The sequence below is a fragment of the Malania oleifera genome, chromosome 6, assembly GCF_029873635.1.
Source record: "Malania oleifera isolate guangnan ecotype guangnan chromosome 6, ASM2987363v1, whole genome shotgun sequence".
In the NCBI taxonomy this organism is placed as follows: domain Eukaryota; kingdom Viridiplantae; phylum Streptophyta; class Magnoliopsida; order Santalales; family Ximeniaceae; genus Malania; species Malania oleifera.
The window spans coordinates 5,606,705-5,678,793 of record NC_080422.1 but is presented as its reverse complement, the minus strand read 5'-3'; the positions used below and the strand labels follow the sequence as shown (position 1 = coordinate 5,678,793).

General features: G+C 37.2%; 2 protein-coding genes across 4 annotated transcripts; one reads left to right on the top strand and one right to left on the bottom strand.

Annotated features, from left to right (window-relative positions):
* Window positions 1–25,319: 25,319 nt before the first annotated feature.
* Window positions 25,320–67,714, bottom strand: LOC131156989 (protein phosphatase 2C 51-like). Of its 3 annotated transcripts, none has more exons than XM_058110788.1 (3): window positions 66,519–67,714; window positions 49,076–49,181; window positions 25,320–25,449 (listed from the first exon to the last, which is right to left on the bottom strand). In XM_058110788.1, the coding sequence occupies exons 1-3, from the start codon at window positions 67,320–67,322 to the stop codon at window positions 25,433–25,435; spliced, it is 927 nt and encodes a 308-aa protein (XP_057966771.1). In that variant the 5' UTR covers window positions 67,323–67,714; the 3' UTR covers window positions 25,320–25,432. The 3 variants fall into 3 exon arrangements, with proteins under 3 accessions (XP_057966771.1, XP_057966772.1, XP_057966770.1); XM_058110789.1 differs by lacking the exon at window positions 25,320–25,449 and adding an exon at window positions 31,657–31,687; XM_058110787.1 differs by lacking the exon at window positions 25,320–25,449 and adding an exon at window positions 31,912–32,493.
* Window positions 25,381–31,443, top strand: LOC131156987 (endoglucanase 6). The gene is made up of 9 exons (XM_058110786.1): window positions 25,381–26,070; window positions 26,609–26,821; window positions 27,742–27,942; window positions 28,880–28,969; window positions 29,146–29,310; window positions 29,422–29,709; window positions 29,962–30,310; window positions 30,497–30,541; window positions 30,673–31,443. Exons 1-9 carry the CDS (start codon window positions 25,867–25,869, stop codon window positions 30,972–30,974), a joined length of 1,857 nt encoding a protein of 618 aa, XP_057966769.1. The 5' UTR covers window positions 25,381–25,866; the 3' UTR covers window positions 30,975–31,443.
* Window positions 67,715–72,089: the final 4,375 nt, after the last annotated feature.

The following is a 72,089-nucleotide window of genomic DNA, read 5'->3' as shown; positions in this document are numbered from 1 at the left end:
TACTCCTTTTAGAAGATTGCTACAGCTGAAAATCCCGCAGATATGTTGACCAAGATTGTGACAACCAAGTTTAAACATTATTTGGACTTGATCAATATCTTACAAGTCTGAATATTTTTGGAAGGCAACAATAATGTGGAACTCTAAAGAATGTTGGTGAATGAAAAATTTGTTGAATTTATTATCAAGGTGGAGATTTGTTGGTTTTCGTTTATCCCATATTGGTGTGAAAGTTGTTTTGAAATTTTTTGTTTGTCCCACATTTGTGGGAAATATTTTTTAGACTTGAGGTTGAAGTAATATGAAGTGCTCACCTCTCCATTTATAGATCACACCTCAAAGTTGTACTTTATTTGGAAGTAGTGGATTGATCGTCGGCGCCGTACGACATAAGTAATTATGTACCGAACCTCGATAAATTCTTGTGTTATTCTTCATTACCGTATTTTATTATTAGTTTCTACATTACTTTAGTTTTTATATATTCAATAGCATTAGTTGTAATATTGATGTTTGTCATAAGTGGGGTGTCGGGCACAACATTATAAATGTATGCACATGCATATGCAGAGAGCATTACACGTCAGTTTATTTTGAGAAAATTAAGTTCAAAAATTGTTCTATCGAGTTATGAAGTATGTAGTATTAATGCATTAATGTTTGTTATATCAGGTAGTGCTTAAGAGTATGAATTTCAAATCTTAAATTTAAATTTGTGTTGATATGGATAAAATTGAATATAAATTTATACTATATTTTTATCTCAATCCAATATAAAAACTTAATTTTAAAGTAGCTTTTAGGAATTTAATCAATTAAATGGCCATTCCTCTTGGCCCCCATGTGCAGAGCAGCGGAAGTGCATATATGCAAGCTAGCAGGGGATGGATGGGATAGAGTACCTGCAGAGCAAGCAGCAGTCACAACCAAAGCAGAGTACTATTTTTGAAAAGCAACCAAAGCAGAATACTGATTTTTAAAAGCAGAGTACCCCTGAGCTAGAAGATTTGATGCCCCATGGGTGATCCCCAGCCTCTCAATTCTCAACCACCATGCCCACCTCTCTTTCAACCCTTCCATTTAACTTTCAAAACATGGCCAACAAACTTGGCTGGTAGTGGATTAACTTGGGTAGTGGATTGAATTTTACATAAACTGAGTAATTGAATCAATTGATGAATTTAGTGTACAAGTCGCCCGACTCGGGAAAATATGTTTTTAAAGGCAACCGAGCTCAAATTCTCGACAAAGAATGGTTTCGAATGGCAAGTGTTTAAGTTGGGTAGTGGATTGAAATTTTATATGAGCTGAATACGCGGGTCAATTGATGAATTTTGTGTACGAATTGGTCAAAAAATATTTTCGAAGGCCACAAAAATGAAAGGGAGAAAGCTAAAGTTTGCATTTTTGCTCTGTATGTCCGGAGAGTAAGTCAATATTTAGATACATCTCTACCCTGAATTGTCAATTTTTCGTAAAACTTGCAATAGAGATTGTACAATGGTTGTAGACACAAGTGTCTCTTAACAATTCTAATGTTACATTTGGTTCACAAAATAAGTATTCTTATAGATATAGTCAAAAGTTCAAAAGATTACGGAAGGAGATGTGTTGCCTCTAATGCAGAATTAACACATAATAGATATTCCATGAACACATTTTTTTCAGAGTTCAAGACCTCATCTCCTAGTGAGGTATGATAGAATCTGCTTTGGAGATCTTTCCAAGCTACGCAATGTCAATGTTGCTGGGTACTCTGAAAAACAAAAGAAAAAGACTGTACATCCCCAAGTCTTTTTCATTGTATTCAATATTGCTATGCTCTTAACCATTCAAGTATGTTCATTTCACATAAAAGTGTTCATTTTTGCTATACATGGAGTCTGATTTTTAATATATTTAATATTATATGAATGGTATTTTGAGTTCGATATTTGTTTGCAGTTTTGCATTAGGGAATTAAAGGGGAGTGCACCTCCCCAGTACGGTCGTGCCAAATATTTTCTATTGAGAATGATACTTATATAATTTTGTGTTTTATGAAGATTGTCCTAAATCCTTATATAAATTGTATTATTTTTTATACGATCAAAATTAGTACGTCCATATTTACAAGTATGCCCATGGAGGCAGGAAGCCGTAAGGTCAGCTTTGGGTAATGTTGGGTGTCTCGCGTGACTCCCACTAAATTATTAATATTGCCCAGCGCAATTTCATAAACAGCAATTGATGGCTTACATAACCACCCAAAAGTTACTTGCATGAGTTACTTGGAACCCATAAGTTGCTCGTAACCTCCTATATATAATGATACCTCATGAATATCAAACTGGGGAAAGGTCTACCCATTTTTTTTTTTTTTTTTTATTACATAGGAACTCCCGCCACCAACAAGTCATTCGGACCCCCTGGTGCGGCACCAAATCTACGGATCAACGTTCTCCCCCTAAGTCTTACTGATCAAGTAAAGTCCGGAATGCGGACACGACTTCCGTGCATCAGTTAGACGTTCGGCCAACCCGACCCCCGAAACTCATCTTCATTACCATCCACGGTCCCCACTGGCTCACAAAGAACTCTCACCATCAACGGTCCCCACTGGCTCACAGAGCGAACTCTCGCCATCCACGGTCTCCGCTGGCTCACAGAATAAATTCTCACCATCCCATGTACCTTTGGCTCCGTGAGTGTATATACCTAAAATTGAACCCCCGATACTCCTTTTTATGTGTTGATGCCTTTCCACCTCGCTATGCCCGTGGGGGCAGGAAAAGTCTACCCTTGTTGCTATAAAAAGGGGATCTAGAGGGGAAGTAAGCATCTCATATCCACTTCTTTTTACTATTGTAATTCAGAGCCTCTCATTAGTCCCTTGGGTATCAGAGTGATCTCCCAGAGTACTTCTCGGGTTCTCCAAGTCATTCTTATTTGATCATTTTCAAGTAGTCGTGATCGGGAAACAATTTACGAAGATCGTTCGATTTTCAAGCAGCAATAATTTTTTATTAGAATGTAAATTGTTGAATACGAGTAGGGTGAGAGAAAAGGAGTAGGATATTTTATTTGCAATTATTGTTGAATAATGGAATCAGTGACCTAATCTAACTCCGAGAATATAGACAAACTATTGAATCTCGTAAACATGTGTATTCTATCCATTGATTGTTTTTTATTTCTTGTTTTTCTCTCTTTCTTTTGCTGGTTTTGTTATGGATTTTTGTAACAATTTAAAATATAAGCTAGCAAACATACTGTTCGTGTCAATGTAACGAACTGCATGGTCATGTTGGTTAGAGTTCACAAAAAATTTGTAAAAATTCACATATAATTTTTTAGAACTATGGGCTAAACTAGCCAATTAAATTTCAATAAATTAACTTGTTGAAATCAAGATGCTTGATTGCACTCTAGTTGAGGGGATGAGGATTGATTTGTGGAAATTAAGATGTTCAGACTATCATAGTTCGATCTTATTATTATTATTATTATTGATTTTTTAGTTATCATTATTACATATTTTCCTTCCTCATTAAGACTCCATACATTAAATTTTGTTTTCTATCTTTCTACTGTAATGTAATAAATAATATATTTAATGGACCAGCGTGAGATAGTCCAATCCCCATTGAACAATTCTCCTACTTTTTACCCCTTTCCAAAATAATAGTCACACGTCCAAACAATGCTAGTCATATTTCAGGTTAGGGGTGGCAAAACAGGTTAACGGACCAAGTTCTATCGAGTCATAAACAGATCAGGGTTGAACGGATTTGCGTTCAGATTGACCTATTTATTAATGAATGACTACTATGTAAATTCAAATCCGCCCGTTTAATAAACGAGTTAGCTTGTATTAAATACAAACTTAATTTAACAAGCGTGTCACGGATCATCCGTCGGGTTTCAACCCATTTTGTCACCCCTATTTTAGTTCGTGTTCTGAGGTGACACAAACAAGCACAAGACTGCCAACTGAGTTAACTAACCGTATCACAATAATGTAACTTCTTTTGCAAATAAGAATTTAATTGATTTCAAAGAAAGAAATCTAATTTTTCAATTATAAAAAAGAAAAATGATGGGTTACTTTCATTTTATTTTTTTGGTGGGGGTGAGAGGACAGAGATGATCAGCTACTAGCTAAAATGATGACCCAATTTGAAGACCAGGAAGTCATTTCTTCCAGCTCAAACTCCATGTTTTACAGCATATGCACCCAATTCAGCATCACCCCATTTGAGTTCAGAAGTCAATTAAGCACCAAAAACCCTAAACTCCTCAAGTCAATTGAGCCTACCAAATCAACCAAGTAAGGTAGGCAATTTCCTCTTTAAGCAGACTTAATTACTTAATTTAATAAGAATTAATTAATGGGGCTGAGTTTGAAATTGGATGGTCTGAGTGTGAATGCTCTGTTTTTCAAAAGAGAGCCTAACCCTTCCAAAAGAAAAAGTAAAAGAGAAAAGAGACAAAAAGGCCTTATCATAGGGTACTCTGTTTTGGTCTCAACCAGCAAAACTTCCACTGGCAAAGCAAGTTTGCGAATGAGAAGGAAGGCTTTTGCCTTTCCTATTCTCACTTGGGTTTGCAATATGATTTATTTATTTATATGTAGGGATACATTTTTTTTGGAATACGTTCCGGGTATCCACGCGTCTGTTTTACGGTTCACGTGACTAATCCTGCGCTCCTTAAAGTTGACCCCACAACTCCAAAGGGAGGGTAAATTTAGGAGTCCAAAGGCGGAAACGAGTCCGGGACGGTTTGAACACCTGACCTCGTGAAAGGCACTCTCACAGCCCACACTACCACCTGAACCACACCCTGGGGGTAGGGGTACATTTATTATTAGGTTTCGGGGTTTTGTGATACCCAGTGTATGACTTTAAAAATACTAGAAAAGAGGAAAAAATTGAAGAAACTTAGAACCCGCTTAGCCATGGAAAATATTTTTTATTTTTTATTTTTAGCTTTTTAAAAAATTATAATAAATTTATCTTTTTAAAAAAAAAATTCTCAAATTTTGTATTGAAAAGGAAGAAAATGAAGAGTTTGCAAAAAAATAAAAATAAAAATATTTTTTTCATTTTTTATTTTTAAAATTTAAAATTATTACCAAATGGACAACTTGTTTTTTAATTTTTCAAATTTTATATAAGGTAATGTTTGAATTACGAATTTTTTGGTTTGAATTTATATTTATGTCGATTTAAAAGAAATACTATGCATAATTCACATAAATTAACAAGAAAAAGACAGTGTATTTCCCTGATATTTAATAAGAAAGATAAAGATCTTCCCTAAAGTTTCAAAAATCCTATAGACCTTTCTTGACATTTAATTTTTGAGACAGTTATACATCTCAAAAAAAAAAATCTTTTTGCTAAATATAATGGGGGGTTTATGTTTTTTTACCAAATCTTATGAAAGGTTAGTGTCTTTTTGTCATAAATTAAATCTAATATTCAAATTCTATTGTTTATTGTTGTTCATTTATTTCATAAAACTGTTGTAAAATGAAAATTTGGCTATCTTTTCTGTAATTTTAGTAAAGACTAAAATGAAAATAAAAATTATTTTTCACAATTAAATGACTCTTATTTTTTTCATGCATATTTGACTATTAGAGAAAGTGAGAAAGAAAATAAATTGCATAGTAAATCAATTAATAAATTTTTTATTTTGCATTTGATTTTTCTTAATTTTTAATTATATTATTAAAAAAAAAAAACTTTGATTTTTGCAGTATTTGACACGAAGAGAAAAATTGCAATAGAAAATTGAATTTTTTATTTTAATTTTCAAAAATAAAATTATAGAGCTAAACTAAACTTTAGTTTAATAGTTGATTTTCAGTGATAAAATGATAATAATAATTGATGCAAGCAGAAAATGACATTAATGGTGATGACATACTCTTCATAAGAAATCCAACTGATAGGTTTGCATGATAAATGAGAAAGTAAATGCATTGCATTTATATATGTAGATTTTAGGTGAAGAAAACTTTGTTGGGCTATTCTCCGATAAGGACATGCAATACAAACAACGAGGATGGCAAACGGGCTAATGGGTTGGGTTCAGACGGGTCATAAATGAATAAGAGTTAAACAGATTTAGGTTTGAGGTGACCCATTTATTAACTGACGACTATTATGTAAACTCAAACCTGTTCATTTAATAAACGGGTCATCCGTTTTAAATATATAAGTTATTTATTTTAAAAAATTTTAAACATTTTATATAAAATAAAAAAATTAAAAAAACACTATTTTATTTTTAAATCGGGTGAACCGACCTGAACCCGCCTAACACATTTAATAAACGGGTCAGGTCCAGGTTGACTCTTTTATAAACGAGTTAGTTTGTATTAAATTCAAATTCAATTTAAATGAGCGAGTCACGGGTCACCTATCGGGTTTCAACCAGTTTTATCACCCCTAACAAACAAAGAAAATGCTCTAAACAATTCCAAGCGATATATATGTTGTTATAAATAAAATTATTAGTGACGGAGAAAGACCGTCACTACAAATATTAATAGTGACCCACGTAAATTCGTCACGAAACATTAATAGTGACTAATTGATTTTGTCATTATTCTCTAAAAAAGCATTATTAATATATTAACGTCATGCTTAACTCGGAAAAAAAGTTGTTTTAGTAACAAGCTTAGTAGTGAGGAACACTAATTCGTCATTACTGTGTGTTCATTAGTGACGAAATGTTACTTCGCCACCAATAGTTTAATACTCAAACTATTAGTGTCGAATATTTTTTTTATTACTATAAATTCAGTATTAGTGGCGATTTTTAATTGGTCACTAATATTTTCATCACTAAAAAAAATATTTTTTATAGTATATTATAATTTTAGAGAAAACTAGAGAAGGAAATGGAGTGTAAAGTGACTATGTTAGTTGTAACGACCCGAATTTAGAATGGTATTTAAATAATAAAGAGAGGGAAATAGAGACCAGAAACAGAAGGAGGCCGTCAACGACATTGAACTTTGGGAGGAAAAACGGAAAAAAAGGATCAGCAGAACTTCGTCGACGAACACAGGGGGCTCGTCGACAAGAAAATACCGAAAGGGGTCTTTGAGCCAATTGAATTTCGTCGACGAGGAGTGGATTTCATCGACGAGGAGTGAATTTCGTTGACGAAATTTGTGAAGGACTCGTCGACAAAGGACGAGCTCATCGACGAAATTTCCTGTTCTATATATATAAAAATTCGATTTTTAACTTATTAAAGAAGCTTTCTCTCCTCTCTCTCTCTCTCTCTCCCCTTCGGTCCTCTCCCTTTCTTTCGTCGATTTCGGGCCAGATTTTCGCCGGATTGACAATCCGAAGTCACCACGACGCTCCTGGGGAAGTTCTCTCCAAATCTGCTGGAGCGGATCGTTGGTGAAAGCAAGTTGGAAACCATCCCAAATCCAAGGTAAGACTTTTTACTCATTATTTGGACTTTTGACAGTTGAGAAAAGTGTTATACACGTAGAAATATCGAAGTTTAATATTGGAAATTTTCATTTTCAGGGGTGTTGAATTGGAACGTTGGGAATCATCCTTAAGTTGAGGTAAGGCTTTTAAGCCGAATTTGACTTAACGGTAGTTATAAGAAATGTTATGCATGTAAAAATATTAAACTTTAATACTGAGAGTTTTCGTTTCCAGGGTTGTTGAGTTGGGAACCCTGCAGGTGCAGGGAAGATTTTCTTAGGGGCTTTGCAGGAATCAGGTAAGGGGATAAACTAAACTAGTTTGTTTTGAGAAAATGTATGTATATATATTTAGCATCTGATTTTCGGAAAATGTATACATATTTATATATATGTTTTATATTTGCAAAATACTGTGAAAATGATTATATGATTGAATATGTGAAAATCCGCTTGTGTGGCATGAGTATAAAATGTTGTGAAATACTGTTTTCTGGGAATGTGGATGATATGGATTTTTATGATGGGAAAACCGGCATACGGGCCGAGATTTTTATGATATGGTTTACCAGCATACGAGCCGAGCTATGTGTGTGATTGTCAACGTATGGGTTGTGCTATGGTTTGCCGGCGTACGAGCCGAGCTATGTGTGTGATTGCCAGCGTACGGGCTGTGCTATGGTTTGCCGACGTACGGGCCAAGCTATGTGTGTGATTTGCCAGCGTACGGACTGTGCTATGATTTGTCGGCGTACGGGCCGAGCTATGATAAAATGTGTAATACCGGCGTACAGGCCGATGATTTTCATGATATACGTGTATGTGCAAATTGATATGATTGGTTTGGTAATTAAGGATATGAGATATTTATGTATCACGATTTTAATATATGTATATGATATCAGAACCTGGTTGGCTTGATTTAGGCTAGCACTTGCATGGTACCGTTGCTATGTGTCCATGGTTTTCGTGATCATGTTATCTGTGTTAACGCCACTGTACGGAGTGGTGTGAGATTGGATGGTCAATGTGGTTTATAAGAAGTGTGCTGATCGCCCCTAGTGTACGGACCAAGTCTGGCAGACCCATCAGACCTACAGACTACTGTTTGACTTGGCAGTGGTCGGCCAACCATTGTCAGGTCCCGCCTTCGAGCCACACAACGCAGTCATGTGGGGGTAATACATGACAACAACCAACTAACCTACCAGGATTGTTTTTATGTTATTATTATTATTATATAAGATGAAATATGATTATGAAAATGCAGTATGTTCTGCCATGTTTTGATGATATATGTATGTTTTTCCAGATTTGATAAACAGTTACTGAGTATGTTATGTATGATATATGTAGAATACAGAATACTCATATTGTCACACACTGGTATTAATTTATTTTCCTTACTGAGAGGTGTCTCACCCCTAAATCTTATAAACTTTTCAGGAGCCCTAGATAGGAGAGCAGGAAAAGTTCCGCTAAGCTAGTGTTGTGTATCTGCCCTTTTTGAAGGGTAAGTTTTGTAGGGACAGTTTGATTTTTGAGGAAATGTCCCCAAGTCTTATATTTGAAATGTATATATGGAAGTACGGTGAATGTAGTGGCTCTGGTATATGTGGTAAAATGATAGATGTTTTGTATTTACAATTTTGTGAATATATATATTTCCTACTGCTTAGGCTTCCGATTGTGTTTTGATGTGTCCCTGGTACCCACGGGTCTAGGTGGATGGTGACCTGCCGAACTGGAATGTATGACGTTGATATTATTATTAAAAAAAAAAGTAAAAAATGAGCAAGTGGTGACATTAGTTATGGGAGAATAGCCTTTTTTTCATAGATGAAGCATCTTTCTCTGACCATTTTATTTTTCATTTTCTTCTTATACAAAGGAATTATTCGCTGCGTCACTTTTGTAAACGAATATGGACAAATTAACATTACGATTTTCACTTATCTTTAAAAATTGAGATAAGTATTGCTATTATTTAAAAAAAAAAAATTGAAAACAAATATATATTTCCCTTTTATTGGTAGTTAATTTCTATATACTAATATGCATGGACATGACCTTTACTGGGCGTTTAGTTCGTAGAATCACGTCTTGAAAGTTTTATGCTCGGGAATATGAATTGTTCTTTAGAAAAAATATAATAATAATAATAATAATAATAATAATAATAATAATAATAATAATAAAAATCTTATAAATTTTAATAGCTCGTTTGGAAGTTGTGAACGTAATGAAAATGAAAAAGTAAAGAAATTTACCTTTTTTATGTTTAATTACCGAGGAAAAAATATATCGCACATCAATAAACAAAATAATAATAATAATAATTTATGCATTTTTAGTATTTAATTTGTCTTAATTTTTAATCATAGGTGGGCAAAAGGTTTGAAAGTTGATGGTTTTAAAATTTTTATATAACCATTCAAAAATTTAAAAAATAGATAATAATTTTATAATTATTTAAAAATCTAGAAAAAAGATAAAAACTATTTTTCATGTTTGGAAAACTATTTTTCATAACCAAACATGTTATAGTATAAAGTGTAATTAATGACATTAATGAGATTTAAACTTTTAAATTCAAAAAATAAAGAGTGAAATTACAAGTTCATCCCTATACGATTAAATAAAATCTATTTTAATCTCCATACTTTTAATTAGTGCAATTAAGGACTTGTACTTACTAATTTCATACAATTTTTTTTGTCATCTTAATTAAATCTAAAATTATTAGTAAATTAAATAAAATTGTTTACGTATATAAATTGTAGAATTGAGATATTACACATTACATAACTATTATTCTACAACAACAACAACAACATAACCGACCCCACTTAGACCAAACCTTAAGTCCCACTAAGTGGGGTTAGTTATATGAATCTTTTTCCGCCAATTTATGCGATCATAAACTATTTGTTTTAACAAATTTAAGGATATTAAATCTTTACTTACTATCTCCTCTAAAGTTATTTTAGGTCTATTTATACCCCTTCTACCGTCTTCTACAGTAACTAAGTCACTTTTTCTCACTAGTGCACTATGCAGCCTACGTTGAAAGTGTTTATACCATCTGAGTTGTCCCTCCCGTATCTTATCTTTTATAAAAGTTACACCTAACTTACGGCGAATATGTTCATTTCTTAATTTATCTTTTAATATTATATCACTCATCCATCTAGGCTTTTTCATTTCAACAACTTTTACATATGGATATTATGTTTCTTTGTCGCCTAATATTTCGATCCATATAGCATAGCTGATTTTATAACTGTCATATAAAACTTCCTTTTTAATTTTAAGGGGTGTAACAACTGAACCGACACACTTGGATTCAATAGTAGCCTAGCAGATGAAGTACGACCTTCTTCTTTTCTTTTTTTTTATTACATAAGAACTCTAACGACTAACGAGCCCTTCAAATTCTCTGGTACGACACCAAACCTACGGATCAACGTCTTTCGCCCCCAGGTCTCACTGATCAGGGTAAAGTCCGAATACGGAAACGGCTTCCGTGCATCAGTTGGACGTTCGGCCAACCTGACCCCCGAGACACATTTCTATTACCATTTACGGTCTCCGCTAGCTCACAAAGCAAACTCTCACCATCCACAGTTTTCGCTGGCTCACAGAGTAAATTCTCAACATCCACAAGTACCGCTTGCTCCGTGAGTATCTATCTGAAATTGAACTCTCGATACTCCTTCTTACATGCTGATATCTTTTCGTTGCACCATACCCGTGGGGGCTGAAGTACGACCTTTTTTTTTTTTTTTTTTTTAGATTACGCACCGAATTTTCACGTGTTCATTTTACGATCCACGTGACTAATCTCGCGCCCCTTGAAGCTGACCCAATAACTCCAAAGGGAAGTAAATTTTAGGAATTCAGGGGCAAAAACGAACCTAGAAGGGTTTGAACACCTGACCTTGTAAGAGACACTCCTACAATTCGCACTATCACCTGAACCACACCCTAGGGGCTAAAGTACGACCTTCTTCCTGTAACATCTCATGGTCATATACCAGCAGAAAAATAAATAAATTCAAATTTTGGCCACGCTATTAAACGCAAAAATCACGTCGTTATGATGGAAGTTTGGAACCAGCTACCTCCTACTTCAAAATGTAGCGGGGGGAACATCGTGCGCCAATAGCGCCACCCAAAGCCGCTGTCTGCGGCGGTGAGAAACGACGCCGATACCGTGACAGAACCGTCGTCCGCCGGCTATTGCGGAGCCTTGCGTCTTTGACTTCTCCACGTGTCCAGACCTCCATTTTCCCCTTCTTTTTATTAAAAATAAAAAAATTCAAATTTCTCGGGTTTTTAAAAAAATTAAAAAGTGAAATTATCTCTTTTTCGGCGGTGGCCGTTGATTGCGGTTGGGAATAAAGAGCGCTCTGACATGGGCCCCACTTTTTGACCACGTCTCTCTTTCTCTCGTTTTACTTTTTTTATTAAATTATGTGAATTTACTAAAGTAGGAAGCCTCCAGAAAGAATATTACGAGAATACCACAGTATTTACCGCCGGATATATATTAAACCGATCGTTGTCGGTGCGCGGTCCGTATTTTAATTAATAATTAAATAAACGAAATGGGGCGTGGGTGTTGTGTTGTTTGTCGGGTTTCGGGGGGTCCGAATCTTGTTTGGTACAGGTCAGTCCAACCCACATCCCAGGTGTCACCCCCACCACCCCGTACCCACGCTCACTGGCTGGCTCCGACACTGTGGCTCTTGTGAATTGACACTCTTGCCCTTCCTTCCGCATCCTTCATTTCCATTTTTAAACAAAAAGTTTCAAAAATTAATTCAAATTTTATCTAAAATCACAAAAAAATTTAATTTAAAATTCGAATTTTATGCTGTTAAAAATAAATTTATATTCAAAGCTTAAAATCTATAGTTCAAATGGAAGGATAAAAAAATGCAAAAAATATTAAATATATAATTTAATTTTTACATACAAATTTGAAAAAAAAAAAAAGATAAGATAATATTTTAATAATTATTTAAAAAAATTTAAAATTATTTTTTACGACTGAACATAATCTTACTAAATTTCATTCTTTCAATTTATTAACAATTTTTATTTAAACAATAGGTAAATTTAAAAAGCTTAAGTAGTTTAATTTAATTTTTTAATTTTTAATAATAATTAAATTTTAAAAGTCGATAACTTTTGCCAACGACTCTTAAAAAAATAAAGTACCATCTCGAATCTTATTTCGTACAAAGATCCACATATTTCGTATTAACATTTCCCGTCACATCTTCCATGGAATCCAAAGAGAATAACATTTCGTAATATGCTTAATCCCCTTACGAATTTATTCTTTTTGATACTTTTTATCATCTTAGTCTTACTTTTTCTTTTCATTCAACTTTAAAGTCTATCATGAAAAATATAAAATTAATAAAATATGAAGAAAAATAAAAATGGTGAAATTTTGTCGGACATCTCCCACCTCTTGCTATTTAGTTCTCAAGTTTCTTTTATTTAAAGATTGTTTTTTTCTAGAAAAATCAAATACAAGTCTGGTGCTCGACTAGATTTATATTAGAGAAATATACCCTTTCCGTATAGAAAAATATATAGTTTCCATTTTTCAATTATCTCATGTATATATATACACCCTTATATCCTTGTAATATGAAATAATCATATAGAGAAAATTATTTTTCTCCAAATTTTTAACATGGTATCTGAGCATAGTTCAAAACCTAATTTTCTTCCTTTTTCCTAACCTTCCTTGCCGCCGCCGCCGCCCACTCGTTCTGAACGCACGCAATAGTTTGGCGCTTGATTTTTCTCCGACAGCTCTCCGTCCGGTGCTCATCATTCCCAATCGTCTGGTGCCCTCTTTGTCTCCGACATGTTATCGTCGCAACTCTCAATTGTTCAACATTTTTGGAGGGTTACCTCTGATTCGCGACGCCAAAGACGCACAAACTGGTGGTCGTCGTCGCCCTCACTCACGAGTTTGCCGCTGCACTCTCTGTAACATCGGCACCTTCCATTCTCTATACTCATGAGTTCACTGTTGCACTCATCTTCTCCTTTGTCACGCCGCTGCACTCTCTGTACTCATGAGTTCGCTGCTGCATCTCTATTTTCCAGCGTCTCTCTCAACTCTCCGATTTCTCATCTCCGGCGCTCACTGTTCTTCCTTGCCATGCCACCCCCACTGTTTTTTTTTTTTTATCAGTAAAGTAAATGTATTGATCAAAATTAAATATGTACAAGTACACTGGACATACCCAGGATATATCAGAGATACATTTCAGGTCAATAAGAGTTAAGATCCTCAAATCTATCAATCAACATAACATGTAATCACAAAATTTCAGAACAACTGAAAATATTCAAGAGTCAATAAATACATTGATTTATCAAAAAATTCACAAAAAGTGTACCTTGTGTGTCCCCTTAGGTCGCCTCATTATTGCTGCTATTCCCCTGCACTGCGACTCTGCGAGTTGCCGATGCCAGTCACGCCACCCTATGTCTTTGCCTCTTGTTCCTCTCCCTAATCTCAAACTCTTAGATCCTTTGCCGCCGCCATCGTCTGCTTAAGAACTTCAACTGCAGCAATACCCTCGTCAATTTTCTAGCCATCTCTTGGGTCTCTCGTCCTCTCCGACGTCGTCCCTGTTATCTCCATCTTTTCTGGTGAGAGCAACAATGGCAGTCCTCTTGGGATTCTTTTTTAATTTTAGTAGAAGCAGCAGTCTTTCATCTCTTCCTTGCAAGAACCTCCTCATCCAAGGCTATCTCCCTAAGCTTGTCACCAGTGGCCAAACACTGCCGCATTCCTCCTTGCTCACCGTCATCTCCGGCGGCCTTCCAGCGGAGCTCCGGTGAATTTTCAGCATCTCTGGTGTTCATTGGTTCATCATCTCTCAATCTTTCGGCTGTTCTCAGTTCCTAGCATCGTCTTCATCCTCTGCAACCAGCTACTCCGGCCATCTTCTCTGACGATCCCATATTAGTTCAGTTCTCTGGCATTATCTCAGTCTAGTGAAGTCTCGTCTCTATCATTCCTCAGTTATCTAACAGTTATTTCCCATATCCGGCATCATCTCTCTTAGTTCTAGTTCGTCGTCTCGGCTGGTTTCTATTCGTAGCTTTCCGGCGATCCATCTCAGTCGTGTTTTCTTCTTCGGCGCCCATCTTCTTCGACAGTTTTTCGGTTGATCATCTCTAGTTTCGACTCGCCTTAGTGGTCTCAACACTTCGATGACACCTTCGACTTCTCTAATTAAACTCGAAGATTATCAAATCGAAGGTTTATATTTTTGGTCGTTGCAAAGATTAGATTTGACTCGATTCAGCAATTTGATTCATCTGAACTGATCTGATGTTATGGAAGCATATAGTTTTTGTAGAGACCCAAAAAATTATAGTAGTTAAATAGTAAAAGAAAAGAGAGAAATAGGAAAATTTAAAAGGGAACTTACAGGGTCTCATCGACGAACGTAGGGCGCTCATCGACGAGCATCCTTCTTGAGTTCGTCGATAGGGAAATTCATCTCGTCGACGAGAAATTACCGAGAGGGCTGTTTTCAAGACCTGAATCTCATCGACGAGGAGTAGGCGTTCATTGACGAGACTACTATTTGGACTCGTCGACAAGGTGATGTGGCTCGTCAATAAGGCCACGTGGACAACATTTTATATATAACCCTAAAATGGAGTTTTAACGAAAGAAAATCATTTTTACAGTTTCTCTCTTTCTCTCTACACGACTCCTCTAACTTCTCTCAAGAAATCCGACTCCGTCTCTCCCCGCTTTGACGATCAGAAGCAACCACAGTGATCTTAGGGAGATTCTCTACAACATAACCGGAGCGAAATGTTAGTTTGAGAAGTTTAGGAACCATCCCAAAACCAGGATGAGTGGATTATTTGAGTATTTTCAGTATTACTCAGTTCATTTGAGGTCAGATTCTGTATTATATGAGAATATACTAGGGTTTTGTGAAATAAATTAGGATATTATATTTTCAGGAATATGGTGTTTTTGAGACCCTACAGACACGGGTTGGGGACCCCAGTGAATATTTTCAGGAGCCCAAGTAAATTATAATTCAAAAAATTTATGAGTATATAGGTTCGAGGAAATATAGTTGATTTAATGGAAATATGCATATGTGTATTATTTCAGGATTTCAGGGATAGTACGCCGTAAGCGTGAGAATTAAGTTGGAGGCGAGCCTCCCAAACAGTTAGGTAAGGGAAATATGTTATGCTAGAAAATTCATAAGCATTATTAGTAAAATTATAGTATTTGTTTACTAAGGTACATGATATAAATTATACAGTTTTACAAAATTCAGAACATGAATTGTATTAATTGTGTGGCCTGAGTAGATATTTGCTTGATACAAAATTTATATAGTTTTTCAGAATATCATGATTTACAGTGTATATAGAAACAGATATATTTACAGATAAATATTTTACAGATATCATACAAACAAATATTTTACAGTAATTACAGAATGTCATGCTTTCCTAGGCCTGGCAAAACGGGTCATGACCCATCGGGTCACCCGGATCCGCCCGTTTAAAACGGGTTCGGATTTAAAGAAGTTAACCCGTTTAATATTTGGGCGGGTCACGGGTTAACCCGTTTATAAACGGGTTTCTCGGGTTTGGGCGGGTCACCCGGCGGGTGACCCGTTATTTTGGATCCTTATTCCTTAATGGCTTAAGCCTTACTGCATAATTCCAAATTTCCAAGCTTCCAGCCCCAGCCCCCAGGCGCCAGCTTCAGCCTTCAGTCACGACGTGACTCACACTCACTCACGCATGCGGCACGCAGCACAGCGCATAGTGCACATACATACCTTCACTCAATCACTCTTCAGGCTTCAGGCTTCACAGCCTTCACTCAATCACTCTCAAGTCTCAAGAGTCAAGAGTCAAGAGTCTCAATCAACAAAAAAAAACCCTAAGGGCTCTCTCTTAGACTCTTATTCTCTCTAACCTGCGCCGCGGCTCTCTAAGTCTCAGCCTCTCCCGAGTCTCCTCATCCCCAAACTATCCTCTCCTCTGGCTCTCCTCTGGTGCGCTGCTACTTGCTGCCGTCGGACCTGCCAGTAGCTCGAGTCATCGTCTCCAAGTCTCCTCCAGGCTCCATGGACCACAGCCGCTGTTAGTCATCCCCAACTCCACAGACGGACAGACCACCTGACTCCAGAGGTGAGTTGCAGAGGTGAGTTGAGATTTTTTTTATTTTTTAGGTTCTTTGTTACCGCCTTACTGAGTTGCTGCCTGCTGGGCCACTGGTTTGTTGGGTTTCAATGTTTCATGGATGATGCATGATGGATGTGTGTTTCAATAGTAGATAAATAAAATAATTTAAGAAAACAAGAAGGATCCCTACCATGTTCATAAGCTAAGTTGAATGAATAAAATGTAATATTTTTTTTTAAAAAAAAATATCATTTTATATGAAATTTTTTAAAATTTTAAAAAAAAAATTATATTTTCTTAAACGGATGACCCGTTACCCGCTCGTTTATTAAATGGGCGGGTTAGGGTTGGCATGTGTTTGATCCGTTTAACATTGACCCGTTTATGACCCGGCCCGTTAGTGACCCGCCCAAACCCAGCCCGCCCGCCCGTTTTGCCAGGCCTATGCTTTCCAAAACCATAACACTCAGATATTACATATTATTCAGTCAGATATTACAGCCAGATATCACAGTAATTTTAGTCAAATATTACAGTATTTTCATATCAGATATATAGTATTATGGTTATTTTGGAATCATGATGAAAACAGTAGGATATTTATAGAATAGTATATACAGTATCAGACCCTAATGAATCAAGTTATGTTCAGTTAGAAGAACACGGTACCATTGCTAGTATCATATCAGAGTGCAACCACATATCTCAGATAGTATGTGGATTCCATCAATCATGCCTATGGAGAGATTGCAGTCTCCCTAGTATTCTGGTTGAGGAGGTCGGTCTGACAAAGTAGTTACTAGTTCCGAGCTTAGGAGAGGTTGCAGTTTGGCCGAACTGAGGATTGGTAGAGTACAGTTGACTTACCTGGTAGGCTAACCAGGATTAAGTCCCACCTACGGGCCGTACAACCCTATTATGAGGGGTTAAATCATGACGTACATTTTTTCAGGGTAAAATCTCAGTTATGTATATGTATACAGATTTACAAAATATCAGCGGTATAGTATGATACTAGAAGTATAAAAAATAGAAAACTCGGATATTATAGTAATACTCTAAACTATGATAAATGTGAGTTATACCGTATATTGATTTACTAACTTATACAAATTCAGATATTGTCATTATAATATTTATGTAACTCAGTCGCTACACACTAGTAATAGCATATTTCCTCTTACTGAGCGTTGTCTCATCCCAGTGGTTTATCATTTTTCAGGTGATCTAACTAGGTGAGCAGATCAGGCTCACAAATAGAGAGATCTTTTATTTTGCCCTGTTTTTAGGGTAAGTGTATTCAGGGAAATATATTTTTGAGCAAGTGATACTGGGGCGATGTGTAAATATGTATTTATATATATGGTTTGGAAACACTGAATTCTGGTATTGTAAATATGGGTGTATAACTTTCTATTTTCCGCTACATAGGTGTGTCAATTTGTGTACAGGGATACCTCAGTGCCCATCTGGGGCCTGAGATGTTATAGCAAGTATTATAGGGGTATTAGAGTAATTTATATTTTATAAGGAAAAAAATGGTGTAGTTTTTGGGTCGTTGTAGTTTTTCAATAACTGTAAATATTGTCATAGGTTCTTCAACCTCTTCTGAGATTACTATCCCTCGTTTCACCAGCAAACAATGTCGTCAACTCTTGGATCTTTTATTTTTCTTGAACTCCAACTCTACCAATTTTGCTGGTAACCTTACCTCTTGTCATTCTGCTTCTCTTTCTAATACTGAATGGATTGTTGATTCAGGTGCCTCCGATCATATGACTTCCAAATTGTCTTCTCTTGATAATATTCAACTTTTTAATCCGCCATGCCCCATTAAGTTTCCAAATGGTGACATTTATCCTGTAACTCATACGTCACTATGCGGTTTTCTTCTAATTTCTCTCTTTCTAATGTTCTTTATGTGCCTTCATTTAAATTTAATTTATTTTCCATTAGTAAATTTACCAATAATCTCAATTGTGTTGCTATACTTTTTCTTACCTTTTGTGTCTTTCAGGACCTATCAATGAGGAGGCTGACTAGAACGTGTGAAGTACGGGATGGGCTTTACCACTATAAACCTCCCTCCGCCTCAGTTTTCCACTCTTAGCGTGTTTCTGACACTACTCTTTGGCATCGACGTCTTGGTCACCCTTCTATTTCATGTATTCCGAAAACCTTACATATTTCTTCTTCTCATTTGCCTTGTGATGTTTATGCTAGAATAAAGCACACTCGTTTACCTTTTTTCTTTGAACATAAATAAAAGCATATTTTATTTTAATCGGATTTATTGTGATATATGGGGTGGTTATTCTACAGCTTCACTTTCTGGTGCATATTATTTTTTAACAATCCTAGATGACTACTCACGTGCTACATGGGTCTATCTTATGCGCATGAAATCTGATACTTTCACTTGCCTTAAGAATTTTTGCGTCATGGTAAAAAATCAGTTCAATTGCACTGTTAAGCACATGCGCACTGATAATGGTCGAGAATTTCTATTCACTCCACTTCAAACCTTTTTCTATGATCAAGACATTTTTCATGAGCGCACATGTATGGATATACCTCAACAGAATGGTTTGCTGAGCGTAAACATCGCCACCTTCTTAATGTGGCTCGATGTTTACGTTTTTAAGCTAATCTTCCCATCTCTTTTTGGGGTGAATGCATTCTCATAGCCACTTATTTAATTAACCGCACTCTTTCACCCAGCTTCAATCATCAGTCCCCTTATGAACTTCTTTTTCAAAAACCACCGTTATATACACACTTGAACGTGTTTGGGTGCTTGTGCTATGCCCAAACTGCTCGTTAACACCGCGATAAATTCTCTCCTCGTGCTCTTCGATGTGTTTTATTAGGTTATCCTTCTCATCATAAGGCTTATCGTTTCTATGATCTTGAAAACAAAAAAATTTTCATCTCCTGTGATGTCACTTTTGAAGAAAATGTTTTTCCTTATCATCTCATATCTCCAACTCATACATCTTCTCCAGTCCTTCCTTTTCCTATTCCTAATATAAATCCTTCCTACACTTTACCTACTCCACCAACCATACTTAACCCTAGCCCCTCATCTCTCCTTCTTTCTCCTTTGGTCTCCTCCCTGACACCCCCACCCTCACCCCCTTCCCCACCACCCCCTCCACCCACCTCTTCACGGTCCAAACGAGTTGTCACACATCCCTCTTACTTGGCTAATTATATCTGCCCTACTTTACCATAGTCCTCCACGGCTTCAAAGGTTTCAAGATGTTCCTCAGGTACGGTTTATTGTCTCTCATTTTTTTTATCTTATCATCGTTTCTCTAATCAACATTTGACTTTTCTTTCTGTTATGTCCCAACATCCCGAACCCACCTCATATTATCAGGCTGTGCTACACCTACATTGGCGTGATGCCATGGCCTCTAAAATCCAAGCCTTAGAAACCAATAATACATAGGTTCTTCAACACCTTCCACCTGGAAAAAAAACCAATTGACTGTAAATGGGTATTCAAAACAAAACTTTAGGCCGATGGATCCATAGAGCGACACAAAACTCGCTTGGTGGCCAAGGGCTACACTTAGGTAGAAGGTTTGGATTATCATGACACTTTTGCTCCTATTGCTAAACTCGTTACTATTAAATGTGTTCTTGCAGTGACTGTAGCTTGGAATTGACATCTTATTCAATTGGACGTCAACAATGTTTTTCTCCATAATGACCTCGATGAGGAGGTTTATATGCTCCCTCCACCGGGTTATTGCAAACTGGGGGAGACTTGTGTTTTTCGTCTTCATAAATCACTTTATGGCCTTAAGCAAGCCTCTTGCAATTGGTTCTCTAAATTATATTTTATTTTACTTGCTAAGGGTTTCATCCAATCTCAGGCCGATCATTCTCTTTTCACCTGTTCTAGGGGTTAGTCTTTTACTCTCATACTTATTCATGTTGATGACATTCTCATGGTAGGTAAGGATCTCTTTGATATTAGCACCTTCAAAGTCATTCTTGCTCAGAAATTCAAACTAAAGGATCTTGGCAAATTGAAATATTTCGTTGACCTCGAAGTTGCTCGCTCTCCCACTAGCATATTTCTTAATCAATGAAAATATGCTCTTCACATCCTCACTGATAGCGGTCATCTTGGTGCTCGTCCTGCCCACTTTCCCATGGAACAAAATCTCAAGTTCAATAATACTGATGGTGATCTTCTCTCTGATCCAAGCTTGTTTGGGCGACTTATTGGACCTTTGGTATATCTCACCATCACTTGCCTCGACATTGTATTTCCAATCAACATTCTCAGTCAATTTATGTACCGGCCTAGACAACCACATTATGATGCTTGATGTACGTGTTCTTTAATACATTAAGACTTCTCAAGGACAGGGCTTATTTTTTCCTTCTGCCAACAATCTTCAAGTCTCGGCCTATTCTGATTCGAATTGGTCTAATTGTCCCCTCACTCGCTGCTCCACCACTGATTTTTTCATTTAGCTGGGTGCTAGTCCAATTTCCTGGCGCACTAAGAAACAAACTACAGTCTCTCGCTACTCCACCGAAGCTGAGTATCGAGCACTTGCTTCCACTACCTGTAAACTTACATGACTCAAAACTCTTTTAAATGATATTGGCGTACCGCATTCCCAACCTATGCTCTTATATTGTGACAACCAAGCGGCTCATCATATTGCCCAGAATCCTATTTTCCACGAATGTACCAAACAAATAGAAATCAATTGTCATATTGTTCGTGAAAAGTTACGGGCTGGTCTCTTCTTCACTAAACAGATTCCTACCCACAGTTAGTTTGCCGATATATTCACCAAAGCTTTGGGTCGTGACAATTTTCAAAACTTATTACGCAAGTTGGGTATTACGGATCTCCATGCTCTAAATTGAGGGGGAGTATTAAAGAAATGTACCCTTTCCGTATAGAAAAATATACAGTTTTCATTTTTCAATTATCTCATGTATATATATATCCTTGTAATATGAAATAATCATATAGAGAAAATTATTTTTCTTCAAATTTGTAACAATTTATGATACGATATTGTTTAGTCTACACTTTGTCACATTTATGAGCGTATGCAACACGATAAGTATGAACTACTTTTTTTGCTTTGTATCGAACAAAGTTCAATATTCAATGTCTTACTTTGAATAGTTAACATAATTTTGTTTAAGTACTATTAAGTGGTGTTTGGTAATATAAATTTTGTGTTTTACAATTTTTAAGAATTGTGATTAACTTCACAGTGTCAAAAAGGATATAAGAGGTTGTAATATAAAGGGTATTTTGGTAAATGCATGGATTTTAATTAAAAATACAGTGGTTCACATTTACCAAAAGTCAACACAGCTTCAAACTGACCAGTTTCGGACCAATTAGCTTTCTCCACGTGACAATATAAAGTATGTACCATGCCCACCACGCACCGCCGGTGAATTGTGAACTGTCATGATGCGAAATCCCTATACACAGGGATGGGGCGCTTCGTCTTTTCGAGCAATGACAGGGGTATTATGGACAATTGACTGTTCCCATGGAAACATCTCTGTCTTTTATGCATTCAATTTATTAATAATTTTATTTTTTTTATTTTATAGTAAAATGACAATTTTATTTTTTGGCTTTTTAACTTTTAAAATGAAAATTAAATTATTATTTAATATTTGAAATAATAAATGTGGAGCGTTGTTAAATTTTTCAAAGTGCCAATATTGTTTCTCACAAAATTAAACAAAATTAATAATGCATTTTTCTTAATTTTTATTTTTTGATTTAAATTAATCATATATTCAATAGATCAAATTTTATATTTCACATAGTTGGGAATTTTTTTAACAAAGTTTACTATTTTTATTCAAATTTATATAATTTCAAATTTAAGACTCTAAATTAATCTACAGACACAAATAAAATAAAAAAGAAAAAAAAACTCATGTATTTTTTATATGAATATTTTGAAAATAAAAAATATATACAATTATATTATTTTATGCTTATGTGCATAAGTAGGTGGCTCAACAATGTGCGAGCGACTTTTATCCTTCTGAGTTTGGTGCCGCATCATAGTCTCCAATGTGGCGCGATGGTGGATGGAGATCTCGGGTTATAAAAAAACAATGTGTTTTACTTCTAATTTCATATGAACACCTTGACTTCTAAGTATATATATATACAATCTTCTAATTTATAATTTCAATTTCACTCCTATTTAAACGTGGCATTAATGAGAAAATTATTTGGTACCTTGTATGAATTGAAATATGATCTTAAAAAGGTTTTATGTTGATGATTGTATTAATTACATTTAGGAGTATGAATTTTGGAATTTGGATTTGAATTTGTGTGAATTTGAAAAAAAAAAAATGTAACACAAAATTTTATTTTATTTTTAAACTTATACAAATTTAAATCTACTCTCTCAAATACTACCTAAATCAAAGTTGTCGCCTAACCTTTACATATTTTTCCATTTAGATTTTTATTTCATTTTTGCATGGTTATCCTCTTTGACCAAACATGAATAAGGTTTTGTTTGGAAGTATAAACTTCAATTCTTGATTTGAATTTGTATATGTTGGCATGAAACTTAATCTAATTTTATATTATATTTTATTCAAATTAAATATCCAAACTCCAAACTCCAAAAACTCCTAAATATTGAATAACACTATGTTTAGCATAGGTCTTGGATTTAGATTTGTGTTAGTTTGGACAAAATATAACATAAATATATTAATATATCAAAATTTACCCAATTTATATTTAAAATTTGAAATTCATGCTCTTAAATATTGTTAAAGGGTATGTGTTGACATTATATTTATTATTCAGTGCAACTAATATTATATATTAAACTTTATTTATTACATTGAAGTAAAGACGACGACAACAACAACAACACCAATAAAACCAAACCTTAAGTCTCATTAGATGGGATCGGGTATATGAATCTCTTTTCGTTAATTTATGCGATTATGGATCATGTTTTTGACAAATTCAGGATTATTAGATTCATACTCACTATCTCATTTCAAGTTATTTTAAGTTTACCCATACCCCTTCCACTATCTCTCGCAGTAACTAACTCATTTTTCCTCACTAGCTTAGTATGTGACCTACGTTGCAAGTGGTCAAACCATTTGAGTCATCCCCTCTCTTATCTTATATATTATAGGAGCTACACCCAACTTATCAAAAAATATATTTATTTTTTAATTTTATCTTTCAGTGTTATACCACTCATTTATTTAAACATTCTCATTCTGACAATTTTACTTTTTGGATATTCTGTTTTTTCATCGCCCAACTTTTTAATCCACATAACATAGCTAGTCTTATAATTGTCCTATAAAATTTCCCTTTTAAATTTAGGGGTATTTTACCATCACAAAACATACTTGAGATACTTTTTCATTTTATATAACCTGCTTTTACTCTATGCATTACATTAAAGTAAAGACGATATTTCAAAAAAGGTAATTTAACAACTGCCCTTCAAATATTTATTAAAATATATAAAAAATAAAATTTTTTTCTCACTTTAAACACTGTTCACACACAAAAGCATCAATGTGAACATCATATGGCAAGTCCATTCCACCATCTCATCAACCTTTAAAAGGTGCTAAATCTCATTCATCCATCTTCTTGTGTGTTTTGTTTCCATCCATGACCCCGGCCATAAAAGCATGGTTCAAAACAAAACCAAGTAAAGGACAAACCCAAATATTTATGAAAAAAAAAAACTTAAGTAATGGAAGACTCCTTGTTTGGTTGAGTGTTATGCAGCCATCCACCAAAGTTTTATGTAGGTAGAACCCTAGTATATAGTCTAGTAGGGTAATTTTAAAACTTCCAAACAATCTTTTTTTTTTTTTTCAAATAAAAAAAACATATAGTATTCCAAAGCATGAAATTCAAAGTTAATAATCATATTTATTAAAAATAAATAATCTTGTTGCTAGTCATGCAATTCAAACTCCAAATGTTTTTTTTTTTTTTTCAATTTTTTTGAGAATGTGAGCTAGAAACATCTAATGGTCATGTTTTGTTTATTGTGAAAACTGAAAACCTTGCGCCACTGACATTTGAGGATTCTCGAGAACTAATTATGCTTATAATAAAACATGTTCATCTTAGTTTTTTAGTAGTACTATGTGAAACATGCATAGATTAATTAAACTAAATGTCTATTTCTATATAACTATTAAGTTATATATTTTGTTTTTCTTAATTTTTAGGATAAAAGAAACTAATCTCTTAAGGTTTAGCAAAAAGACGCAGATTTTCTCCGAGATTTCAAAAGTTTAAAGAAAATTATTATTTTTTTAAAAAATAATTTTTTAAAATAAAATAAATCTCCCATGACACTTGATTTTTGGAACATTTAAATTCTTTCTCTGCATTTATTTTTTTAGTCAATATAAAGAAAATTAGGCGTTTTTTTTGTTTGTCAAAAATAGGGTTTAAATTTTCAAAAATTTCATGGTGGGGAGATGGCAACCGAGCTCATGGTTAAGGTCAAAATTAAATCATTGCATTAGATATAAATTATATAATTCAACAATATATTTTTGTGGGATATAAATATTTTAAAAATCATGCAATAAAAAATACAGATGGGGGTAGATGTGCCGCCTCGCTAGATGGGCTACCCTGCAGTAATTTCTGGCTACAAAAAACATTTAACTCCGCACCGACCCTTCCCACATGACTCTGCTCTGCTATGCTCTGTTCTGTTCTGTTCCCTGATTTCTTTCTCAACCGTTTTCAGCCCCTGAAAAGAGAAAAAAATGAACTCGCAATAAATAAAATCATTCAAATAAAAAGCCTACATTTATTAATTCTCGGCCTCTCTCTTTATTTTTATTTTTATTTTTATTTTTATTTTTATTTTCTGTGGCCGGGACCTCCTCGCCCTTCCTCCTCCCTCTATATAGAGCCTTTGGCTCTTCCCCATCTCTCACTCACTACGCTCTGTACTCCTCTGCGTCCCACAATCTCATGTGTCCCTGGTTTATCAGAAGTTTTTGCTGATAAATCATACCAACATTGCCATTTTCCTCCAAAAATTGTTCAGTTTTTTGCTAATGTGCTGAGCATTGAGTAGATCTCAGTGTTCCTGCATTTGGGTTCTTTTTATTTTCTGAACCCCTTTGTGTTTGAATTTCGTTTATTTTTTGTTTGCTTGGGTATGGAGAAGCTTGGGAGGCTTGTTACCATGATTCCTCTGTTTTTGCTTCTTTGTGTGCCTTTTGCTTTCGGCGGTCATGACTATGGCCAGGCTCTGAGCAAGAGCATTCTCTTTTTCGAGGCTCAGAGATCTGGGTACCTTCCCTCAAATCAGAGAGTCACATGGAGGAGCAATTCTGGTTTGAACGATGGGAAAGCCAGCGGGGTAAGTTCAATTCCCCTGTTTCTTAACGCACTTTAGTTTTTCTTGCAGAAGTCCAAAGTGGGTATGCCGGAAAACTGCTGTTTATGGATTTTACCACTAATGCTTTCGTTTTTCTTGCGAAATTTCCATGTGGGTAGGTGAGAAATCCACTGGGAATGGGTTTTCCCAGCGGAACCCACTAAACAATTTGAGCCCGCAAAATTTTCTTTCAAAATAATCCTAGTGGGTATGGCGAGAGAACCAACGTTCTATGAGTTTTCATAGAAATAACACCTACACGGATCACAGCATCCTACTTCAATTTTTCTAGATTAAAGTCCAAGTGGGTTTGTGAATAACCCATTTCATTGTTTTTTTTCCTTTTTTGCAAATAAAATTTTAAGGTATGGTCTAGTAATTAAAGGGTTTTACCCATTATTCTCGAACGGGTTGAATTTTGTTGGATTATTAGCATGATCTTCCGACTGCAATCCCAAGCTTTAACATTTAATGAGATTACAGTGTTGTGAAATTCTTTGAATTTGGGAATTGGGCTCAGGTGGATCTGGTGGGAGGATACTACGATGCCGGGGACAATGTGAAGTTCGGGCTCCCCATGGCCTTCACAGTCACCATGATGTCCTGGAGCATAGTGGAGTATGGAAGGCAAATGGCTTCCAGTGGAGAGCTTGGGCACGCCATGGATGCTGTCAAGTGGGGCACCGACTACCTCATCAAAGCCCATCCAGAGCCCTACGTCCTCTATGGAGAGGTAACCCCTTGCCCCCTTTCCCTTAAATTATTCTTTCCACTTTTTAAACATTACTTTTGTTATCTATCGCCTTTAATCTCTGTTTTTCTACTCAAGTTGTGAGCATTCATGTCAATTTTTTCCTCCATTGACCATATAATTTACTCAAGTGGACGTTCGGTGTTGCTTGCTAAAGATGGATACATGATTCTTCCTGCAGTCTCTTCTTTCTTTTTCTACATATTCTCTTTTACCAACCCTAGTCTGTTTATGCCCCCACCCCTTTTTTTGGATTTCTTTTAAAAAAAAAAAATTGAAGGAAATACACTGCCCTGTTTTCACATATAACCAACCATATAATAGATCCAACGTTTCACAAAAAATCCTTAATTTGATGTATTATTTTGCTATTAGGATGGATGATTGAATAAAATTTTCCTTAAGTCTTCTATTTTAAAAAATTTCCACCGATAACTGCTCTGTTCTCAGATAGAACTATAAACTAGATCCAACCCCTTGTTTGGTTTTGATAGGGATTGATACATGATTATATGATTCGTGGTGAATCATTTTTTCTTTATTAAATTTTAGAAAAAACTTTCAACAAATGCTACTCTCTTTTTACATAAAACCAGCAAACAGGTTCAACACATGGCAAAAAAAAATCAAAACTGCTGTATTTGCCGTTTGAGCTTCTACATCCGCTTCAGAAGATATTCAATGTTTTTTGTTCCTTTTGAGGGATTCCATGTTTAATTCTTCTTAGGGATTTTGTCATTTACGATGAAATATGTGTGGGGTGATTTTAACTTGAAAATGGGAAGCCATCATTACCCTGCTTTGAACAATATTCTATTAATTAGTTGGGTACTTTGTTGTTAACGGTGTTAAATTTTTTTTCAATGTGATCTTGATTTTGGGCTTTTTAAAATTTTGATCAGGTCGGAGATGGGAACACCGACCACTACTGCTGGCAGCGGCCGGAGGACATGACGACCAATCGAAAGGCTTACAAGATCGATCCGAGCAATCCCGGGTCGGACCTCGCCGGAGAAACCGCCGCTGCCATGGCCGCCGCCTCCATGGTCTTCCGCCACTCTAACCCTGCTTACGCCAACGAGCTTCTCGTCCACGCTCACCAGGTTTTGCTCTCTCCCTGTCTAATGAACAAGTTGCTTTTTTATGTTATGCCTGCAATCTTAAGGTCTGTTTGGAAGATGAGGTTCGAAAATAAGAATGAATTTTTAAAATATTTTTTATATAAAATATTATAATAAATAAAAATTTATTTTAATATTTATAAATTAAAAAATGAATTTTTCGTTCATAAATTTTTATATTTTTTATTTTCTCTATCACTTCTCTTAACCATAAAAAATTTCTTAACATTTTTTTTTTTGGTCTTTTCCATATATCTTCTTACTTCAAAGGGGCCTTTAGTAAAACTTTGTCTGGGCGCATGTTAGCATAATATACCATGTTAGCAAATCTGTGGCATTTAATAGACAGTTTGCGCAGATCCAGTTGCGTAGGTTAGCAGCGCATTTAATAATAACAGTGGCTTTAAGTGCAAGAGAAATTTATATTAATTTTAAAAAGTTTTTAAAAATTCGTATTATATTTTGCCCGAAGACTCAGCTTAGGGGGTGCGTGCTGATTCAATTCCGGGTTAGACCCCATTTGCATTGGGGCCTTACCCGACTGTTAAGAATACGGATCCTATTATACTATTATTTATCAATTAGACTAACCTCGTGACAAGCACGTGAACATAATTTGTGATTGAGTGCGCGGTAAAATTGTCGGCGCACATTATGGATCATTCGGGGGACGCTTTCCCGCTAATAGCGGACGGGTGTCTTTTGACCGTACATTTCTGTACCTTTTGAGATCTGCACCGTCAGTTCCCGGATCCGTAAAAGTGCGGTTCCTGTCGTCCGCCACGTGGAAAGGCTGTCGGTGTCGTCGCACGGCGGCACATGCTAGCATTTCCCACCCCTAGAAACTTCTCATTCCCAATATACCCTTGCTCTTTAGTCATATTTTCCATGCTGAGCTCTTTAATCTCTTTCGTGGCAGCTCTTCGAGTTCGCGGACAAATTCAGGGGCAAATACGACAGCAGCATTACGGTGGCGCAGAAGTACTATAAATCCGTCAGTGGATACGCCGTACGTGATCACAACTCTCCAGTAACTAACTGTCGACGGTGGGACAGTGCGCACCCGGCGCTCTTTAGTCGAGGATGCGCACCATTCACCCCCCGTTTAATTGCACAACTGTGTCCAAACACCAAACTGAAAAAATGATTTTTGTTTTTCTATTTTTTTTTGTTGCGCGCGTGTAGGACGAGTTGCTGTGGGCAGCTGCGTGGTTGTACCAAGCAACCAACGACGGGTACTACTTGAGTTACCTCGCAAACAACGCTGACTCACTGGGTGGAACCGGCTGGGACATGAACGAGTTCGGATGGGATGTCAAGTATGCTGGGGTTCAAGTTCTTGTGTCCAAGGTAAACCCTATTTTCCACATTTCTTCACTTGATTTAAAGGACTGTTTGGAATCATGAATGAAAATTGACAAACGTGACTTATGATTCCTTGAAATTGCTTTTGTTCTGCAGTTCCTAATGCAAGGGAAAGCAGGGCAGTATGCATCAGTTTTTGAGGAGTACCAATCCCAGGCAGAATCCTTCATGTGCTCGTGCCTTGGGAAGGGCACAAAGAATGTTAAGATGACTCCGGGAGGACTCATTTACCGGCAGTCGTGGAACAACCTGCAGTTTGTGACGAGCGCCTCTTTCCTCCTTGCAGTCTACTCCGATTATCTAACTTCTTCCAAGAAGATGCAAGCACGGTGTGCTGCTGGAACTGTCACAGCCCCCGAGCTTCTGTCCTTTGCAAAATCTCAGGTATCAGATCATTCGTCTGCATATTTCTTCCTGGAAACTAATGCTGCATCTTCCAAACATATGTAGCTTTAGGAACTGTACATTTGAAAGAAAGTACCCAGATGTGTAAAAGAATCTAAGATCATATATCTGAACTCCCCAGATGCGAAAATTGCAACATACTTATCTTCCTTCCAAGTACCTCGATGGAAAAGATGTCTCTAGTACAATTAAGTAATGCTCTATTCAACTAATAAATGTTAAAATCCTCAGGTGGACTACATTCTTGGGGACAACCCGCGAGGTACAAGTTACATGGTGGGGTATGGAAGTAACTACCCTCAACAGGTTCACCACCGGGCGAGCTCGATTGTCTCCATTAAGGTTGATTCATCATTTGTGACCTGCCGGGGAGGGTATGCCACTTGGTTTAGCAGGAAAGCTAGCGACCCGAATCTCCTCACTGGTGCCATTGTTGGTGGCCCTGATGGCTATGACAATTTTGCTGATCAAAGGGACAACTATGAGCAAACAGAGCCCGCTACCTACAACAATGCTCCTCTTCTAGGCATATTGGCAAGATTAAGCAGTGGTCGAGGAGGCTTCAATCAGGTCCTCCCAGGTGAATAAAGTTATTTCTCATTATCATTATTTGTAAGAATATTTATTTTTGTTTTGGTGGGGCTTGTAATACAATACGCAAATAAACAACTTTTCCTTGGTGCCATATATAGGAAAAATAATTTATTATTTAGGTTACCTCAATGGAAGCTTTTCTGCTTATAATGAACAATAATTTTGTTTGCAGTGGCTCCCCAGCAACCCAAGACTACTCCTCCTCCTACTACTCCAGGTATTCTTCATATTTTCAAATATCATTTCTCCTCTTTTTGGAATATTATCATAACATCATTGAATGTGGTACAAATTATCTGTCTCAATGTTATTTTGAGCCAAAGTAATTTTGGAGGGCTTGTTTTGCAGTTTCATCTTCTTCTCCAGTTGAGATTGAGCAGAAGGTCACAGCTTCATGGAATGCCAAGGGGAAAACCTACCACAGATACTCCACAATAGTGACCAACAAGTCCACACAGACTTTGAAGGATCTTAACTTATCAATTAACAAGCTTTGGGGTCCTTTGTGGGGTCTCAAAAAGTCTGGTGCCAATTCGTATGCTCTTCCCTCGTGGGTCAGTTCTCTACCTGCTGGCAAAAGCATCGAGTTCGTTTACATCCATTCTGCTTCTCCAGCAGATGTCTCGGTCTCGCACTACACTCTGGTCTGAGACAAGGAGAAACTTGGTTATACGAGGTGAAAGATCGATGTTTGCATCATTTTCTGGGGTTGTAATTTATGAATTGTGCAGCTTATACAAAGTGCAGTCCAGGAAGGTCTTTTTTATTTTTCCTGAAGTTTGTTCTTGTTAATTTGGCAGCTAAGTAGGGTTTTAGACAAAGGTAAATAAGAAAAGATTGAAGGTTGGAGGAAGAAAGGAGTGAAGGGACAATTAAAAAGGAAGTGCTCATCCTCTTTCTCCTCCATATTATTAGTTGCATAGAGAGATTGGAGAAGAGGGAGATAGTGAATGTGTTGAGAAGGAAAGCAGTTCTCAACACAATCCAACGAGTCTTTGTTTCTTTTTTCTGTATTCAATGTTAATTTCAAACCAACTTTGGAAGCTTCTTTTTGGTTGTGATGTTGTAAGCTTTGCAGCAGTTCTTGTTTCTCATATAATATATAGCTGGTTGAATTAAGTTTTGTTGCATTTTCCTTTCTCTGATTATATTATTAATAATTTTCTTTCTCTGATTATATTAGTACCATTATGCAAGCAAAAACAGGCAGTTTGTTTTTGGTTTGTTGAAAGTAGAAATCACGGAGCTCCTTTCAAAATTGAAGACTAGTTTTCCCCTTTTTCAATACCTCCTTTAATGACTTCCAGGAGTGATCTTAAAAATCAAGATCAGTAGTAATCCAAAGTTTAACAGCCATCAGTACCTGAGCCAAAAAAATAATAATAATAAAAAAAAAAAAGCCAAGGCTCTCTGGACGGTTATTTAATGAAATGATTTATTTAATGAAAATAGAAATCTCTATAAATATTCCCAATGCATTTGAATGTATCAAATTGCCAAGCAGGACACCTACACATCATCACCATTTCATTTGATGGCCCCGTACATGCATACGAGGCACAATGAAAGTCTCTCCTGTACAAGTTAAAAAGGAGAAAAACAGCAACTGTCCATTCATTCATCAAGGCTCATTACAAAGCTTAAAGCTGGAAGTGAAATAAAAAACCTGAAAACATAAAGAAAAGAAACCTGCTATTCTTCAGCCCAAAAAAAAAAAAACAAGCTTTTTCTTCACTAGTAATGAACATTGCTCATTTGACTCATTTATTAAACCTTTTCACACCCTATACATTTTATACATCACACCATGCCACATTGCTCGTGAAAAATCCTTCCCACTGGTTTTTCTAAAGAAAAATCATTAGACAATGTGGCTTGTTTTTTTCAGCTCAACTACTATGACACTGATGTTGTCTTTGCTTCCCCGAACCATGGCCAGCTCGGCCAGCACTGCTGCTGCATCTGCTGCACAACTTCCAGCTAAGCCCTCCAAGAACCTCCTCCTAATTTGACCGCAAAGACATCTCTTTGTGACCTCGCAAGCAACCTCGTTCGACACAACATCCCACAAACCATCACTGGCTATTACGAGGAACTCATCCAAATCTGTTCGCTTGCTCACAGTAACTTCCGGGATGGGGATCACATATGGCCTCAGATACTGATCTCCTGTGGCAGAGGAAGATTTCCAAGTAGACATACAGAAGGATGGAGTAGAAAGTTTGGAAAAAGAAAGAAATATGAGAAAGTAGCGAATCACTTGGCTCCACTGAGTTTAGGTTACACTTTGTTTAGGGAGTCAGCACCATTGAAGTTGATTCGTGGAAGGAAAATCATTTTATAGGAATATAACAGTTTTAAAAAAAGGTGAGGTTGTTTTGAGAAAAATGACCATGAGATAGTTGATGTTATTAAACATTAAATAGAAAATAAATGTCTGTCTCAGATCTCTGTATGTTATTTCATATTGGTTAAAATAAGCGCCAGATTTTGTATGGATATTCAACTTAGAATAGCATTGCTTTCTATCGTTTAGAAGCATGATTTTCAGACCTTAGATTTGGATTAAGATGGATTTGAACAAATTTTAATATAATTTTTTATTTACATCTTATCCAAATCTAATACAAATCCAAATGCAAGTCTTCTCGAAACAATGGGGTATATGTACTTGTACAATAGCTATTCCATTCTTACACATTTCCATTCCACGATCCAAATGTAACTGTTGAAGAAATGAGTAAATTGGAAAACTTAATCACAATGATAGGCGTCTCCCTCTATAATATATATCAAGTACATGACAATGACCATAATACCTTAACTAACTCACACTAGCTAATAATAACAATAGCACATATTAATAATGCTAAATGCCCGAAATAATCCGTGACACCCCCCTCAAGCTAGAGCATTGATATCATATGCTTCTAGCTATTAGGAATAAATTTAAGACGAGCACCACCTAAAGCCTTAGTGAATAAATCAACAAGTTGGAATTCATATTTCACAAAAGTGATTGTGCTTTTATACAAGTTTCTCCCAAATAAAGTGAAAACCAACTTCAATGTGTTTTGTCCAAGAGGGTTGGAGGCAATATGAATGCCACACATCTACTCCATAAACCAAGAATGTGGAAAAACAAGTTCTTCTAATATGTTCTTCAACCAAACAAGTTTACATTTAGTGTGAGCCATGGCCCTATACTTTGACTTAACACTTGACCCACCCACCACAGTTTGTTTATGTTGTGTAATATCTCAGAATTGCATAGCGGAATTTAAACGCAACAATCAATGAAGATCAAATATGGAATACACACACACACACAGAGTATATTTGAAAGCAAAACTTAACAAAGCAAAGATTTACGTGATTTGGAAAAACCTACATCCATGCGAGCAATCGGCTAAGGTTTTCACCATGAGAATGTCAAAGAACACAATACAATACAATGATCTTCCACTCTCAGAATATACCCAAAATGGTATATTTATAAACACTTCGGAGGCATCCCTCCAAACACCCAGCCATATTAATGTTCACATTCAAATTTTGAAATCAACTTCGCTGCCCCGAGCAAATTAGTGGCCAGATTAACCCAATCAGTCGACTAATGCAGACATAATGTAATTGTCCAAATTTTGGATTAATCAGTTGACGGTTTATTGCTGCTCCTCTGCACAAGTGATTTCAACTATGTTTTTTTTTCTTTGTTTATGCACTCCATCAAGTATATGAGCCACAAAAAACACAACAATCTCCACCTTGGCGAGTATAAGCCCCTTAGGAGAACCTAAAATATATCTCGTTGCTTCACCTTGACCTTGGAACGTTAGGTTGGTTTGTCTTCCTTCTAGCACTTGGAGACATGAAAAGTCCAAGCAATGCTTGAACTTTTCAATAGTAACCAATTTTGTCAAAATGTCCACTGCGTTTTCAGATGTGTGAACCTTCTCCAATACAAGTTCACTTGAAGTTATCAATTCCCGGACCCTGTGGAACTTTACATCAATATGCTTGGTTCTAGCATGGTACCATGGTTTTAAATAAAGGCCGCGACCGTTACGTAATGCCGTTACGTAAAGGTTTTTTGGGTTACCGATACCATTACACACCGCGAAATCGGTGGGAAGAAAAATCACGGCCGTAGCAGCCGTTACGGACCGCGACCGTTACGTAAAGGCCGCTACGACCAATACGTAACTGCTACAGGACTGTTACACCAAAAAAATATTTTATTTTTTACTTTTTTTTCTCACTTTTTCTCTCTCTTTTATATATCATTCTCAATATACCAAGTCGCAAGAGGGGGAAAAGATTATAATGAGGATGACAATGATGCAAAATTTACTATTTCTTTAAATACTCACAATAGATGCATTAATTAACAATTTCAAACCACTAACTTGTTAGGAATTTTTTTTTTTAATAATATTAGTAATGTGATATTTATGTTCTTTATTTTTCAACTTCAACCTTCTTTCTTTTCTAGCTATTTTATATTTATATTATTCGTATGTCTTATGCGTCTAATAGATTAATGGAGTGTATAGTGCATTTTATTTTATTAATTCATTTAGCACACATAAGAATTTATCACAGATAAGAACAATGAGAAGTATAAATACGCGCACACATGTAATTTTCTATCAATGATGGTTTAAAACAAATGTAAACTTGTTGCCCTTACCAAATAACTTAGTTACTCGAACTAAAGGGTCCAAAATACACTAAAACCCTTTCTAAGAATGGCTAAAAGTTTAAAACATGCAAGTACACTAATATGCACAAGGTTGTGCGTGCTTCAAAAAAATTCACGGCCGTTACACCCGCTTCCCGTTATGTAACATCCGCTACTCCTGCTTCCCGTTACACCCGTTACCGTTACGTTAAGCTACCCGCTATCACGATTTAAAACCATGCATGGTACACTTGATTCTTTGCTAGGGTAGATAGCGCTTTGACTGTCACAACTTAGCACAACCCCATTTTGCTGTATACCCAACTCTTTGACCAAACCGATAAGCCATAAGACTTCCTTTGCAGCTTTGGCAACTGCCATATATTCATATTCAATTATAGACAATGCCACCAAGGATTATAACATGGACCTCCAATATATAGGTCCTCCCACAAGGGTAAAGACATAACCCATTGTAGACCTTCTGTCCTCCATATTCCCAGCATAATCAGCATCAATAAATCCCACAATTGATGGACTATCCTGTTGCTTACTGAAGATGATGCCATAACTAGAAGTACCTTATAAGTATCTGAAAATTCATTTGACGACTTTCCAGTGTTGTCTACTCAGATTAGAAAGAAACTTACTCACCAGTCACTGCATGTGCTAAGTCTAGTCTTGTACACACCATGACATACATTAAACTCTCCACGGCACTAGCATAGGGGACATTTGACATGTTCTGAATATCATCATCTGTACTTGGGCGTTCAGCAGTAGACAATTTAAAGTGACTCGCTAGAGATGTACATACCAGTTTATTCATGTTGAACCTTTCCAACACCTCCATATAATCGACTTGAGATAACCACAACCTCCCTGTAGTTCTGCCCCGACGAATCTTCATTCCAAGTATCTTCTTGGCTGGACCAAGATCTTTCATGTCAAACTCTTTATGCAACAGATTCTTTAACTGATTTACCTTAGTTAAATCCTTTGCAGCTATTAACATGTCATCGACATACAACAATAAGAAAATAAAGAGAACCATTATCAAGCTTATTCACATACACGCAACAGTCATACTCACATTTCTATAGTCAATCTTGATTATATAGGAATCAAATCTTTTGTACCATTGCCTTGGATACTGTTTTAGTCCGCAAAGTGATTTCTTCAACTTGCAAACTAAGTGTTCTTTGCCCTGATTCACTGAATCCCTCCGGCCGTACCGTATAAATCTATTCCTCCAAGTCACCATAGAGAAATGTCATCTTCACATCCATTTGTTCCAAATGCAAATCATAATGAGCTACTAACCCCAACACTACCCTGATGGAAGTGTGTCGGAACATAGGTGAAAATATTTCATCATAATCCATTCTTTTTTTTCGTGAATACCCTTTTGTTAAGCCGCGACGTTCGGATAGAGGGTTCAAGCCAAATCCCAAATATCTGGGAGGAGGTTAGACGTGCGACGCATGGACTGACGTAATGATGTCGTGCATGGGGAAGGTTTGCATGAGTGCATGAACTGGGTCGTGGTAGTTTGGCAGTTTGGACGGAACCATTAAACACGTTTAAAACAACACTTTTATTTCCGTTAGTTATGCTATGCTTTTAAGTGTCTTTGTATGCTCTATTTTACGTGTGTTTAGTTCCCTTTTATTTCGGTTTTCTAGTACGTGGCTTTGCTTATTTAAGCAGCCAAAAGTTACCAATGAGGAATCAAAAAATTAGTTAATTCAAACCTTGCGGTACTTTCTCACCTAAAGAGAAAACAATTCACTTTATCATTTGAATATCTGTGTTGGGACCTATCATTGGTACCAGAGACATGGGAATCAACAAGGAACGTATTGAACAATTAGAGTTTGGGCTTGGTGCAGTTTAGGTGGGGGACTACATCGAATGGAGTTTGGTATGACTGACAAACTTCACCATTTGGAGGAAACTCTCAATCATCTTTCGAATGTTTTGCTTTCTAATACGAAATCCTCAAGTCATGAAAATCACCACCGAGAAAACCAAGATGGAGGTGGACCGATTGTCTCGTCAAAATCAGCCAAGCTAGAATTTCCACGATTCTATAGAGATGATCCAACAAAGTGGTTTAATCGGGTGGAATAGTTTTTCAAATATATGGGCACTGCCGCAAATAAGAAAGTTCCCATGGCCGCTTACCACCTTGAAGGGGAGGCCAATCAATGGTGGCAATGGATTCGTAGAACATTACGGGATGAAGGACACGTGATTTCATGGAAGAGATTCGAAGAAGAAGTATGGGCTCACTTCGGACCATCAGGATGTGAAGATTTTGATGAAGCTCTCTCAAGGATAAAGCAACTGGGGACATTAAGAGACTATTAGCGCGAGTTTGAGAAGCTCGGCAACAAGGTGCGTGGATGGACACAGAAGGCGTTGGTGGGGACGATCATGGGTGGCTTGAAGGCTAAGATTGCTGATGAGATTCGGATGTTTAAACCGCAATCCCTCAAGGAGAGGGTATTGGCGATGCCAAATTTCAATGAATCCTTCACCATTGAAACTGATGCTGCAAGAGAGGGTATCGACGTGGTCTTAACTCAACAAGGCCAGCCCATCGCCTTTATGAGCCGTGCACTAGGAATTACAAAAAAATCATGGTCAACCTATGCTAAAGAGATGCTTGCAATTGTGGAGGCTATACACTTATGGCGACCATATTTGTTGGGGAAAAATTTTTTCATCTAGACCGACCAACGTAGCCTAAATATTTTTTGGAACAACGTTTGGCGACACCGGAGCAACAAAAATGGGTAGCCAAATTATTGGGCTACAATTATGAGATCACTTATTGCCCAAGCTGTGAAAATTCAGCTGTGGATGCCCTCTCACGCAAACCCAACAGTCCAGTCCTTAATCACCTTCATGTACCCGTAGTGACCATGTGGGAGGAAGTTCGGAAGGCTTATGAAGGAGATCCATATATTCAGTCAATAGATCAAAACTCAAATTGATGGGCCATTTACACAACGCCAGGGGTTAATCTATTTTAAAGGCAGGGTAATTATTCCTTCCCAAAGGGAGTTACAGAAAAGGCTGATACACGAGGCTCACAACACTAAAATTGGGGGGCATTCAAGAGTATTGCGGATATTTAAGCGGCTGGCTCAACAATTTTATTGGCCTAAAATGTACCAAGAAGTTCAAGAATATGTCAAGCGATGTGAAATATGCCAAAAGATGAAATCCGAGACACACTCACCTGCTAGACTTCTCCAACCGTTGCCCATTCCTTGCCAAGTATGGGACGATATCACTCTTGACTTTGTTGAAGGATTGCTCACGTCCCATGGCAAGGACGCTATATTGGTAGTAGTTGACAGGTTAAGTAAATCTACACATTTCTTAACTTTAACTCATCCATTTACTGCTAAAGGGGTGGCTGAAATTTTTTTTGAAGGAATTATCAAGTTGCATGGTCTTCCAAAATCCATCATCAGTGATCGTATTAATTAGCACATTTTGGCAAGAATTTTTTCAAATGTCAAGAACCAAGTTACAACTTAGCTCTGCCTATCATCCGCAAACAGACGGACAAATGGAAGTCGTCAATTGCTGTGTGGAGCAATATCTCCGGTGCTTTGTGCATCAATGGCCACGCAAGTGGTGTGCTTGTCTTCCTTGGGTTGAGTTATGGTATAATACAACGTACCATGCGTCAACGAGAATGACTCCATTTCAGGCGATATATGGGCATCCGCTTCCCTCAATTCCACTCTACCACAACGATTTTTCTTCCGTCAATGAAGTGGATGTAAATTTGGTGTCTCGGGATTAGTAGCTCAAAGCCAACTTGGAACCATCAATCGCATGAAGCAAACAGCTGATCAAAAGAGGCGGGAAGTCACGTTTGAAGTCGGGGATATGGTGTTTCTTAAATTGCATCCCTATCGACAACAATCAACTTAAATGGGCCCACCAAAAGCTTGTCGGCCGCTTTTTATGGGCCATATCTAGTGATACAAAAAATTGGAGCAATTGCTTACAAACTTCAGCTACCAGCGGAGGCCCGAATTCATCCCATTTTTCACATTTCCCTCTTAAAATTTTTTTTGGGAGAACGTACAATGCCTTCTACTGAGTTGCCGCCCGTAATTGATGAGGGGGCGATCATACCTGAGCCTCAACGCATTTTGGATACTCGTTGGGTCAAATGGGGCAAGAAATTTGAAGAACACTTGGTTCAATGGAAATATTTACCAGTTGAAGTGGCCACGTGGGAGACACACCAGTTATTGCTTGATCAATTTCCAAATGTGGACCTTGAGGACAAGTGTCCACTCGGCAGGGAAGGTATTGTTAAGCTGTGATGTTCGGATAGAGGGTTCAAACCAAATCCCAAATATCTGGGAGGTAGTTAGACATGCGACACATGGACTGACGTAATGACGTCATGCATGGGGATGGTTTGCATAAGTGCATGAACTGGGTCGTGGCAGTTTGGACTGAACCATTAAACACGTGAAAAACAACACTTTTATTTTCGTCAGTTATGCTCTGTTTTTACGTGTCTTTGTATGCTTTGTTTTACGTGTGTTTAGTTCCCTTTTATTTCGGTTTTCTTCTACGTGGCTTTGCTTATTTAAGCAGCCAAAAGTTATCAATGAGGAATCAGAAAATCAGTTAATTCAAACCTTGCGGTACTTTCTCACCCGAAGAGAAAACAATTCACTTTATCATTTGAAAATCCGTGTTGGGACCTATCACCTTTTGCCACTAACCATGCCTTGAATTTCTTTCCTTCCTTTTTTGAAATTGCTTCCTTCTTCCTATATACCCATTTGCAACCTATCGTCCTCTTCTCATCTGGAAGCTCCACCAACTCCCAAGTTTGATTCTTATGCAGTAATTCCATTTCCTTAATCATAGCACCCATCCACCTACTTTTCTCCTGGCTGTGCACTGCCTCTTGAAATGTAGTTGGATCATTGCAACTAGTAATGAAAGCATAAGATACTAACTCTTCAAACCCATACCTTGGCGGTGGTCGGATAGTGCGTATGGATCTCTGTATAGGAATATTATCAACTTGTTGGTTTTTCAAGCTAGAAATCCTTGCAACTAGAGAACCAAGATCATTGTCATTGCCCTGAGTTTCTAACTTCACCTGCACAACATGTTTGTCTCTACTCCAATTTTCTGGCTCCTGTTTCTCTTCATCAAATTCTTGAGTACGCTTCACCATAGCTTTCTCATCAAAAACTACATCTCTATTGATCACCACCTTGTTTGTCATTGGATCCCACAACTTGAACCCCTTCATACCCTTTTGATATCCCAAAAAGATGCAACTTCTAGACTTTGCGTCAAGCTTCGATTTCTCCTCACTAGACACGTGAACATAAGTCGGACAACCGAATACCTTCAATCCGGAATAGTCTACTGCATTTTCCGTCCATACCTCTTCAGCCACTTTCCCCTCTAGTGATGCCCTTGGTGATCAGTTAACCAAGAAACAAGTCATACTAATTGTTAATTGTCAAGGCCCAGAAGTTCTTCGGTAGCCCTGCATTAAGCCTGAGACACCGAACTCCTTCAGCTAGAGTTCAATTCATCCTTTCAGCCACACCATTTTTTTAGGTGTCCGACAAACAATGAAGTGTCTCTTAATGCCTTGCTGCTCACAAAACTCCATGAACCTAGAATCAGCATACTCGGTTTTATTGTCTAACGTGAGGCATTTGATTCTCCTCCCCATCTGGTTTTCCACTTCAGCTTTCCACAACTTAAACCTAACAAACGTATCAGACTTATGCCGCATGAAGTATACCCAGACTTTCCATGAGTAGTCGTCAACAAAACTCACAAAATAAACATGTCCACCTCTTGATGCTACTCTAACCGGCCCCCAAACATCAAAATATATATAATCAAGAATACCTTCCGTATTGTGAATAGCTGATTTGAATTTTACCCTATTTTGTTTCCCAAGAACACAAAACTTGCAAAAATTCAGCTTACATGTTCTCATACCTTTCAAGAGTTTCCTCTTGTGAAGTTCGTTCATACCATGTTCACCCATATGCCCAAGCCGTATATGTCACAAAACAATTTCATCAAATTCAGTATCTACGGCTGCAGCTCCACCTACAACAGTAATTCCTTGTAGTGTATAAATATTTCTATCTAACTTTTGCCCTTTCGTCACCGTCAAAATACCTTTCCACACTTTCACAATCCCACTTACAAGTCTGTAAGTGAATCCATTACAATCCAAAGTGCCAAGTGAGATGAGACTCTTCCGTAGGTCCGGTATGTGTCTTACATTACTCAAGGTTCTCACAACACCATCAAACATTTTAATTCTAACACTTCCAATGCCAATGATTTTACAAGAGACATCATTGCCTACAAGAATTGAACCTGAATTTACCAATCTATAAATGCTGAACCACTCCTTGTTTGGAGTCATATGGTAAGAACATGCCAAATCTAGAATCCAGGAGTCCATGAGGCGATTCGACCCTGACGAAACTGAGAGTACATCACCATCACTGCAAACTGAATTTCCTTTTTGAACTACATTTGCTAATTTTGAAGTTCCTTCATGCTTTTCAGCATTTCCTTTTTTCCAATTTGAACACTCTAGTTTAATGTGCCCCTTTTTACCGCACTTATAACACCGGGTATCCTTTTTCTTTTTGGATTGAGTTTGGGATTTTTGACTCGATCCATTTCTGAATTTTCCTCTCCCACGATCATAGTTGCCTTTCACCACAAGTCCTCCGTGTGAATATTCATTGCAGATTTTCAGCCTTGGATGAAATCCCAACAAGGCACTCGTCACCTCTCTTAAATTTAGGGTTTCTTTCCCCCATGTAAGAGTGGTAACTAGATTTTCATATGTGCGAGTCGCTGGCAAGAAATTCAGTAGCATCAACGCCTTATCATCCTCTTCAAATTTTACATCAACACGCAATAAATCACTTATGATTTGATTAAATGTGTTGATGTGTTGATTCCAATTTGAACCATCCACCATCTTAAGCCAATAAAGACGCTGCTTAAGAAATAATTTGTTAGTAAGGGATTTTGACATGTACCGACTTTCAAGCTTTTGTCACACAACCGCAGGAGAATCTTCCTCCATGACATGATAGAGTACTTCATCGACCAAACATAATCGTATTGTATCTACAGTCTTTGCCTTCTAATTCTCTCCAATTAGCCTCATCCATACCTTCCAGTTGAACACCATACAAGGCTTTCAGCATTCCTTACTGCACAAGCAGATCTTTCACTCTCCTTTGCCACAAATTGAAGTTTCCGGTTCCATCAAATTTGACAACATCAAATTTCAAAGATGAAGTGCCTGATGCCATAACAACAACACTCTGATACCAATTGTTGTGTAATATCTCGAAATTGCACAACGAAATTTAAATGCAGCAACCAATGAAGATCAAATATGGAACACACACACTGTATATCTGAAAACAAAACTTAACGCAAAGATTTACGTGGTTCGGCAAAGCCTACATCCACGGGAGCAATTGACAAAGGTTTTCAATGAGAATATCAAAGAACACAGTACAATACAATACAATACAATGATCTTCCACTCTCAGAATATACCCAGAATGGTATATTTATAAACACTTCGGAGGCTTCACTCCAAACACCCAACCATATTAACGTTCACATTCAAATTTTGAAATCAGCCTCGCTGCCCCGAGCCAATTAGTTGACTAATTAGGCCAATCAGCTGACTAATTCAGACAGAATGTAATTGTCTAAATTCTAGATTAATCAGTCGACTGATATTGCCAATTAGTCGATGGTTTACTACTGCTCCTCTGCATAAGTGATTTCAACTATGTTTTCTTTCTTTGTTTATGCACTCCATCTAGTATATGAGCCACAAAAACACAACAATTTCTTCCTCTTCCAAGAAACCAAGTTACACCAACAAAAATACAATACCCACTTGTGGATCTTATATTTAAAGGTGACCTCGCCCGATTTGCATCTGTATATCCCTAAATATAAATGTGACCCTAATCCTGATATAAGATACCTCTCCTAGGTGCTCTTTTTAGGTATCCCAAGATGTGAATTACTGCATCCTAGTGACTTGTTCTTGAAAAATCAAGAAGTTGATTCACAACATTTGTTGCAATAGATATATCATGTGAAATACTTAACCTTTCAACAATGTCCAAGGTACGACAATTTGTTAGGATCCATGGGTGTATCAAGAGGTTTGGATCCCAACAGTCTAGTCTCATTTAAAAGATCAAGAATAAACTTCCTCTATGACAAAATGGTTCCCACACAAATTCGTAATACTTCTATACCTAAGAAGTACTACAATGGTCCTTAATATCTGGTCTGAACTTGATATAGAAAATACTTTAGGCTGAGAGACCTTCACCATCACCACTAGTAATCACAATATCACCCATATACATTGTTAGCAGAATCCTACCAAATAGAGAATGCAAATAAAATACAAAATGATCTACTCCACATCATTGGAGGACAAACTCAAGTACTACATCATTGAATCAACCCATGCTTTAGGAGATTGCTCTAGACCATACAATGATTTCTTGAGCTAACACACCAAGCTTGACTCCCTCTAAGCAACAAATCTAAGTGGTTGTATCACTATGTAGAAAGGCATTCTTCATATTTAACTGATACAGAAGCTAGTGACAAGTGGCGGCTAAAGAGATGAATAAAGAGGTAAATGTATCTAAATAATCCAAACAATACACCTAAGTATATCCCTTAACAACAAGACATGACTACAAATGGGCTGCAAACCATCAATATCGATTTCGCGGTATATACCTAGCGACAACCAACTACAGACTTATTATAAGGAAAAGATACCAATTTCCAAGTGTCATTATTTGGTAATACATGCATCTCTTTAACCATTGCAATCCTCCCCCCAAAATGGGCTATAAGGTCTTTGATATGGATTTAGCAAGAGCAATAGATGATAGAGTACAATATGGGGGTGACAAGAAATCAGGGCAAATGAATTAGAGATGGGAAGTTGTATACATGTGCATTTACCTTTTGGGACATAAATGGGAGAATCAACATCATGGGAAATGGGATCAATGGACAAGGAAACCAAAGACGTAGCAATAGAAGCTTGAGGGGACTCCTCTCCTTTAAGCCATTGTTTTGTCTACAACTGTAAATTAGGACAATCAAGACAACAAGAAGGTCTCAAACTACATGAAGATGCACGTGATTGACTAGACAAAGATAACAAGCTAGAATGAGGAAGATTAAGTAGAGGAAGAGACTTATCAAAGTCAAAAAGCACTCAAGGAACCATAACAATATATTGCACACTCAAAAAAGGTAACATTGATGAAAGATAATGAAGAGTAAGACCATAAAAATGACATCCATTTTGTGTCCATCAGTAGCCCAGAAAAATAAATTTTATAGCACAAGGATCTAGCTTATCATCCCTTGAGGTTAATTGATGAATAAAGGACACACACTCAAATATACAAGGAGGTAAAGAGAACAAAAGAGCATTTGGGAAGAGAACAAAGAAGGAAATTTTACCACCAAGAACGAAGTATGGTATTTTTTGATAAGAGAGTACGCAATCAACTTAGCATCGCTCCAAAACACTTTAGGAAAAATCATCTTAATAAAGTAAGGTATGAGTGATTTCAAGGATGTGTCTTTTTTTCCTCTCTACAAACCCATTTCGTTATGGAGTGTAAGGCATAGGATGGTAGATGAATAATCCCTGACTAAGACATATAAGTAATAAATTAGATACTAAAGTACTCCGTAGTACTCCATAGCATTATCACACCGAAGTATCCGCAAAAATAAATCAAATCGAGTCTTTATTTTAGAACAAAAGGCACAAAAGCTATGAAATAACTTAGAACAATATTTTATTAAATAAAGCCAAGTCATCCTTGTTTAATCATCCAAAAAGGTTGCAAAACATTGGAAACCAACTTGGACACAACCCAACTAGGGCCCAAACATCATAATTTATTAACATGAAAGGGCTTGTTGCATGTTTCAAAAAACAAATGGAAAACGAAGATGCTTTCCTAATTAAAAAAATTCACACTCAAAACTATTCACACTCAAGACTACACAAAACTCAAAGTAGGAACTTTTTTAAAAAAAAATAATTTTCTAATGAAGGATGACTAAGGCAACAATGGATTTGGAGTGGTGTATGCAGGTGATAAAAGGAGATTATGACTCTTTTAAGTGTTAAAGGCCACCAACTTCATATCCTCTAACAATCATCTTCGTTGTTTTAAAATCCTAAATGACAAAGAATCAGGAAAGAATGTGATTGAACAATTCATGGATTTTGTAATCTTGCAAAACAACACAAGATTGAAAAGGAATGTGAGAATGTACAAAAAAAAAGAATGAGAAATAGAGGAAGTGGTATTTACTATCCCTATTTCCCTTAATAGCAATAGTGTATCCATCAAAAAGGGTAACACAAGGTAAGCTTTCACTGAGAGTGGAAAAGAAATTAGTTGAACTTGTCATATGATCATTAGTAGGCGAATCTATAATCCAAGGACTAGTGTGAGAAATATTGGATGACAAGCAAGTTGTAGGGTTACCTATTTAGCAAGAGATGTAATTGGACGGGAAGCTTGTTGGGACACTTGACATAGATACAATGGCTTCTCCCTAGCCCGAAAAATGTGGAATTTGTGGCGATCACATTGGTGATGCAAGGTTGTTTACCATGAACATCTCCACAATGCTCAGTCATATGACCTCCTTGTCCACAACGAGTGCACTTTCAAGAAAGGCCTTTACCACATCCATCCCTTCCACCATGACCACTTTAACACCTTAAGAACTTCTATGATTGCTTGGTTGAAAACCAAAATCTTGTTTAACGAGAGTAGTCTTCTCAAAGCTAGGGGTTCAAGCACCAAATGCATAGGTTGAGGAATTAGTGTGGGAGGAAGCACAAAGAACATGACACTAAACATCAGTAAAGGATGACAACTTAACACTACCAAGTACCAAGGATCTAGGACCAAACTGCCTAAAACTTGGGTTTCTAGCCCATTAGGACCCAAAGAGTAGTAATCTGCTCCCTCTCCTTTTGCATCTCACAAACATTAGTGGCTAGGTGTTGCATAATGTTAAGTTCCTTATAGATGGGCTTCATCTTCGCAAAATACTCAATGACACTCCTAACTCCCTATTATAACTGAAAGGGCTCCAAGGATAGATCGTGCATACGTGTAAAGTTATTGGAATGTAATATTTTGATATAATTCCAAATCTCTTTGCACTCATCCATATGCATGCACATTCGTGCAATCTAGGGTTCCGTAAACTCAAGGAGACAATCAATGCATCTTCCTAAATCCATACTTCTTTCCTTTTGTCGTCACGACTCAAATTGGAACAATTCATCTAATTTTGTCAAATAGATCTCAACAACTTTAGACCACTGCACATAATTCTAGCTATCCAACTATTTGGATGTTTTTGTGACAATGATGAAGGGAACATACTTAAAAGGATTCATAGACTCCATTCCAACACTCACAAATGAAACCAACAAGAAACAAGGTTAACGGATGAAACAACCAAAAAAAGGTGAATTGACTAAAACAACCATGAATGAGTTACAAACTAACATAACGGTGCAACAGCCCCAAGAAACTAACATGAACACTGCCATAACCCAAGATACTAATCAATGAGGCTAATGGTACCAAAAAACCATTAACAAAGTGTCACAAGTGAATTGAAAAAGGTTGGATCTTTGAACAAAATACATGACCAACAACTTGACATTATAATGTATGGAAGTATTTAAGACATTCTTGAACAAATCAGATAAAAAACAAGTCTAAAGAACCTCTAACGGGCCTTCACATGGGCTTTGTCTACTGGCATATGGGGCTTTATAGTTTGGAAAGTTTTGTAGCAAGTTATGGGGTTGGTTTTGCAAAATCTGAAGAGGATTCTAAAGCGGATGTCCACAAATTTTTCCTGTGATTGATGTGTTTTCTGTCAACTCCTGGACTTGTTTTTGATCTCTTATGTTGAAGTTGATCCTCCTATAGCTGCAGGTTCAGGGTTTGGTTTGGTGGTAGCTATGCACTTAGGATTTCGGTCGAATCTTGCTCTAATACCATGTTGAAGTATTGGGTAAATTGGAAGATCAAAGCACAATAATAGGTTTCTCTCTCTATTTATAATATATGTCAAGTACATTACATTGACCATAATACCATTACTAACTCATGCTAACATAACAATAGCACATGTTAATAATGGTAAATGACCAAAATAATCAATAACAGTAACATTGGCTATAGAAGCTTAGAGAAACAAAATAATGCACATCTATAAATGAAGGGCAAGTTCCCAAAGGTTCTAATTTTGTGTAGCTCTAGCCCAATGAGTCTCCTATTTGATTGATACAATGCCAATTTAATCCAAGAACTTGATGATGAACTTTTGAGGCTAGTCATTTCAAGGTGAAACATTCAGAGTTTGCTCCTAGTAGTAACAAATAGAGCACACCTAATTCTTGCTCATCATAATGGAGTTAAATGATCGAACATTCTAAAAACCAATAAAATTTGAAAATAAAATTTCCAATACATACAAATCAGCATAATGGATCTTCAATCAGCATAAAGTAAAATTGAGCAATTAACCTCTCTCTATATCGACATGGTTGAGATAACTCAACACAGAATAGATCTAAGTTGAAATTTTAGAATTATGGTTAACCAAGCTTACTTGTGGTTCATAGAATGTCTATTCCTAGAAATAGAGTGATTGTATTATAAAATTTGATAGTTTATCAAAGAAGATATATTATCAACATAATACAAATAACAATGCAAAACTTTTTATAAATGTCATGGAATAGAGAAGGAATAACTATTCCCAAATTTCCCTAGGGAATATCTAATGTCTATTCCTATCCTATTCCATGTTGAATGAAATAATCCAAGCTTCTATATGAGTTACTTTTTTTCTAAATTATTATTTCCTTACAAAATTTTTGTATTATATTCCCATATTATTTCATTCTATTTCTAAGAATTAGGGGTGTAATCGGTTTTATTCAGTTTGGTTCTGCCTAAACCGAAAACTGAACCGAATTCATCAGTTTTTAATTTTTATAAACTGAAACTGCACCGAAAAACGACGGTTTAAAGAAGCCAAAAACGGACTACTGCCAGTTCAGTTCGGTTTTTAATCAGTTTTTTAGTTAATTTAATTACAAAAAGAGCCCATTCTAATTATAACTGAGGCCCAATGGAAAGGAATGTTTTAAACATGGCCTACACACAGGCCCAATACTCTAAGCTCATTAAAAAGGGCTTCTGAGAAGGCAGGCCATATGAATCCAGCCTAGGCCCATTTTCTATTGGATTAAATTACAGGAGGAAGTTGGGCAGTGTGTTGAGTATAAATAATGGAAGGAAGGGTCTTTCCTCTCTTCCCTCAGTCGATGTGGGACATATTATTCCGACTTCCTGAAAGCCACTACTCACAGCTCAAAGCAATGCAAGCCTTGCTCACTTTTACCTTGTCCCACATTGGAAAGGAGTAAAATCAATGACCCTTCCCTTCTGTATAAATCTTCCCAGTGGGTGAAATAATCGCTGCCCACTTAATTAATTGATGCATGCAATTATTGTATGATTATAATATTTTATTGACAATTATAATTATTATACATGTCATCTGAAAAATTTACAATAATACTTTAAAGATTTCTAAAAATATATATATAAGTAATCAGTTTTTCGGTTTTTTCGATTCGGTATGTTTATCAAACCAAAACCGAACCGAAAAATCTGTTTTTTATAAAATTAAAACCGAAACCGAAAAACAGAACCGGAATGTTAAAATGGTTCGGTTTTGGCCTGGTTTTCGGTTTTTCGGTAATTTTTGTACACCCCTACTAAGAATAGACATCAATGAAGGCACTAACCAAACTTACCAAAATAGAAAATAGTATAATTAAATGGTCATTAATGCTATACCACAATGATATCCATGTACCTATTGATCTTGAAGTAGCAAGCACTCCAAGAACGCGAGAACCATTCCAGTTTATAATCCTTCCTCCTGCAGCTTCTACTCTCTCCCTTTCATCAGGCCTGTCAGGCTGCGCAAAGGAATATATATATATTTTTAAAAGGAACATGAGTCACTTAAAATTTTATAATCATAATGGTAAACTTGCAAGATCTGTAATGGAATTAGTCAGAGAACTGATGTAAACCTTTACCTTTGCACCTTAGGATCCATATTTGATTGAACATTACAAATGTTCAGACTTGAGCTTGCTCTCATGCAATCCATAAGACCATTCTTTTAACGAACATGTCATCCTTGATAGCCATGCTGTCTAAAAGGTGCCCTGAATACAACTATTTTTTTCTGGCTGTTCCAAATGACAGGTATAATCTATAATTTAGCAGTAATGTCATGCTGAGTGGAGCAACAACTAGCACGATCTCAAAATAGCTCTAGGTCTAGAGATAGTAAATGTTATTAATGCTCCTGGAAAAAGATCTTCAAAGACAAATTTGGGAAGATATGGATAGCATCATACAAGAGATAATAACGTCTGAAAAGACATTTATAGGAGCTAATTTGGATGGACACATTGGAAAGAACAATAGAGGTTATGAGAGGATACATGAAGGTCATAGATATGAAGATGAAAATTAGGCTAGTGCTGAAATTTTAGATTTTGCCATGTCCTACGAGTCTACGACTTGGTTATATTGATTACCTAGTTATTAGAGAAATATCTACACTTTCCATTTTTCAATTATTGTATAATTATTATAGAGCAGATATTTAGGAGTAATTTGGGATCTTGTTCCTCGACTCATGCATATATATACACCCTTGTAATGTTGAATAATAATATAGAAAAATGTCTTTCTCCAAATTTAACATGGCATCAGAGCCTAACCGCGCCGCTGCCGCAACCCTAATCTCCTGTAACCCTGCATCTCTTGCCCACCATCGTCTTCATCATCAACGACCCTAAACTATATTCCTACGCTGGCCTCTGTTCCCATCACTGATTTCTCTGCTTCCCGACGGCTATCACCACCCTTGAACTCCATCGCCGTCGGTTCTCGTCACCCAACTCCGACGACATCTTCGACGCCATTCTCCTCAACATCGTCGCCATTCTCTCTCTCTCACCCTTCTCTCAGTCTTCCTCTGTTTTCTAAATCTTGTTTCTCTATTTTTTTATTCCCGCATCATAATTATTCCTCAATATTTATTGATTTCCAGCGGCGTAGTCTCTCTTTGTCTAATTATCGTTTTCGGCTGATTATTGTTCATGCTTAGTTTCCCTCCAACGTTGCGGCTCTCTCAGTTCTCCCTCTCAGTTATCGTTGTTTCCAGCAATCCACCTTCACCTCAATTTTGGTCCGTCTCCGACGTTGTCTCTGGCGTGTTTCAGACTCACATGCACGTGATCCTCTCTCGGCTGCATCTCTGTTTTTCGGCATCTTTCCACAGTTCTCTCTCGGCTGTCTCGCGCAGCAGTCGCCGGCGTCATCGCTCTGATCATCTCCTCCAGGCGTCTCAGTTCATCTCAGTCTTTAGCGACTTCTGGGTAGTCTCCGGCCAGACCAGCCTTCTCCGGCCTCATCTCAATGCACCGTTCAATCTTCGGCGTCATCTCAATAGGTTCTTGATTTTCCGATGTCGTCTCTCTCTCCTTCTGATTGTTGTCTTTGCAGTGTTCGTCGTCTCTGTCTTCTCTGGCAGGTTTCAAACCTCGGATCTCAGTCGTCTTCATTCTCCGGTGTCGTATCTATTTCCAGCATTCTCAAATTAAGCAATCGCTGAATTTGCCTTTCAGTTCTTATGGTGAGATTATCAAATCGAAGGTTTATATTTTTTTTGGCCGTCACAGAGATCGGATCTGACCCAATTCGCCGGTTTGATTCATCTGAACTAATCTAACATTATGTCCAACATCACATCTGGTTCTTCAATGGCTGCAAATACTGTCACAGGTTCTTCAACTTCTTCTGAGATTGATGTCCCTGGTCTCACCAGCGAACAATATCGTCAACTCTTAGATCTTTTATTGCCCTCAAACACCAACTCTGCCAATTTTGCTAGTAACCTTGCTTCTTGTCTTTCGGCTTCCTTTTCTAATATTGAATAGATTGTTGATTCAGGTGCCTTCGATCATATGACTTCCAATTCGTCTTCTTTTGACAATATTCAATTTTTTAATCAGTCATGCCCCATTAAGCTTCCAAATGGCGACATTGTTCCTATAACTCATACCGACACTATATGTTTTTCTCCTAATTTCTCCCTTTCTAATGTTCTTTATGTGCTTTCATTTAAATTTAATTTATTGTTAATCAACAAACTTACCACTGATCTCAATTGTGTTGCTATATTTTTTCCTACCTTTTGTGTTTTTCAGGACCTATCAACAAGGAGGCTGATTGGAACGGGTGAAGTACGAGATGGACATTACCACTATAAACCTCCCTCCGCCTCAGTTTTCCACTCTCAGCATGTTTCTGACACCATTCTTTGGCATCAACGTCTTGGTCACCCTTTTATTTCATGTATTCCAAAAACTTTAAATATTTCTTGTTCTCATTTGCCTTGTAATGTTTGTGCTAGAGCAAAGCACACTCATTTACCTTTTTCTTTGAATACAAATAAGAGCACATTTTGTTTTAATCGGATTTATCGTGATATATGGGGTGGTTATCCTACAGCTTCACTTTCAGGTACACATTATTTTTTAACAATCGTGGATGACTACTCGCGTGTTACATGGGTCTATCTTATGCACATGAAATCTGATACTTTCACTTGCCTTAAAAATTTTTGCGCTATGATTAAAAATCAATTCAATTGCACTATTAAGCACGTGCGCACTGATAATGGTAAAGAATTTCTATCCACTCCACTTCAATTTTTTTTTCATGATTAAGGCATTTTTCACAAGCGCACATGTGTGGACACACCTCAACAGAATGGTCTTGTTGAGCGTAAACATCGTCATCTTCTTAATGTAGCTCGGTGTTTACGTTTTCAAGCTAATCTTCCCATCTCTTTTTGGGGTGAATGCATTCTCATAGCCACTTATTTAATTAACCACACTCCTTCACCCAACCTCAATCATAAGTCTCATTTTGAACTTCTTTTTCAGAAACCACCATCGTATACACACTTGTGAGTGTTTGGGTGCTTGTGCTATGCCCAAGCCGCTCGCCAACATCGCGATAAATTCTCTCCTTGTGCTCTTCGATGTGTTTTCTTAGATTATCCTACTCATCATAAGGCTTATCGTGTATACGATCTTAAAAACAAAAAAAATTTCATCTCCCGTGATGTCACTTTTGAAGAAAATGTTTTTCCCTATCATCTCATAGCTCCAACTCCTACATCTTCTTCAGTCCTTCCCCTTCCTATTCCTGATATACACCCTTCCTACACTTTACCTACCCAACCAACCACACCTACCCCTAGCCCCTCATCTCTCCCTCCTTCTCCCTTGGTATCCTCCTTGACACCCTCACCCTCACCCTCACCCCCTTCCCCACCACCCCCTCCACCCATCTCTTCACGGCCCAAACACGCTGTCAAACATCTGTCTTACTTGGATGATTATATCTGCCCTCTTTTACCAAAGTCCTCCTCAACTTCACAAGTTTCATGATCTTCCTCAGGTACGGTTCATTGTCTATCCTCTTTTTTATCTTATCATCGTTTTTCTAATCAACATTTGGCTTTTCTTTTTGTTACGTCCCAACATCCTGAACCCACCTCATATTCTCAAGCTGTGCTACACCCACATTGGCATAATGCAATGACTTCTGAAATCCAAGCCTTAGAAGCCAATCATACATGGGTTCTTTAACACCTTCCACTTGGTAAAAAACCAATTGGCTGTAAATGGGTGTTCAAAACAAAAAATCGGTTCGATCGATCCATAGAGCGACACAAAGCTCACTTGGTGGCCAAGGGCTAGACTCAGGTAGAAGGTTTGGATTATCATGATACTTTTGCTCCTTCTGCTTAACTAGTTACTGTTAGGTGTGTTCTTGCAGTGGCTATAGCTCGGAATTGGCATCTCCTTCAATTAAATGTCAACAACGCTTTTCTCCATGGCAACCTCGATGAGGAGATTTATATGACCCCTCCACCGGGTTATTGCAAACAAGGGGAGACTCATGTTTGTCATATTCAGAAATCACTTTATGGCCTTAAGCAAGCCTCTCGCAATTGATTCTCGAAATTATCTTCTGTTTTACTTGCTGAGGGTTTCACCCAATCTCAGGCCGATCACTCTTCCTTCACCCACTCTCGGGGTCAGTCTTTTACTCTCATTCTTGTTTATGTTGATGACATTCTCATGGCAGGCAATGATCTCTCCGATATTAGCACTTTCAAAGTCATGTTTGCTCAAAAATTCAAACTCAAGGATCTTGGCAAACTGAAATATTTCCTTGGCCTCGAAGTTGCTCGCTCTCTCGCTGGCATATTTCTTAATCAACGAAAATATGCTCTTGACATCCTCACTGATAGCGGTCATCTTGGTGCTCGTCCTGCCAACTTTCCCATGAAACAAAATCTCAAACTCAATAATACTGATGGTGATGTTCTCTCCGATCCAATCTCGTTTCGGCGACTCGTTGGACGTTTGATATATCTCACCATCACTCGTCTCGGCATTGTATTTCCAGTCAACATTCTCAATCAATTTATGCACCAGCCCAGACAACCCCATTATGATGCTGCTATAAGTGCTTTTCGATACATAGGCATCTCCAGGCCAAGGCTTATTTTTTCCTACTACCAACACTCTTCAAGTCTCAGCCTATTCTGATTCGGATTGGGCTAGTTGTCCCCTCACTTGCCGCTCCACCACTGGTTTTTTCATTCAGCTGGGCACTAGTCCAATTTCCTGGCGCACTAAGAAACAAATTACAGTCTCTCACTCCTCCGCCGAAGCTAAGTACCAGACACTTGCTTCTACTACCTGTGAACTTACATGGCTTAAAACTCTTTAAAATGATCTTGGTGTATCGCATTCCCAGCCTATGCTCTTATATTGTGACAACTAAGCGGCTCTTCACATTGCCCAGAATCCTGTTTTCGACAAATGTACAAAACATATAGAAATAGATTGTCATATTGTTGGTGAAAAGTTACGGGCTGGCCTCTTCTTCATTAAGCATATTCCTACCCATAGTCAGCTTGCTGATATTTTCACCAAAGCTTTGGGTCGTGAACATTTCTGAAAGAAGAAAAGATTGGAAAAAAATATTTCTTTCATAATTTTGTTCTTACGTTCAATCCAATATATAATACAATAACCTATTCTAATCAAGGAAATAATTTCCTATTACATGAAATCAAATCCCCCATAATTACTCACTAATTACTCACTTTCCTAATTTGTTTTTTATTTACAAAGATTTTCTAGGTTGACATTTTAACACTCCCCCTCAAGTTGGATCATAAATATTAATCATCTCCAACTTGTTAATAAGATCATCAAAACTCTGTCGTCCCAAGCCTTTAGTGAGAATATCTGCAGTTTGTTCCTTGGTTGGTACATAAGTCATACATATAATTCCTTCTTCAATTTTTTCTTTGATGAAGTGTCTGTCTACCTCCACATGTTTAGTCTTGTCATGCTAGACTAGATTAAGAGAGATGCCAATAGCTACCTTATTGTCACTATAGAGTTTGATAGGAAGGTTCACCGGTACCCATAATTCCTCCAATAGTTTTCGTAACCACAATCCTTCACAAATCCCTTGAGCGATTGCCCTGAATTCAGCTTTAGCACTACTACGAGCCACCACATTCTGTTTTTTGCTTCTCCAAGTCACGAGTTTTCCCCAGACAAATGTACAATATCCTGTGGTGGACCTTCTATCTTCCACTAATCCTGCCTAATCTACATCTGTAAAGATCTCTATTTCCTTGCTCTCACATTTCTTGAAGAAGAGTCCTCTTCCTGGGGATCCCTTGAGGTATCTAAGGATCTTGTATACGGCATCGAAGTGAACTTCCTTTGTGAGTGCATGTGTTGACTTACTACACTAACTGCAAATGCAATATCTGGTCTAGTATGTGATAGGTAGATCAGTTTGCCAACCAATCTCTAATACCTCTCCTTTTCTACTGGTTTTCCACAATCTTCAACCCTCTTTACTGTTTCTATCGGGGTTTCGCTGGGTTTGCACCCTATCATGCCAGTTTCAACTAGGAGGTCAATAACATACTTTCGCTAAGAAACACTAATCCCCTTTTTTGTTCTTGCCACTTCCATGCCCAAGAAATACCGCATCTGTCCCAAGTCTTTAACTTCAAATTCAGTAGCCAGAACCTTCTTCAATCTCTCCATTTCAACAGTATCATCACCAGTAAGAATTATATCATCAACATACACTATTAGAATTGTTTTCTTACCTCCTTCAGACTGTTGGAAGAATAGTGTATGGTCTGATTGCCCTTGTCGATACCCTTGATTCTTTAGTACCTTTGCAAATCTGTTGAACCACGCTTTTGGAGATTGTTTAAGGCCATATAACGATTTCTTTAGTTTACACACTCTGTTTTCTTCACCTGTTCTACTGAATCCTGGTGGTATAGTCATGTAAACTTCCTCTTCTAATTCTCCATTTAAGAAAGCATTTTTTATATCAAGCTGTTGTAGTGGCCAATCTAAATTGGCTGCCAGGGACAAGAGAACCCGAACTGTATTTAAGTTTGCCACTGGTACAAATGTCTCAGTATAGTCAATGCCGTAGGTCTGTGTAAAGCCTTTTGCAACAAGTCTGGCTTTATATCTTTCAACTGTTCCATCAGATTTACATTTCACTGTGAAAACCCATTTACAGCCTACTGGCTTCTTCCCTTTCGGTAGATCTGTCAACTTCCAAGTTCTATTTTTTTCTAGGGCTCGCATTTCTTCCAAGACTGCCTCTCTCCATTCTGGTATTTCTAGAGCTTCCTGAATGTTTTTTGGTACTTTCATCCTGTCCAGATTAGAGACAAATGCACGACATCCTATAGACAAGCTTTTATAAGACATGTATTTCGACCAAGGATATTGAGTACATGACCTGGTTTGTTTTCTGATTGCAATAGGTAGATTGATATCATCAGGTGCAGAATTGTCAGAAGAAGACTCAATTACCCAATCACGATTATTCGGAGCCATCACCGGGTCCAACGCTCTTGGTGCTTCAGATATGAGGTTCTCCTTCTCTTTTGTTTTCGGCTTTCTTGAGTAAACCAGTATGTCTGCGTTGTTTTGTTCTCCTGCATCTCCCCCTGAGGGTAAGTGTTCAGTTGTGTTTGGCAGATCAGGAAGGACTGTAATGGAAGACTCAATAGATGGGTCGGGGAATGAAGTAACTGGAGTAACTGCAGATTCAATAGTAAAAGGATCAAAGAACCGATCTTCACTCCTCCATTTCTCCCCCTGAAGAGAGGGCTTTGAGAAATAAGGAATGGTTTCAAAAAAGGAAACATCAAGACTAACGAACAGTCGTTTTGAGATCGGGTCATAGCATTTGTAGCCTTTTTGGGTAGGTGAATAACCAATGAAAACACATTTAATGGCACGGGGATCCAATTTATCGCGGTGGTGTGCATGGACATGAACAAACGCAGTACAGCCAAAAATTTTCAGTGGGAGACTGGAAGGGAGTCGAGAGTTAGGAAAGTTTTCCTGAAAATTCTGTAGAGGAGTGACAAATGAGAGTACTCGACTTGGCATTCGATTAATGAGATGTGTGGCTGTTAAGATGGCATTGCCCCAAAAATAATGTTTCATGTGGCTAGTAAACATTAAAGCCCGGGCGATTTCAAGTATATGTCTATTTTTTCGTTCAGCAACCCCATTTTGTTGAGGGGTATCCACACAAGAACTTTGATGAACAATCCCATGATCTTGAAGATAAGTTCCCAGGATGGTATTGAAATATTCCGTACCATTATCAGTACGTAGGATCTGAATATGAGTCTGGAACTGTGTATGAATCATGGTATGAAAGTTGATAAAAATGGAACGGACTTCAGTTTTGTCTTTCAGTAAGTAGACCCAACAAAGACGAGTATGGTCATCGATAAAGGTCACAAATCATTTTGTATTGGTGCGATTTAGGGAACGTGAGGGACCCCATACATCACTGTGAAACATAGCAAATGGGCAAGATGGTTTGTATATGGATGATGGAAACGAAGTACGACGATGTTTAGCAAGCTCACATACTTCACATTGAAACTCAGAAGCCATTTTATTTGAACAAAGAGAAGGAAACAAACGTTTTAAATATTGAAAATTGGGATGACCCATCCGTGAATGCCATAACAAAAGTTCACTATTTTTAGAAGTAGATCCAGAATCACAAATTGCAGTATTACATAATTCACTCAAACTTGCCTCCTTAAAGCAGTAGAGTCCCTCATAACACTTTAACAGTGCCAATCGTCTTCCCCGATGATAGGTCCTAAAAAACACAATGGGAGGAAACAAATTTAGCGGAACAATTTGAGTCTTTTGTTAACTGATTGATAGATAACAGATTGCAGGATAACTTGGGGACATGTAAGACTGATTGTAAAGTTAAGGAATCAGATATGCGAATACTTCCTTTTCCAGCAACTGGTGAGAGAGATCCATCTGCAATTTTTACCTTCAAATTCCCGGCATATGGGGGAGTAGGATGAAAAATATTGATATGACCCAGTCATATGATCGGACACACCCGAATCAATTATCCAAGGGCATTTGTAACAAGATGTGGTTTTTAAAGCTATTAGATGATTACCTCGACGAGCCAGAGAACCAGAGGAAGACTGACCCGATGTTTGCATTGATGAAAACATCTTATATAACTGATCCAACTGTTCAGGACTGAATACACTACCGGATGGGGTATCATTGTTCTCTCCTTGTGATCTTTCATTTGACCCGCAAGTGTTGGCCTGGTACCCACGGATTTTGTGGTATTGTCTCGGTTTCCAGTCTGCCGGTTTTCCATGAATCTCCTAGCAGGTATTTTTTGAATGACCTGTTTTTCGACAATGTTCACACCACATTTTACCTCTTTGTGGCCGTTGACTAGGTCCTCCTGGGCCTTTTAATGTAAGGGCTGATGCGTCCGGCCCGGTGTGCGGCCCATCTAATTTTTGGGCAGATCCACGTGCAGCCGGGTCCAGCCCAGCGGAATCATTTTTGGGTCGCAACATTACCCGTCTCCTGTTCTCCTCACGCCTGACCTTTGCGAAAACTTCTCGGGTTGAAGGCAGAGGGCGCGGGCCAAGGATCCATCTCCTCACGTCGTCAAGCTCTCGATTCAGGCCAGCAAGAAACTCGAAGACCCTCTCGTTTTCGAGCCTCCTTCGGTATCGCGTGCTATCGCCAGAGCACTCCCACTCTTCATCGATGCTCAGATCGAGCTCCTGCCAGAGATGACTCATCTCCATGAAATACTTGGTAACCCCTCTCTCGCCTTGCCTCATCTGCCACAATCGGGTCTTGATGTCAAAGATTTGAGAGTAACTTTCGCCATCGGAGTACGTCTCACGTACGGCTTCCCAAACCTCCTTCGCCGTCGGCAAAAACAAATAAATTTTTTCGATTGATGGTTGCATTGAATTGACGAGCCAAGCCGTGACCATGGAATTTTCGGACCTCCATCTTTGCAAGGCAACGACGTTGGATGGATCTGGTTTCCTTCACTCACCGGTAAGGTAATCAAGCTTTCCTTTTCCCTCAATTACTAGTTTAATGGACTGAGCCCATTCACGGAAATTTTTTCCATTTAATTTTTCCAGTGATAATGGAAAAACTATGTTATCATTCGTACTCTCACCGGACGTAACCTCTGAATCACCGGTGATGTTTGCAGAGGAGATAGAGTCTCTGCTATTAGCCATTGTTTTAGCTGGGTTTAAGAAACCCTAGCTCTGATACCATGAAAGAAGAAAAGATTGGAAAAAAATATTTCTTTCATAATTTTGTTCTTACGTACAATCCAATATATAATACAATAACATATTCTAATCAAGGAAATAATTTCCTATTAAATGAAATCAAATCCCCCATAATTACTCACTAATTACTCACTTTCCTAATTTATTTTTTATTTACAAAGATATTCTAGGTTGACATTTTAACAATTTTCAAGACTTATCATGCAAGTTGGGCACTACGGATCTCCATGCTCCAACTTGAGGGGAAGTATTAGGGAAATATCTACACTTTCCATTTTTTAATTATTGTATAATTATTATGGAGCAAATATTTATGAGTAATTTGGGATCTTGTTCCTTGACTCATGTATATATATATACACCCTTGTAATGTTAAATAATAATATAGAAAAATGTCTTTCTCCAAATTTAACACTAGTTTATAAAATGAGAAGAACATTTAATAACTTTCAAGTGTGGGCAAAAAAAAAGCCAAATAGATTTTTCTTCTCAACTGGGGGGGAATTGTCTATCATGCAAATTGTTTAAGCTAATTGTTTCCTCCCTATTCTTTGAAGAGTCATCAATCGTTGGGCACTTAGCATCTGATCTGCCTTCATTAATGCTAAATGTATCCTTCTGCTCAACTTCACAAACCAGCCCACTATGTATAGGAAGGCTTAAAACTCCCCCCCCCCCCCCCTCTCTATTTAGTCATGTGTCGTACTTTCGATTGGATCAAAACTGCCCAAATTCATTTGATGTTGAGGCCTGTTTTTTTTAACCCAAATTTGCTTAGTCTTCTTAACCCCATAAGACAAGGCCTCTAAACATAAGGCCCACCACCTTCCAACCCTTTAAGCCCACTTGGATATTTAAACTTTGAAGTTCCTCTGATAGTTGTAATACGCTTAGTTATAAGGAGGTGTTACGAAATAATCCCTCCCAATCCCTGTGACTACAGGAGACGAGATTCTATATTTTAGCCACATTCATTGCTGGAGCACCTCTAAGCACATCCACAGAGGAGATGCTTGCCAAGAGCCTCAAGAGAACATTTGACTTCTCGCAAGACTCCCCTACCCTTTGAATGTTCAATTATCTGCACTAGAGATTGACTATGTCTTCCTTGCCAGTGTTGACATGTCTTGAAAAACTGCAAAGAAAGCCCTCCACCCCATAGACTACTCCTCATGGAGGCAAACTTCCTGCCACCTCCCTACAATATTATGATCCTTTAGTAGTAGAAATTTGCCCCTATCATTTGAAAAAAACTTTTGATTGATAGAGCCACCCTCATCTCTAAAGATATTAGCCCTTCAAAGTCCTCCATTCCCTTTGGACAAAATACCCAACATCTTCGACACCTAGATATACTCCTCCTTCAGCATGACGAAAGATACTGCCTTCTGCATATTTGGAGATGTGAAGAGTCGAAGAATCAATACAATATATATAGGTACCCAGACAAAAGTAGGAGGAGGATCCACTAGGACCAACTCTACAAGTGAGAAAGAAGGTGACACTGTAGCTCAAGAAGCAAAGATTCCTAAGTGTAGGGATTCAGAAATGAAAAAGGGATGTATTCCACCATGCTTGTATTCTCAGAGGAAGAAAGCGCAGGAAGGAGAACATTGCGACCCTTCCTAACCCCTCGCTATGTCATTATATTGTTGTACATGGATATTTTGGGATTTTTCACAATGGGGCTATATATATACTCATAATGATACACAAGGCAATATACACATCACGCAATACCGAACCACACTTGTTGTGTTTCTTCTTCTTCCTTTTTTTAATTTCAATTTTCTGTGTGTGCCCATAAACATAAGGCGTATTACACAACTCCTACCCTATGTCACCCTAGAAGGCATTTTCCAATGACAAGGTTGTTATACAAAGTTATTCTTCTTGATCTTTTATCTAGACTCCAAGTATGTCCTGTCCTTTGAATAGTGGTTTAACACTTTCCCCAACCATGTGTATACCTAGGAAAATCTAAATTTTATCTCATTCATAAGAAGTATGTCTTGTTTTCTCTCCCTTTCACGAAATGTTCCTCTCTCCCCCTAGTGCGTTTGATGCTATGAACTAGCTTGTGGTAGCCTATGTTGAAACGATTGATCCAAATTGAAGGAATATCCTTCAATCTGCAACTAGACAAGGTAGGGGAGATCTCATCCTTGCTCGTGGTCGAGAACAATGTCTTTCATAATAGGTGAATTAGGTTTTCCAAAAAGGCTGTGGTTTGTTCGCTGATGGGATGTATATTTTCAGACATATGCAAAGCCGTTTTCCATTTGTTCGAATGAAAATCATGAAGCACAGGATGCTGTTGAGATGGACGAAAGTAGGTGAGTATTTGGAGTTAGGGTTGAGGTGGAAAGGAATAATTTTTCAATTTTTATTCCTGGGGGTGAAAAGGCAATGGGTGGCAAAGCTTCCGAAGTGATTTCTACAAGATAGCTAAGGATTTTTGTGAGGATAAGGAGTGTAGGTGCAAATTACTCTTCACATAAAAGATCATGGAATCCAGTGGTGGGTGGCAAAAAAAGACAAAGGTGATAGTAGTGTTAGTTAAGTTCTTTATAGAAGGCAGGGTCTAAAGTCTGGGAAACAAGAGTTGTGCCATTGGTGCGGAGATGCACTACAGCTGAATGAACCTAGGGCCAGGCAACCAAATAACCGAAGCTTGAAGGATGCTAGGGTTCCAAATGGAGTAGTGATGATCACAGAGGCGGCTAGGGTTGCGTTTGGGGAGGAGGCTGTGAAGAGAATTGGGCAGGGCAGCATGCTTCTCATTTTGGACCTGCCCAAGTAATTGAAAAAGGAGGTAAGTAGGCCAACTATTTGAATAGGCTCATTGTTTAGGAAAGGTTCATTTGGGCTCCAATTTGGATCCCGTTAAAGCTTGATTTATATTGTCGGCCCACAACCTAATAGCTTAAACTTTTAAATAAAATGGTAATCGAACATGATATCAAAGTTAGTTACCAAGAGGTCCTAGGTTCTAGTCTTGTTGCCCGCGTTTATTGTGTGCATTATAAAAATATTATTGTGTTCCCTATTATGGGTGTTATTTATTGTGTGTTTACCTCTCCACATGCTATTGGGCTGCATGTGTATGTGTGGGGAAGTGTTAAAGCTTGATATACATTGTTGGCCCACAACCTAATAGCTTAAGCTTTTAGGTAACTAGTAATCTAACAGATCCAAAGATTCAGAAATAGGGGACCCGAGTACTGCCATGCTGGTTTCGAACAATGGGCAGGCCCATAATGTTGCTCCTACACCTAAAAAACAAGTATAGGGAAGCAGGAAGTTATACCTTTTGTTAATGGAATATTTATTTAGCCTCCAGTTATTAGATTTATGAATTGAATTGACCAAGAGTCAGTGGAAGCTCAGGATGCTAGAAAATTAGATTCAAGTCAAGATTGTGGTGATAAAATTGTGTTTAGTTCCGAACACAAGTGTATTAGAATAAAAAAAGAAGTGGAATTAGGGGAGAGATCTTATGATTGTGGTATTTATACTAATAAATTTGAAGGTAACAAGGTTTATGCTTGTTGAAAGGCGGCTTGTTTGGGTGACGAAATGAAGATATTTGAAGATAGAGAGAAAATTCTAGTGACTCAATGACGACAAAGTTACTAAGTAGAGATTCTGAAGGAGAGTTTACTATTGTGGAAGACTGGAACTTTCTCATGCTAAGAAGAATGTGGGATGTAGTAATGAGACTAGAAAAGGAAAGATGGTAAAGAAAAGGGGGGATCTCTTAGATTCAGAAAGTGATGATATTAGTGATTTTGATTATGGTAGAGAGTTGTTGTAGGATGAGATCTGAGAACAATATGTGTACGTTTCTAATTCCTGTGATAAAATAGGGGATATCTTATGTCCATCCACCTCCGTTGGGAGGTTAGGAGGAGGTTCCTATTTTGATAATGATGGATTGGTGAATAAGCTTCAGCACAAGAATGGAATTTTGCCAACACCAATGGAGGAGATTTCAAAGGGGAAGTTAGAAGCTCAAAATCTTTTGGATAAAATGGATTTAAAGCTGAATGATATTGGAGGAAATGAAGTGCTTTTGTCTAGTGGCAAAAGTCGAAAGATGAAGTATCAAAGGGAACTAGCAAATTTGAAGAGTTTGATGAATTATAATGGATTAATTTTGTTTAGTTTTATTTTGGGCTCTTGCGTTTTTTTTTTTCTTTTTCTTTTCCCCTTCAGTGTGCTCTTACACGGTGGATTACTTGTCCCCGCATGTTGTACCTTCTCTTCTTTCTATTTAATATACCTTCTTTTGTCATAAAAAAAATGTATATGTATGTGTGTGTGTGTGTGTGTGTGTGTGTGTCATTCATTGGACTTTATTACATGAGCCGCAAGGTACACAACCAAATATGCCACATACATAGCTGGCTTTTTTACTCCTCTAGACCTAATTACCTTTATTGGCCAGTCACAAAAAGTTCAACTCTATATGCTAGCCTTCCTTGCAAAGCTAATGCAACTCATTCCAATTTTCACTACCAATGAATCATGGTCATTTGTCCCCAATGCAAGGGGATGAATTTTGCCAAGGTGCAAGCACAAAAGAGCAAACATTGAGGCGATTTACAGTGACTAGTTTTTCTTAGCGCCTTACAGCCACTAGCATTTTGCAATTGGCACGAGACATGCACAAAAGCATAAAACAATGTCGACACTCTTTTTTCAATCTTTTGATATGGTCACCCATCCCTTTGTGTTACATTCATGGAGACCTAACCTTTCCCTTTGAAATAGTGTCTCTTCAAAAGAAGAAGGGCAATCCTCATTTCTAGATGCAGGTCAAAGTTTGGGTTGAAACCATGCTTTAATACTTATTTGATCACGCATTTCCCTTTCTTCTCCTTTTGGGTCACAGTGCCCATTTATAACCATATGCCACTGGTAGTTTGATCATATATATCTCCCGATTTTACTTTAACTGGAAGCTAACTCCGCAAATTCCTTTAAAGTTGATCACCATATTCAAGGACCTATGATTCTAGTAACTGGCCTCAATGTTAATGTGCAAAACTTGCCGTACCCTTCTCAGTGGTTTTTTTCTTATGGGGTTTGGCTTGCTCTCTCAAGGGTAACCCAATCCAAAGCACTATTCATGAATCTTGGCACATATATCATGAAGGCAATTGTCAAGGGGTAGATCAAGCCCCTGCTGTGAGGTTAACCATCTTCTTGAAAATTGAAAAAGAGGTCCAAACACAAATAGAAGTCACTACTCTTAGAAAGAGACACAAGATATGGAAGTGTCCTGAAGGAGGAAACCCAAAGGAAGGAATTTCACCTTTGGTACGTACTACCAAAATAACTCCATGTGTTAACAAACAATGAGAGGACAAGAAGTCCTTCAAAGTACAATAGTCAAAAAAACAAAAGAGAGTAAAAAAAGAAACAAAGAATTCATTAATGCTGCCTTCCAATCCCTAACCATAACCATTAGACAGCAGCACTCCTCATAACCAAAGGAGTGGGCCCAAAACAAGGCCAATAACACAGCCCTGTCCCACAAAAAACAAGGAGAAATAGTTCAATACTTGAAAATTATCGCATCCCTCTCTATCTGTAATGTCCACATAATAGCAAAAATCGTGTTGCACCAAGAACTCAACCCTTCCTACTCTTGCAGCCTTTCCGGAACCCCTGTACCTCACCAAAAAGGAAATTGCCTGAGGTAACACCCAAGCTTCACCAAAAGGGAAACAAAGCATTCTAGAGATGTGAGGCCACCTTGCAGGGAATGAAGAGGTGAGCATTTGTTTCACTAGCCTCACAACACATCACACACTCAGGGATGAGGGCATTCAAGGGCATTCTCATCTATAACAAATCGTGTGTGTTAATCCTGCTGAGTGTCACTGACCATATGAGAGTCCAAACCTTAAAAGCAACCTTAGCTTGCCAAATGATGTGGATCCAAGGATTGGCTTGGGGAAGGAGATTGAAGAAGATAAAGGAAGAAAGATTTAGTGAAGAAAAACCCGAAAAATCACCCTCCCAATCCCTCTCATCTCCCCTATTGATTGGAGCAAATTTTCTCAAAGATGCAAGTAAGATTTAAAGCTCATCAACCTCTCTTTCGTTGAGATTCCTGAAAAATGGAAGTCCCTATATAGAGAGCCTCCCTCAGAATAGGAAAAAGCACACCGATAGGTGCATTTAGAAGGGTGGAAAGTCTGAATAGGCGAGGCACCTTCAGCTCCGAAGAACTCTCACCCACCCACACATCCTCCCAGACGTGAACACTGTTGCCATTCCCAACTTTGAAACAGGCAAGGGGAAAGAAAAGACGAGCTCAACTTGGGACACAAATTTCCACGGGCTTGCATGAGAAACATTGCTGCTTCCTGCAGAGTCCCACCCATTCTGTCGAGCCCCATGCCTACTTTTAATCACTTTATGCCACATAGAGTTGAGCTCTAAGGGGAACCTCCACGACCATGTTCCAATCGGGGAGATGTTATTGGAAACCACATAACCAAGCCCCAGCCCTCCTTCCAATTTCGGCCTAGTCAACCACCTCCCAACAATTTGTGGCTCTTTCTTAAAGTTCAAAGGCATCAATAAAGGTCCCCCCCTTCAAACTTCTTTCCCGATTCAAGGCCTAGATTGTCGTAGGCTACTTAACATATTTCACTTCAAGCAATAGCACTAAGTGAGTCTCAGCCCTCCTAGCCTTTCTATGAACTGTCATCAATGATTTCATCTCCACAATACATTAGCTTGGCGAAATCTGCCATGCAGATACCCAAGTTTATTTCATGAAGCGGGGTCTTGAACTTATCTTCTACCTCCACTCAATAATGGAAGGAATTAGGAGATAGATTTGGGTACCATGTGAGCCTCAGTTTTTAGAGCTCATTCTTTGACACCATTTCTTATTTTGTTCCACCTCCATCGCTATTTCTAAGTGTTTCTCTTTAAGATATACCACTAATTGAATTGAAAGCTTGAAGGATGAGAAAGGTTATTTTATTACTCTATGACTAATTGATGAGATTTGACACTGCTTTAATTGAGACCAAACTGAAAATTGCAAAAAGAAGATCGATTATAATTATGAGTGGGAGATGGAAATGTAAGTAATTATGAGATGCATAATACTTTCTTCACCAAGTGTATTCAGTACATATCCTTTTGATCAATATAAATTTACACTTACTGATTAAAAAAAAAGGCATTAATATGACCACTAACTTTTGAAGAATGATTAAATGGTGATTATAAGAAACTCAAATCAAATCAAATTTGAGTCCAATCCATTGATTGATTCAACATAAAATACCCTATAACTTGAATATTTTGCTGAAGAGAAGCACTAATTCTCAAGTATAAGGAGAGCTATTCAACTTGTGAAATACTATCTATTATTTCAACTAAATTAACTACACAATTACTTCTTTTTTTTTTCTTTTTCCGAAAAGGTAAACGGGCACATCACCTTATGATCACATGACAGGGGAACCGCAACTCCCCCGCGGCAGAGAACGGCTCGGGAATCTCCGCAGTTGGCCGTCACCACCTCCTCCTTCCCCACCACCACCACCACTGCCGTCGACCCAATCATCTGCCCCGCCGACGCTACGTCCTCCATCTCCACCCGTTCTCCACCCCCGCCCCTAACTTCGCCGTCCATCTTTGCAAAGCACGCCACCATCACCTTCTCCCAATCAATCATTTCCTCCTCTCCGCCGCCGCTGCTGCGGCCGCCGCCGCCGCCGCCGCCGCCGCCATCAGCGTACCCCTCGATCTCCTTCACCAGAAGTTTGTGCATCCTCTCCCTGCACGCCAGCGCAACCCGAGCCCCGCCATGGCCGTCGTAGACCGCAAAGAAGTCGTACGGAGCTACCGCCCCCGGCGCCACCATCACCGTGTCCTCCATCACCCTCCTTCGTCCCATCATCGAGAACCATCCGTGCGACGAGCACGTCGAGTTTTCAGGGACCTCATCGGCGGTAGCCGGTGCTCCGACCACCGTCGACTGGTTATCGGCACCATCGCTGGCTTTCGATCCTTCTCCGGCGCCGATATTCTGCTCGGAGGACGCTCCCTCTTCGATAACTCCGCATATATTATTAGCAGTTCCGTGTCCAGCGACCGGCCCGCCTATCGCCGGATCGAAGTTCTCCACCGACTGTACGGACCCCATCCGTTGGATATTTAACCTTTTCCGGCGTGAGTTTCTCGCTTTTTTTACAAAAATAGGGCAGCGCTTACCGGAATCTGACATCGCCGACCATCGCATCCCACCGCCGGCGAGCTGCTCAGCCTTCTGGATTCCGCCAGGTCAAAATATACAGAATTGAACCTCCACCGTCCGATCATTAATTCGTTGGATGGTCGCCGCGCATGTTGCTACAATGGCAATCGTTGCTCTTTCGTGAAACACGTGTACGGCGAGGATCTTTAGTACACGTGGCATGGGTTTGAGGCAATGATCGAAAGGTTTTGGCGGGAAGTGTGTTCGGGTAAAGGCTGGCTATTGGGGTCTACGCGTGGCTTCCGGAGATGGATGACTTGCTATTTTGACACGTGTACAGCTTAACTGTGTGCGCCGTTGGGGTTGAAGGATGGGAGTTTTTTACCGTTTTAATTTTATTATTTAATAAAATATTAAATAATACTTTGTTTGAAAAAAAAATTATCATTTTAAGGTTTACAGTTTTAAACAAATCTGACCAAACTGCGAGATTTAAATGACCAAAGATTCTTGTAGTAACACGTGATAGAAAATCTCGCAAGATAATCCTACGAGATTTGCCTGAGAAACGGTGTGTGGTGCGTGACAAATCTTGTAGAGTTCTTTCGATAATGAAAATTCAGTAATTTCACTTTACCTCATATATTTTCTTAATCAATTTCAAATTAATTAATATATTTATTTCTATAAACAAAAGATTCGTAAATTCAAAATATGAATTCATAATTAATAAAAATTGAATTGCGAGCTATAATAATTACATGTTTCCATCTATTATTTTCAGAAAATTTATCAATATTAATAAAATATTAATTGCTAGTGGCAAGTCTAGGTTCTTTCTATTGAAAATATTTTTTATAAAAGTAAACTTTGATTTTTTTTTTTGGAAATAATACATGGAAACATATAATTATTATAGCTCGCAATTCAAATTTTATTAATTATGAGTTCATATTTTAAATTTACGAATAAAAGTATATACTGGAAAGACTACGAGCCCTAAAAATGCGAAAGACCAAATTTTAAATGACTCTATGGATTTGAGTTTCCACGGCATTCTTTGGATAAGAAATTAAATTTCTTTCGGATTCATGCAAATTTAAAGTTTAACTCTTAAATTCATGATTCGAAATAATATTTTATATAGTTGTTTAAAAATTGAATAAAAAGGTTGCTATTTTTATAAATTTTTTTAAATCTAATAATAAAAATAGGAAATTATTTTGAACAATTTTAATACAATATTGAAAAACTGAAAATGTAAATTATAATTTTTTAAAATAAAAATATTAATATTTTACACAATTAAATGAGTTTTAAATTTTTTTTAATTTCAATGTACATTTTGATAACATTAATTTCTTTATTCTCCATAATTTTATCCAACCTAAGATAATAAATTAACCAGAAAAGGTATAATGTTGCTTTTCAATAAATTACAACAAATAGATTCAAATTGGAAGAAAGTTACCCCGAAAAAAAGGAAAAAAAAAACTAGAAGGAAAAATAAGGCCCAACAATATTAATAAAATAATAATTGATGGTGGCACGTTGCGCTCTTTCTATTTAAAATATTTGATTTTTTCTAGAAATAATACATGGAAACATGTAATTATTGTAATTCGCAAATCAATTTTTATTAATTATGAATTTATATTTTAAATGTACAAATCTTTTGTTTATAAAAATAAATATATAAATTAATTTGAAACTGGTTATGGAAAGGTGTGAGGTGAAGCAAAATTACCGAATTTTCAAAAATAAATAAGAGGAAAGGAGCAATTTAAGCAAATCTCACAGGATGGTCCTGCGAGATTTGCTACGTGTCACATAGCGTTCCATTTCCAAGACAAATCTCGCAGGACCATCCTACGAGATTTTCTGCCATGCGTCACCACGAGAACCTCTAACCCTTTAAATCTCGCAAGATCATCCTGCGAGATTACGTAAGCCTTAAAATGGAAATTTTTTTCCCAAACAAAGTATTATTTAATATTTTATTAAATAATAAAATTAAAATGGGAAAAAATTCTGAAGGATGGTCTTGGCAAGACTTCCGATGGGCAAATTTTTTTTTTTTTGAATTGTTTTAAAATTATAAAATTTTTTATTATCCTAAAATTTTTCTATTAAAATATTAATAAAATATATTTAAATATATATTAAAAATATTTTATTGTTTATTTTAGATTTTAAAAGATTGACAAAAAGATAATTTTTAAACTTTTCAAAATTTATAAAAATTAATATTTAGATTATGAATTTGAAACTTCAACTTGACTTTGTGTGAATTTGTAAGAAAATTCAATATGTAATTCACATAAATTAAAATATAAAATTCATTTTTAATGTTTGCAAATGTAAAATAAGAGTTTAAAATTAAAAAAATATATATAGGGCAAAATTCAATAGCACCGCTTAAATTTTCTATATATGACACTTCATCATTTTATAAAAACTATCAAAAATCTTCACAAATTTAATTTTATAGTGAATCTTCTATTAATCAATAGTCACTCAATTATTGCATATACATGAAATAAATGAGAAATTTTATCAAATTGATTAGCAAATCAAATATCTAACTAGGTTTTGGGTTGACCATTCCAACTAGTTCGTCTAATTTGAGTTAAAAAGTAAAGAGAAGTATGATAACATTATTATATTATCATCTAAAAAATATATTAAAAATGAATAAGACTAGTAAATCAGACAAACAAATTTAGATAATTATAATGTTAAAAAATATTTATTATATATAATTTCTGACTAAACACATCTTAAATACAAATGAAATATAATTCCATATTTTTTAAATTGAAATAGCTTATCAAACATAGGATTGGCAAAAATGTAAATTCAAAATTCATACTTTGCAAATTAAAATTATAAAACTAAATTTTAGTCGTTCTATGTCTAATATGTAAATAATAAACGGATAAAAAAAAAAGCAACACAAATTTACAAAATTATAATTTTAATAAATTAAGTATGACATTTTTAAATTTTAGTTTATAATTTTTAAAAATATGTTTGATAGGTTACTTAAATTTAAAAATATTGAACATAGTTTTATTTATTTTATGATGTGTAAATTGCATATAACAAACATTTTAAATCATTATAATTAGTAGGTATTTTTTATGATTTATTAGTAATTCTTAGTATTATATATATTGTTGGCCTTTTGAGTCTGATCTCTGTTTTGATGCTGACAAGCACACGTGTTACTTATATGTGTATTTTAGTAATTGAACAGGTTATAATTCAACACACACATAAGGGGAAGTGGAATACAGAAGGAACTTCAAGTTTATCATCATTATAGCGCGTTCTATGAAGGCTTGAAGAGCAAAAGGAAGAAGAAGACATTTGTTTATTTCATTTGTAATGCATTTATTTTTTATTCTGATCTGTAATATTGCATGCATTTGCATGATATGTTTGGATGCTCAGTAATGTCGTAGTCAGATCGTAGGTTAATCAAATGACTGTAGGAAAGACTTCGGTCGACCATTTTAGGGTAAATTAAAATGCCTAGATCATAATCTGACCCTAGGACCTTTAGCCCTTCACACAAAATGTCATAACTTATTCACACATGGTTAAATAGGTTCAAGAGACCAAATAGGACATTTTTGTGAGGTTTCGAGCGACCGAACCTAAGCAAATCAAATTGCCTTGATCAACCGAACTACTGTCCGGTCAAAAGTTTGACTTGGTTTGGGCGACCGAACCAAATTGAACTTAGCGTCCTCGGGTGACCGAACTCATGTCAAGTACCTTTTCACCAACCCAGGCACCCGAACCTGCGCGTTCAAATCAAACCTCAGGCGATCGAATTGGTCCATTTGGTTAACTGAACTTAGCACCGGGTACCCAAACCTACGAACGAATGTTTCTGACCTTTATTTAGCCGACCAAACTCAGACTCGGGCACTCGAACTTCAAAAATGCCTTTTCTATTTGTGAGTGTTCGGGCGACCGAAACTCTCAGGTTGCAATTTTTTAATTGGGGTAATTAGGGTTAAAAATTAATTAAACTTTTCTAATAATACCCAGCGTGTCCCCAATGGTCAAAAATTTCCCTGAGTCTATATATACCCCTTCATAAGCTAAGATTAGCAACTTTGATTTGCCTATTTTCTCTCTAATTTTTATCCTAATCAAAGTTCCCCAAAAACTTGTTTTTATTGCAAAATCTTTTATGGGATTATTTTTTTGCTCTCCACTCTCTTCCACTCATTATTTTGAAAAACTTTTTGAAGAGAACATTTTAGTTTGGGCATTCATTTTGATTTGCACATATAGCTTTAAAATGTTTGTATTTTGTTTTGTTGTACAAACTTATTTGAAACTAAAACCCTAGGTTCTCCGGTTTGTTCTTGAAAAATATTATTTGGAGAAAATCTTTTGTAGGGTTTAAATCTTTGAAACTCTTTATTCTATACATTCTTTTCAAAGATTGCAAAATACTATTTAGATAAGCACCCTTACTCTACTGAACATTATTGCATATCATATTAGAATGCATTTATTTGAACTTAAACGTGTATATCTCAGCTTGTATTTTCAGAAGCACTTTCATATACAAAAATGGTTTTATTGTAACGGTTGGGTTCAACCCGTTAATTGAACTGGCGAGTCTTAGCCCCGTAAGTGAGACCGGTTTGGTTCAGCCTAAAAATTGAATTAGGGAGTCTCAGCCCCGTAAGTGAGACTAGTTCAGCTCAGCCTATCAATTGAACTGAGATTTTCCTCGCCCCATAAGGAGAGGATGTAAAAGGATTTTGCTCCGCTCGATTAAGTGAG

Bases quoted from the DNA above. Each gene is read 5' to 3' on its own strand.
- LOC131156989 (XM_058110787.1), bottom strand. From the start codon at position 67,322: ATGCGATGGTCGGCGATGTCAGATTCCGGTAAGCGCTGCCCTATTTTT. The intron at 49,182-66,518 runs GTGATGTGCCCG...TCCTTTGCGCAG, and splicing joins CCCTGTCATGTGATCATAAG to CCTGACAGGCCTGATGAAAG. The intron at 32,494-49,075 runs GTACATGGATAT...CCTCTGCCACAG, and splicing joins TGCTACTTCAAGATCAATAG to GAGATCAGTATCTGAGGCCA.
- LOC131156987 (XM_058110786.1), top strand. From the start codon at position 25,867: ATGGAGAAGCTTGGGAGGCTTGTTACCATGATTCCTCTGTTTTTGCTT. The intron at 29,710-29,961 runs GTATCAGATCAT...TAAAATCCTCAG, and splicing joins TGTCCTTTGCAAAATCTCAG to GTGGACTACATTCTTGGGGA. The intron at 30,311-30,496 runs GTGAATAAAGTT...TTTTGTTTGCAG, and splicing joins CTTCAATCAGGTCCTCCCAG to TGGCTCCCCAGCAACCCAAG.